The 72089-nt window shown below is 34.4% G+C and overlaps 1 long non-coding RNA gene across 11 annotated transcripts; it reads left to right on the forward strand.

Annotated features, from left to right (window-relative positions):
- Positions 1–20349: 20349 nt before the first annotated feature.
- On the forward strand, positions 20350–23392 carry LOC139865785 (uncharacterized). 11 transcript variants are annotated; one of them, XR_011765104.1, is made up of 5 exons: positions 20350–21221; positions 21311–21372; positions 21880–22567; positions 22745–23047; positions 23194–23392. It is a non-coding gene; the product is annotated as an uncharacterized lncRNA (long non-coding RNA). The 11 variants fall into 11 exon arrangements; XR_011765107.1 differs by having other exon boundaries at positions 22745–22849; positions 22949–23392; XR_011765105.1 differs by having other exon boundaries at positions 21880–22055; positions 22479–22567; positions 22745–23392.
- Positions 23393–72089: the final 48697 nt, after the last annotated feature.

The following is a 72089-nucleotide window of genomic DNA, read 5'->3' on the forward strand; positions in this document are numbered from 1 at the left end:
TATTACACAGGAATCCGACCAATGGCTTAAAGCAAAAGTCACAGATATGCAAGTTGATTATGGTCCAAGAGAAATTGACAATGAAGTTAACCACAATTTCGACACCACAGTTACCTAAGTATGGGGAGATTTAAATGTTTTAAGAAAAAAAATTAATGTCTAGAGTTATGTAGTGACCTGAACTTTTCCATGTTTATATATATTAATTAAGATTGATATTTACATGATTAAATGTTTCCAACATGTTAAGCAATCAAACTTGTTAAGACTTGATTAATTGAAATATGTTTCATATAGACAATTGACCACCCAAGTTGACCGGCGATTCACGAACGTTAAAACTTGTAAAAACGACATGACGATATATATATGGATATACATATGGTTAACATGAGATTATGATAAGTAAGTATCTCCATAAGTATATTAACAATGAGTTATATACATATAAACAAGACTACTAACTTAAGGATTTCGAAACGAGACATATATGTAACGATTATCGTTGTAACGACATTTAAATGTATATATATCATATTAAGATATATTAATATATCATAATATCATGATAATATAATAATTTAACATCTCATTAGATATAATAAACAATGGGTTAACAACATTAATTGAGATCGTTAACTTAAAGGTTTCAAAACAACACTTACATGTAACGACTAACGATGACTTAACGACTCAGTTAAAATGTATATATATGTAGTGTATTTAGATGTATTAAAATACTTTTGGAAGACTTCAAGACATATATCAAAACACTCATACTTAACGAAAATGGTTACAGTTACTTTCCCATTCTTTTCTTTCATCAAGAATTCTAGTCGTATTCTTACCCGTATTATACACAGCTTCAAAACGTACTTACTATGGGTATATACCAATAGGAACTAGCATGGGATTCCACTCTTGATTATGTCATGTATGACTAATCAATTTTAACTTCTACCATGAGCTAGTCAACTAACTAGAACTCCTTTTAACCCCACTCACCACTCACCAATTACCACTCATCATTCACTCCATTTCACTTCCAATTCTCTTTCTAATTCTCTCTCAACACACACACACACACACACACACACTATTATGAACATATTTTTCCAGTAGTTAATCATCATCTTCATCAAAAATCACTTCAAGAATCAAGCTATAATCATCATAGGAAGAACACTTCAAGAACACTTCAAAAATCCCTTCAAGTTTACTAATTTACTTCCAAGCTTTCTAATCCATTCCAAGTAATCATCTAAGATCAAGAAACCTTTGTTATATACAGTAGGTTATCTTTCTTATTCAAGGTAATATTCATATTCAAACTTTGATTCAATTTCTATAGCTATAAACTATCTTAATTCGAGTAAAAATCTTACTTGAACTTGTTTTTGTGTCATGATCCTACTTCAAGAACTTTCAAGCCATCCAAGATCCTTTGAAGCTAGATCATTTCTTGTCACTTCCAGTAGGTTTACCTACTAAACTTGAGGTAGTAATGATGTTCATAACATCATTCGATTCATATATATAAAACTATCTTATTCGAAGGTTTAAACTCGTAATCACTAGAACATAGTTTAGTTAATTCTAAACTTGTTCGCAAACAAAAGTTAATCCTTCTAACTTGACTTTTAAAATAAACTAAACACATGTTCTATATCTATATGATATGCTAACTTAATGATTTAAAACCTGGAAACACGAAAAACACCGTAAAACCGGATTTACGCCGTCGTAGTAACACCGCGGGCTGTTTTGGGTTAGTTAATTAAAAACTAAGATAAACTTTGATTTAAAAGTTGTTATTCTGAGAAAATGATTTTTATTATGAACATGAAACTATATCCAAAAATTATGGTTAAACTCAAAGTGGAAGTATGTTTTCTAAAATGGTCATCTAGACGTCGTTCTTTCGACTGAAATGACTACCTTTACAAAAACGACTTGTAACTTATTTTTCCGACTATAAACCTATACTTTTTTTGTTTAGATTCATAAAATAGAGTTCAATATGAAACCATAGCAATTTGATTCACTCAAAACGGATTTAAAATGAAGAAGTTATGGGTAAAACAAGATTGGATAATTTTTCTCATTTTAGCTACGTGAAAATTGGTAACAAATCTATTCCAACCATAACTTAATCAACTTGTATTGTATATTATGTAATCTTGAGATACCATAGACACGTATACAATGTTTCGACCTATCATGTCGACACATCTATATATATTTCGGAACAACCATAGACACTCTATATGTGAATGTTGGAGTTAGCTATACAGGGTTGAGGTTGATTCCAAAATATATATAGTTTGAGTTGTGATCAATACTGAGATACATATACACTGGGTCGTGGATTGATTCAAGATAATATTTATCGATTTATTTCTGTACATCTAACTATGGACAACTAGTTGTAGGTTACTAACGAGGACAGCTGACTTAATAAACTTAAAACATCAAAATATATTAAAAGTGTTGTAAATATATTTTGAACATACTTTAATATACATGTATATATTGTTATATGTTCGTGAATCAACGGTGGCCAAGTCTTACTTCTCGACGAAGTAAAAATCTGTGAAAATGAGTTATAGTCCCACTTTTAAAATCTAATATTTTTGGGATGAGAATACATGCAGGTTTTATAAATGATTTACAAAATAGACACAAGTACGTGAAACTACATTCTATGGTTGAATTATCGAAATCGAATATGCCCCTTTTTATTAAGTCTGGTAATCTAAGAATTAGGGAACAGACACCCTAATTGACGCGAATCCTAAAGATAGATCTATTGGGCCTAACAAACCCCATCCAAAGTACCGGATGCTTTAGTACTTCGAAATTTATATCATATCCGAAGGGTGCCCCGGAATGATGGGGATATTCTTATATATGCATCTTGTTAATGTCGGTTACCAGGTGTTCACCATATGAATGATTTTTATCTCTATGTATGGGATGTGTATTGAAATATGAAATCTTGTGGTCTATTGTTACGGTTTGATATATATAGGTTAAACCTATAACTCACCAACATTTTTGTTGACGTTTAAAGCATGTTTATTCTCAGGTGAATATTAAGAGCTTCCGCTGTTGCATACTAAAATAAGGACAAGATTTGGAGTCCATGTTTGTATGATATTGTGTAAAAACTGCATTCAAGAAACTGATTTCGATGTAACATATTTGTATTGTAAACCATTATGTAATGGTCGTGTGTAAACAGGATATTTTAGATTATCATTATTTGATAATCTACGTAAAGCTTTTTAAACCTTTATTTATGAAATAAAGGTTATGGTTTGTTTTAAAAATGAATGCAGTCTTTGAAAAACGTCTCATATAGAGGTCAAAACCTCGCAACGAAATCAATTAATATGGAACGTTTTTAATCAATAAGAACGGGACATTTCAGTTGGTATCAGAGCGTTGGTCTTAGAGAACCAGAATTTTGCATTAGTGTGTCTTATCTAGTTTGTTAGGATGCATTAGTGAGTCTGGACTTCGACCGTGTTTACTTGAAAAATGATTGCTTTACAAATTTTGTTGGAAACTATATATTTTTAACATGTGAATATTATGTGATATATTAATCTCTTAACGCGTTTGATATTATGTGATAGATGTCTACCTCTAGAACAAGTCCCGTTGACTCACCTAATAATAATGAAGAGTCAAATGTAAATTGGAATGATTCGTGGACTGATTCACAAGTTCTCGAAGAGGAACCGGAAGAAGAGTCGGAACCGGAAGAAGAATCGGAACCGGAAGAAGAATCGGAACCGAATGAAGAAATAGAACCGGTGGGGGAAATAATAAAACGGTTAAGAAAAAGAAAATCCTCAACCAACCGACCAAGGTTAATTATGGTCAATGGTGTTTCCGCCAAGGAAGCAAAATATTGGGAGGATTACCAATTCTCCGATGAATCGGATTCCGACGAGAATTCCGATGATGTTATAGAAATTACCTCAACTGAATTTAAAAAGGCAAAAGAAAATAATAAGGGAAAGGGCATAAAAATAGAGAAATCTAATTCCAACCCCGATGAACTTTATATGTATCGTCAACCCCCGATGTAACATCCCGCGTTTTTCCGTTAAATTTATTTTTAACACCGTCTTTTTTTTTATAATAATCTTTCGTATTTAAATTCGTAGTTTCCGTTGACTAACGTTCATAATAATTCCGTCATTTAATTATAACATCTCTCGTTAACTTGCGTTTTAAAAATATTCGTTTGGTTAATTCCCGCACCCGCTCTGAAACTTGAGGGACTAGTTCCGCCACTTGACCAAAGAGGTGGCTAGTAGTTGACTAGTCAACCACTCACCACCTCCACCCCTCATTCATCCATTTCTTCTTCTTTCTTTCTTTCTTTTTTTCTCTCAAGAACACAAACATAAATCATCATCTAAATTCGGATCGGGAAGCAAACTTCAAAACAAATTACATATTTGGAATCCTCTCTTCATCCTCTACAATTTGATACCAACTTCATCTCGTTTGGGTAACATTTCTAAAACTCTAGATTTCTCTAAATTCGTGTTTTTGATTTGAAATGGTGTTAGTTAGTGTCTATGGCTCGTGTGTAACATGAATATATGTTTTGTTTGCTCGATTTGTGGTTTGGAGTAACTAGTTTGTGTTCTTGAAATGGGTTTGCTTAATCTTTGATTTTGAAAGAGTAAATGTTGTTAGATTGTTAAAGTGCATGTTTTAAAAGTGTTACTAGCATCATTAGCTTCATTTTGATATGTAGGTTGATTTGTAAAACTTCAAAAACGTGATTATTGATTTTGGATGCTTGACTAGGGTTTGCTAGTTCTTGAAATGGATTTTTGGATGCTTGAATGCCATGGAATATTAATTGTTAGTGATTAGTTGTAATGTATGCTTCATTACCTTCAAAACGGCATATCATATGTGTAAATTGGATTCCCGAAACTTAAAATGCGATTGATGAACTTGAAACTTTGAAAATGGACTTTTAATGACCACTTGACGAGAAATCGGTTATTGAAAATGTTGTCTTTGTTTGATGAAACATGTTTAGTTGTGTTCCTTGTCAAAAGAGCTTTCCAACGGTATAAGATACGTCTTCTAAGTGTTTACGGTTTGCGTTTTGTGCTAAATTGAATTTTGGATCAAGACTTGAACTTTTGAAACTGACCAGGCACCAGACCACGTTATTTGTCGCGCCGCGGAGCTTTTTGTCGCGCCGTGGCCCAAAGGGTGATTTTAGAACATGTTTTTCAGGCTTTCTGACCTTCAACATAGGCATTTGTCGCGCCGCGGAGCAATTTGTCGCGCCGCGACAATTGCCTGTTTCATCCGAACTTCAGCAAACTTGTTTTGGCCATAACTTTTTGACCGTAACTCCGTTTTCGATGAATCAAATATCGTTGGAAACGTAATAAGATTTCCTTTCTAATGGTAAGGTTTTGAAATGTCAACTCAAACTTTATTACAATCGTTCTAACATGCTTCTATACTTGATTCTTGCATGAAACTTGACAACGTGGTTCACATGCTATACTATTCGAGTCGTAACGAGCCATAGGACTAATTGAACACATTTCACCCAACCATGTGTCGTAACCGGTTAATTGATACAATTTACTTGTTTAGGTCAAGACTAAGCAACATTCATGCACACGTTTACTTTGTGAAGTACATTTATTACTCGTGCACTCGAGGTGAGATCATAGTCCCACCTTTTCAACAACTTTTTATACTTTAAATTGTGGGCTGAGAAACATATACTTTGTTACATTTGGTGCTACTTACTTTTATACTTTGAACACAAGTACAAGGAAAACAAACATTCCACAGCGAGTTAGAACAAAAATCCTCAATTCGATTATCATTAGTTACACTTGCAGGGTGTAAGCGAGAACTTATATTGTGTGGCCATACGGGTTTGACAAACCCTCACTACGGACGGTTCGCTACCGTCTACGGGTGAAATATATTTTTGAGAAACAGTGTATGTTCTAACACTATAGTGATGGGGTTCAATGGAAGGAAACGTTAAGTCTTGATAATTGGGTGCTCGCGAACAATACTTTTGGAATGCAAACGATTTTGATAATCAACTATGGGAATACTAAATCTTGTGGTTCAAAAACAACGTTTACAAATACATCTATGATTTCACCAACGTTTTTCGTTGACAGTTTTCTATATGTTTCTCAGGTTCATACATGGCTATTTGATACATGCTTCCGCGTACATTCATACTTGCTTGGGGTCAAGCATACATGCATACACTCTGATTTCTTGCTTGGGGTCAAGCATACATACATACATACGCTAGGGATAGCACTTTTGGATTCAAACTTTTGTTTACATACTTACGCTATTTATAACAACTGTGTTTTTCAACTTATATTATGTCGCCAGTTATTTCATTTATACTTTATGACTTTTGTAAACTTAGACTTGCTGTCGAATGGTTTTGTAAACTAAACTTGCAAGTCTTATGCCTTTCAAATGAATGCGACATAATTTTGGTCAAACGAGTCTCATATAGGGACTACGACCACGCAACGGGACCTAAGTTAACGGCGCCGTCAATGACGATTTGGTCGGGTCGCTACAGATGGTATCAGAGCGTTGGTTGTAGGGAACTAGGATATGCATTAGTGTGTCTGACAGAGTCGTTAGGACGCATTAGTGAATCTAGACTACAACCGGATAGTTAGCCATTGCATTCTGACATACATTTGCTATAGATAGCACTTACTTGAATACTTGTGCATTATACTTGAATCATTCTTAGGCAAACTTTTTAATGGTACCCAACCTTCATCATACGAATTCGTATCCCGCCACTTTTTGGTAACACACGTAAATTCATGATTCATACACGTATGGATGACGACGACTTCGTTAGTCACACTTGTTCGGGAACTCTGTCTCCCGGATTGTTATTTGCCACCGTTTCAACTTACTATCGGTTTCCCACTGGTGTTTCTTACTATCTACTTTTTAGTGTTACTACCATCACTACTCTGGATGAGTATCGTCATCACTATTTATCGCTATGGTTGCGTACTACTTGTTATCATGACTCGTTACTCTTTTTATACCTAAATACATTATTGTTTGAATCGAACCGATTTGACGTTAACAATCATTTATACTCTTCCCGCGGGGAAACACTTCTTTAGAGTTGTAGAAACTATTTCGATTTAATACGAGTCACGTTTGAGACGTCGTTACATTTTGTTCATTTTAGATTTTCACGATGACACGAACTTGAACTCATGGAGTGATGTGGGAATGGAAGTATGATTTGGCGTAATATAACGACACTCGATCAACGTGGTTATATTACGGTAAGACATACCAAAGTTCTAGTGACGCGTGATGGTGGTTAGACTCGATCAACCTAAACACCACCATGTGCCATGTACATGACTTCATCTTTTCATGTTTGGACATCCGAAAACTCCGAGAATATTTATAACAACCATACCGGGGACACACCTTCAATTATTGTCAAATTATATTTATGCTTCCGAATGAATTACCGATTCCATTCGACTTCAACCGTATGTCACACGGGTATACTAGCTCGTCCTCGCGCAGTCTTATTGACTAACTACAATTTACTCGTTATGCTCACATCGGGGCGGGAACTTCTTTTGCATCACCCTCGTACTTCCGGTTCAGGAGGTCCTTATTCTAAATTCTCAATGGAGAGCGACTCTTCACGTCATACAAGTATTCGCCGCGAGGGTGGATAGTCCTAACAATCGTTTTCAAAACCCGATAAGAACTTGCCCCGACGAACGTTTTTGGAAACCGATAAATCTTCCGCGACGCGAATTTTCTTGAGAAACTTGTCCTAGCTAACGTTTTCAATTCCTAGCAAACGTGTTCAATATGCCTTAGGGAAATGTACCCCGTTTCGGATTGAGATCCTCGTTCCACTTCTAGATTTTGGAGTACCTTACAAAAAGCCTCGGGACCGCGTTTAGACATGAGTACCGCGTACCATCCACAACCCGACGGACCGAACAAACATGCGATTTAAACCTTGGAAACCATAATACAAGTTTGTATTACCAACTTCAAATTTACTTGAGAAAAGTATTTTCCTTTAACCGAATCCTCGTACTACAATGATTTTCATTCAAGTTTTAACGTCACTCCTTTTGAAACCACATGTGACCGGAAACGTCATTCTCCTTTGTCGAACCAAGTAAACGATGATCAATTCACCGGGGCCGAGGTTATTCATGAGCAACCGAGAAAATTTATTCATATTCAGGTAAAACCCTACGCGACTCGTAATCACCAAGAGCTACGCCGATGTTAGACGTAAACATTTCAAATTCCACGTGGGAAACCGCGTCACGTTAAGAGTCGCATCTTGGAAAGGTGCAATCCGTTTCGGGAAAACGTAGGAAGCTAAATCCGCAATATTTTGATCCTTTAAATTCTTGGGGTGTTTTGGACCCGTCGCTAGCCGTTTAGATTTTCCGGCTCATTTCGAGTCTCCGTTTATCCTACATTCGATGTATCAACTCAAAGACGTGTTTTGCGAAACGAGAACTTGTTATCTCCTCTGATGAACTCACTATCGACGATAAACCTCACTTCCTAGGAGGACCGGTTGAAACCATAAATCGTGAAGCCAAACCTTAAAACAACATATGATCCCGACAGTCAAAATTCGTTGAAATACCCTAGAACGTACTTCTCCCTCATTCGTAGAATTGGCAACACAAAATCTCGAGGAAGATTCAACAACTACTACTTCCAACTAAATTTCGGGACGAAATTTCTTTTGAGGTGTGGATAATGTAACATCCCGCGTTTTTCCGTTAAATTTATTTTTAACACCGTCTTTTTTTTTATAATAATCTTTCGTATTTAAATTCGTAGTTTCCGTTGACTAACGTTCATAATAATTCCGTCATTTAATTATAACATCTCTCGTTAACTTGCGTTTTAAAAATATTCGTTTGGTTAATTCCCGCACCCGCTCTGAAACTTGAGGGACTAGTTCCGCCACTTGACCAAAGAGGTGGCTAGTAGTTGACTAGTCAACCACTCACCACCTCCACCCCTCATTCATCCATTTCTTCTTCTTTCTTTCTTTCTTTTTTTCTCTCAAGAACACAAACATAAATCATCATCTAAATTCGGATCGGGAAGCAAACTTCAAAACAAATTACATATTTGGAATCCTCTCTTCATCCTCTACAATTTGATACCAACTTCATCTCGTTTGGGTAACATTTCTAAAACTCTAGATTTCTCTAAATTCGTGTTTTTGATTTGAAATGGTGTTAGTTAGTGTCTATGGCTCGTGTGTAACATGAATATATGTTTTGTTTGCTCGATTTGTGGTTTGGAGTAACTAGTTTGTGTTCTTGAAATGGGTTTGCTTAATCTTTGATTTTGAAAGAGTAAATGTTGTTAGATTGTTAAAGTGCATGTTTTAAAAGTGTTACTAGCATCATTAGCTTCATTTTGATATGTAGGTTGATTTGTAAAACTTCAAAAACGTGATTATTGATTTTGGATGCTTGACTAGGGTTTGCTAGTTCTTGAAATGGATTTTTGGATGCTTGAATGCCATGGAATATTAATTGTTAGTGATTAGTTGTAATGTATGCTTCATTACCTTCAAAACGGCATATCATATGTGTAAATTGGATTCCCGAAACTTAAAATGCGATTGATGAACTTGAAACTTTGAAAATGGACTTTTAATGACCACTTGACGAGAAATCGGTTATTGAAAATGTTGTCTTTGTTTGATGAAACATGTTTAGTTGTGTTCCTTGTCAAAAGAGCTTTCCAACGGTATAAGATACGTCTTCTAAGTGTTTACGGTTTGCGTTTTGTGCTAAATTGAATTTTGGATCAAGACTTGAACTTTTGAAACTGACCAGGCACCAGACCACGTTATTTGTCGCGCCGCGGAGCTTTTTGTCGCGCCGTGGCCCAAAGGGTGATTTTAGAACATGTTTTTCAGGCTTTCTGACCTTCAACATAGGCATTTGTCGCGCCGCGGAGCAATTTGTCGCGCCGCGACAATTGCCTGTTTCATCCGAACTTCAGCAAACTTGTTTTGGCCATAACTTTTTGACCGTAACTCCGTTTTCGATGAATCAAATATCGTTGGAAACGTAATAAGATTTCCTTTCTAATGGTAAGGTTTTGAAATGTCAACTCAAACTTTATTACAATCGTTCTAACATGCTTCTATACTTGATTCTTGCATGAAACTTGACAACGTGGTTCACATGCTATACTATTCGAGTCGTAACGAGCCATAGGACTAATTGAACACATTTCACCCAACCATGTGTCGTAACCGGTTAATTGATACAATTTACTTGTTTAGGTCAAGACTAAGCAACATTCATGCACACGTTTACTTTGTGAAGTACATTTATTACTCGTGCACTCGAGGTGAGATCATAGTCCCACCTTTTCAACAACTTTTTATACTTTAAATTGTGGGCTGAGAAACATATACTTTGTTACATTTGGTGCTACTTACTTTTATACTTTGAACACAAGTACAAGGAAAACAAACATTCCACAGCGAGTTAGAACAAAAATCCTCAATTCGATTATCATTAGTTACACTTGCAGGGTGTAAGCGAGAACTTATATTGTGTGGCCATACGGGTTTGACAAACCCTCACTACGGACGGTTCGCTACCGTCTACGGGTGAAATATATTTTTGAGAAACAGTGTATGTTCTAACACTATAGTGATGGGGTTCAATGGAAGGAAACGTTAAGTCTTGATAATTGGGTGCTCGCGAACAATACTTTTGGAATGCAAACGATTTTGATAATCAACTATGGGAATACTAAATCTTGTGGTTCAAAAACAACGTTTACAAATACATCTATGATTTCACCAACGTTTTTCGTTGACAGTTTTCTATATGTTTCTCAGGTTCATACATGGCTATTTGATACATGCTTCCGCGTACATTCATACTTGCTTGGGGTCAAGCATACATGCATACACTCTGATTTCTTGCTTGGGGTCAAGCATACATACATACATACGCTAGGGATAGCACTTTTGGATTCAAACTTTTGTTTACATACTTACGCTATTTATAACAACTGTGTTTTTCAACTTATATTATGTCGCCAGTTATTTCATTTATACTTTATGACTTTTGTAAACTTAGACTTGCTGTCGAATGGTTTTGTAAACTAAACTTGCAAGTCTTATGCCTTTCAAATGAATGCGACATAATTTTGGTCAAACGAGTCTCATATAGGGACTACGACCACGCAACGGGACCTAAGTTAACGGCGCCGTCAATGACGATTTGGTCGGGTCGCTACACCCGAAGTCCTTAAGTTGTAACAATGACCCGGGAACCTCTAAACCACCAGGTTTTTCTAAACCAATGTGGATAACGACGGCTCGTATTAGGGGAACATCATATATCCCTAGAAACTTGGCAAAACGAACCAAAACCGAAGAAGAAGAAACAAGCGAGTCGGAATAAGATAGTTGTATTAGTGTGGTGTAATATAAGTAATATAGTGTGCTTATGCTTTATGATATATGTAAAAATTGCTTGTATTAATAAGTATTTTTTTTTATGAATCTAACTCTTGTCTATTTTACAGTATAAAAACACAAAATGGATAGACAACCCAATATTTTAAGAGACCTACGCGGAGACATGATTGATGAAATCTTGTCTAGAGTCGGTCAGAATTCTGCGGCACAACTATTTAAGGCGAGATCAGTTTGTAAGACATTCGAAGAACGTTCCAAGAATGCCTTGGTTTATAAAAGGCTTTCGTTCGAAAGATGGGGGATATCACATTGGGAAATCCATAAGTTACGATGTGTTTACTTTGACGCATTTATTACGGGGAACCCAAATGCTATTTTACGCAATGGGTTAATAAATTATTTTGACTCAATATATCTGAATATTGGACTTCGTGATTTAGAAAAAGCGGCTAACATGCAACATAAAGAAGCATGTTATGCTTACGGATTAGTAATGTTCGCTTCTCACCAAAGTGAGAACAAGAACATCGGCCTACAACTATTAAACAAAACGTTTCCACAAGTGACAGAGTCGGTAATTGGGGTAAGAAATGAGGTTTTTAGATTGTTACGGGACTGTTGGACATTACGTAACCCTCGTCCCTTTGACGACGTTACAACACGCTGTCTTATCAACGGCTATAACGGTTATGTTCCACAAGACCAAGGATGAGAAGTAATCCTAGTAAAACCAGAATGCATGACTTGTTTCTGGACGTATGAATTACGTGCCTTTATTGCCTTTGCTGAACGACTTGTGTACTAGCTAGAATTATCTTTACAACCATCTTGCATCAAATTTATTGTGTGCTATATTTCATGCTATATGTAAAATAAGCGGTATTGTAAGTTTGTAAAATATTGTATAAAAGTTTGAACGCGAAATATTATTATAAATAGTTTTTCATATAGAATTGTAGTAGTTGAATTGTATATTAGCTACTAAGTATGAACTTAACGGGTAGGTACTACCCGAATTTAAACTTATAAAACGCTAATATGAAGAAAAAGCTTTTATAAATGAGTTCATATTATGCTACGAAATACTATTAACTACTCTTAATATTCTGCATGATTAACTTGTTCCATTTGACTATTTTGAAGGAAATGGCACCGACTACTCGACACACCGTGAATATGAATGAAGAGGAATTCCGTACTTTTCTAGCTTCAAACATAGCCGCAGTATAGGCTGCGCTACATACCAACAATAACCTTGGATCTAGCAGTACAGGAAATCGTGTAGGATGCACCTACAAAGAATTCACTGCCTGCAAACCTTTGGAATTTGATGGAACCGAAGGACCGATCGGATTGAAACGGTGGACCGAGAAGGTCGAATCGGTGTTTGCCATAAGTAAGTGTACTGAAGAGGACAAAGTAAAGTACGCTACGCATACCTTCACAGGTTCTGCGTTAACATGGTGGAATACCTATCTAGAGCAAGTGGGACAAGACGATGCGTACGCACTACCGTGGTCAGCATTCAAGCACTTGATGAACGAGAAGTACCGTCCCAGAACCGAGGTCAATAAGCTCAAGACAGAACTTAGAGGGTTACGAACCCAAGGATTTGATATTACCACGTACGAAAGACGATTCACAGAATTGATATTAAACTGGTTAGCGAAACATTTAAGATTGATTTGATACCAGTAGAGTTAGGGAGTTTTGATGTGATAATCAGTATGGACTGGTTGAAAGAAGTGAAAGCAGAGATCGTTTGTTACAAAAATGCAATTCGCATTATACGAGAAAAAGGAAAACCCTTAATGGTGTACGGAGAAAAGGGCAACACGAAGCTACATCTTATTAGTAATTTGAAGGCACAAAAACTAATAAGAAAAGGTTGCTATGCTGTTCTAGCACACGTCGAGAAAGTACAAACTGAAGAAAAGAGCATCAATGATGTTCCCATTGCAAAAGAATTTCCCGATGTATTTCCGAAAGAATTACCGGGATTACCCCCACATCGATCCGTTGAATTTCAAATAGATCTTGTACCAGGAGCTGCACCAATAGCTCGTGCTCCTTACAGACTCGCACCCAGCGAGATGAAAGAACTGCAAAGCCAATTACAAGAACTTTTAGAGCGTGGTTTCATTCGACCAAGCACATCACCGTGGGGAGCTCCTGTTTTGTTTGTCAAGAAGAAAGATGGTACATTCAGGTTGTGTATCGACTACCGAGAGTTGAACAAACTTACCATCAAGAACCGCTGCCCACTACCGAGAATTGACGACTTATTTGATCAACTACAAGGCTCGTCTGTTTATTCAAAGATTGACTTACGTTCCGGGTATCATCAAATGCGGGTGAAAGAAGATGATATTCCAAAGACTGCTTTCAGAACACGTTACGGTCATTACGAGTTTATGGTCATGCCATTTGGTTTAACTAATGCACCAGCTGTGTTCATGGACCTTATGAACCGAGTGTGTGGACCATACCTTGATAAGTTTGTCATTGTTTTCATTGATGACATACTTATTTACTCAAAGAATGACCAAGAACACAGTGAACATTTGAGAAAGGTGTTAGAAGTATTGAGGAAGGAAGAATTGTACGCTAAGTTTTCAAAGTGTGCATTTTGGTTGGAAGAAGTTCAATTCCTCGGTCACATAGTGAACAAAGAAGGTATTAAGGTGGATCCGGCAAAGATAGAAACTGTTGAAAAGTGGGAAACCCCGAAAACTCCGAAACACATACGCCAGTTTTTAGGACTAGCTGGTTACTACAGAAGGTTCATCCAAGACTTTTCCAGAATAGCAAAACCCTTGACTGCATTAACGCATAAAGGGAAGAAATTTGAATGGAATGATGAACAAGAGAAAGCGTTTCAGTTATTGAAGAAAAAGCTAACTACGGCACCTATATTGTCATTGCCTGAAGGGAATGATGATTTTGTGATTTATTGTAACGCATCAAAGCAAGGTCTCGGTTGTGTATTAATGCAACGAACGAAGGTGATTGCTTATGGGTCTAGACAATTGAAGATTCACGAACAAAATTATACGACGCATGATTTGGAATTAGGCGCGGTTGTTTTTGCATTAAAGACTTGGAGGCACTACTTATATGGGGTCAAAAGTATTATATATACTGACCACAAAAGTCTTCAACACATATTTAATCAGAAACAACTGAATATGAGGCAGCGTAGGTGGATTGAATTGTTGAATGATTACGACTTTGAGATTCGTTACCACCCAGGAAAGGCAAATGTGGTAGCCGATGCCTTGAGCAGGAAGGACAGAGAACCCATTCGAGTAAAATCTATGAATATAATGATTCATAATAACCTTACTACTCAAATAAAGGAGGCGCAACAAGGAGTTTTAAAAGAGGGAAATTTAAAGGATGAAATACCCAAGGGATCGGAGAAGCATCTTAATATTCGGGAAGACGGAACCCGGTATAGGGCTAAAAGGATTTGGGTACCAAAATTTGGAGATATGAGAGAAATGGTACTTAGAGAAGCTCATAAAACCAGATACTCAATACATCCTGGAACGGGGAAGATGTACAAGGATCTCAAGAAACATTTTTGGTGGCCGGGTATGAAAGCCGATGTTGCTAAATATGTAGGAGAATGTTTGACGTATTCTAAGGTCAAAGCTGAGCATCAGAAACCATCAGGTCTACTTCAACAACCCAAAATCCCGGAATGGAAATGGGAAAACATTACCATGGATTTCATCACTAAATTGCCAAGGACTGCAAGTGGTTTTGATACTATTTGGGTAATAGTTGATCGTCTCACCAAATCAGCACACTTCCTGCTAATAAGAGAAGATGACAAGATGGAGAAGTTAGCACGACTGTATTTAAAGGAAGTCGTCTCCAGACATGGAATACCAATCTCTATTATCTCTGATAGGGATGGTAGATTTATTTCAAGATTCTGGCAGACATTACAGCAAGCATTAGGAGCTCGTCTAGACATGAGTACTGCCTATCATCCACAAACTGATGGGCAGAGCGAAAGGACGATACAAACGCTTGAAGACATGCTACGAGCATGTGTTATTGATTTCGGAAACAGTTGGAATCGACATCTACCGTTAGCAGAATTTTCCTACAACAACAGCTACCATTCAAGTATTGAGATGGCGCCGTTTGAAGCACTTTATGGTAGAAAGTGCAGGTCTCCAATTTGTTGGAGTGAAGTGGGGGATAGACAAATTACGGGTCCGGAGATTATACAAGAAACTACCGAGAAGATCATCCAAATTCAACAACGGTTGAAAACTGCCCAAAGTCGACAAAAGAGCTACGCTGACATTAAAAGAAAAGATATAGAATTTAAAATTGGAGAGATGGTCATGCTTAAAGTTGCACCTTGGAAAGGCGTTGTTCGATTTGGTAAACGAGGTAAATTAAATCCAAGGTATATTGGACCATTCAAGATTATTGATCGTGTCGGACCAGTAGCTTACCGACTTGAGTTACCTCAACAACTCGCAGTTGTACATAACACTTTCCACGTCTCGAATTTGAAGAAATGTTTTGCTAAAGAAGATCTCACTATTCCGTTAGATGAAATCCAAATCAACGAAAAACTTCAATTCATCGAAGAACCCGTCGAAATAATGGATAGAGAGGTTAAAAGACTTAAGCAAAACAAGATACCAATTGTTAAGGTTCGATGGAATGCTCGTAGAGGACCCGAGTTCACCTGGGAGCGTGAAGATCAGATGAAGAAGAAATACCCGCATCTATTTCCAGAAGATTCGTCAACACCTTCAACAGCTTAAAATTTCGGGACGAAATTTATTTAACGAGTAGGTACTGTAGTGACCCGAACTTTTCCATGTTTATATATATTAATTAAGATTGATATTTACATGATTAAATGTTTCTAACATGTTAAGCAATCAAACTTGTTAAGACTTGATTAATTGAAATATGTTTCATATAGACAATTGACCACCCAAGTTGACCGGCGATTCATGAACGTTAAAACTTGTAAAAACGACATGACGATATATATATGGATATACATATGGTTAACATGAGATTATGATAAGTAAGTATCTCCATAAGTATATTAACAATGAGTTATATACATATAAACAAGACTACTAACTTAAGGATTTCGAAACGAGACATATATGTAACGATTATCGTTGTAACGACATTTAAATGTATATATATCATATTAAGATATATTAATATATCATAATATCATGATAATATAATAATTTAACATCTCATTAGATATAATAAACAATAGGTTAACAACATTAATTGAGATCGTTAACTTAAAGGTTTCAAAACAACACTTACATGTAATGACTAACGATGACTTAACGACTCAGTTAAAATGTATATACATGTAGTGTATTTAGATGTATTAAAATACTTTTGGAAGACTTCAAGACATATATCAAAACACTCATACTTAACGAAAATGGTTACAGTTACTTTCCCATTCTTTTCTTTCATCAAGAATTCTAGTCGTATTCTTACCCGTATTATACACAGCTTCAAAACGTACTTACTATGGGTATATACCAATAGGAACTAGCATGGGATTCTACTCTTGATTATGTCATGTATGACTAATCAATTTTAACTTCTACCATGAGCTAGTCAACTAACTAGAACTCCTTTTAACCCCACTCACCACTCACCAATTACCACTCATCATTCACTCCATTTCACTTCCAATTCTCTTTCTAATTCTCTCTCCACACACACACACTATTATGAACATATTTTTCCAGTAGTTAATCATCATCTTCATCAAAAATCACTTCAAGAATCAAGCTATAATCATCATAGGAAGAACACTTCAAGAACACTTCAAAAATCCCTTCAAGTTTACTAATTTACTTCCAAGCTTTCTAATCCATTCCAAGTAATCATCTAAGATCAAGAAACCTTTGTTATATACAGTAGGTTATCTTTCTTATTCAAGGTAATATTCATATTCAAACTTTGATTCAATTTCTATAACTATAAACTATCTTAATTCGAGTAAAAATCTTACTTGAACTTGTTTTTGTGTCATGATCCTACTTCAAGAACTTTCAAGCCATCCAAGATCCTTTGAAGCTAGATCATTTCTTGTCACTTCCAGTATGTTCATAACATCATTCGATTCATATATATAAAACTATCTTATTCGAAGGTTTAAACTCGTAATCACTAGAACATAGTTTAGTTAATTCTAAACTTGTTCGCAAACAAAAGTTAATCCTTCTAACTTGACTTTTAAAATAAACTAAACACATGTTCTATATCTATATGATATGCTAACTTAATGATTTAAAACCTGGAAACACGAAAAACACCGTAAAACCGGATTTACGCCGTCGTAGTAAAACCGCGGGCTGTTTTGGGTTAGTTAATTAAAAACTAAGATAAACTTTGATTTAAAAGTTGTTATTCTGAGAAAATGATTTTTATTATGAACATGAAACTATATCCAAAAAATATGGTTAAACTCAAAGTGGAAGTATGTTTTCTAAAATGGTCATCTAGACGTCGTTCTTTCGACTGAAATGACTACCTTTACAAAAACGACTTGTAACTTATTTTTCCGACTATAAACCTATACTTTTTCTGTTTAGATTCATAAAATAGAGTTCAATATGAAACCATAGCAATTTGATTCACTCAAAACGGATTTAAAATGAAGAAGTTATGGGTAAAACAAGATTGGATAATTTTTCTCATTTTAGCTACGTGAAAATTGGTAACAAATCTATTCCAACCATAACTTAATCAACTTGTATTGTATATTATGTAATCTTGAGATACCATAGACACGTATACAATGTTTCGACCTATCATGTCGACACATCTATATATATTTCGGAACAACCATAGACACTCTATATGTGAATGTTGGAGTTAGCTATACAGGGTTGAGGTTGATTCCAAAATATATATAGTTTGAGTTGTGATCAATACTGAGATACGTATACACTGGATCGTGGATTGATTCAAGATAATATTTATCGATTTATTTCTGTACATCTAACTATGGACAACTAGTTGTAGGTTACTAACGAGGACAGCTGACTTAATAAACTTAAAACATCAAAATATATTAAAAGTGTTGTAAATATATTTTGAACATACTTTAATATACATGTATATATTGTTATAGGTTCGTGAATCAACAGTGGCCAAGTCTTACTTCTCGACGAAGTAAAAATCTGTGAAAGTGAGTTATAGTCCCACTTTTAAAATCTAATATTTTTGGGATGAGAATACATGCAGGTTTTATAAATGATTTACAAAATAGACACAAGTACGTGAAACTACATTCTATGGTTGAATTATCGAAATCGAATATGCCCCTTTTTATTAAGTCTGGTAATCAAAGAATTAGGGAACAGACACCCTAATTGACGCGAATCCTAAAGATAGATCTATTGGGCCTAACAAACCCCATCCAAAGTACCGGATGCTTTAGTACTTCGAAATTTATATCATATCCGAAGGGTGTCCCGGAATGATGGGGGATATTCTTATATATGCATCTTGTTAATGTCGGTTACCAGGTGTTCACCATATGAATGATTTTTATCTCTATGTATGGGATGTGTATTGAAATATGAAATCTTGTGGTCTATTGTTACGGTTTGATATATATATAGGTTAAACCTATAACTCACCAACATTTTTGTTGACGTTTAAAGCATGTTTATTCTCAGGTGAATATTAAGAGCTTCCGCTGTTGCATACTAAAATAAGGACAAGATTTGGAGTCCATGTTTGTATGATATTGTGTAAAAACTGCATTCAAGAAACTGATTTCGATGTAACATATTTGTATTGTAAACCATTATGTAATGGTCGTGTGTAAACAGAATATTTTAGATTATCATTATTTGATAATCTACGTAAAGCTTTTTAAACCTTTATTTATGAAATAAAGGTTATGGTTTGTTTTAAAAATGAATGCAGTCTTTGAAAAATGTCTCATATAGAGGTCAAAACCTCGCAACGAAATCAATTAATATGGAACGTTTTTAATCAATAAGAACGGGACATTTCAAGTTAGTTGTTCTTTTCTCGTGTAGTTCCGAGAATGAAATCCGATTGGTCTTTTCCACTTGCAGACACTAAAGAACTAGTTTTCTCCCCCCATTCTGAATTTTTGTTTTGTAGGTTTTATATTAAATTAATACGCATTTTTAAATTTAATTTTTGTGTGATTTAAAAAAAAAACAAAAATTACTTTATTTCATTAAGTTTAAAATTTGATATTTAAAATTCGTCGTGAGTTGAAGACTAGGTCATGGAATCGAAATTGCTTTACCCGAGGGCGGGGCGAAAAATTTTGTTATCATTGTTTTTAATTTTATTGATCTAAAGTATACCAAAAAAAAATAAAAAAATCCAAAAATCTTTGCTTTTAAAATAATCGCTTTAAAAACGATAAATTTTAAATTTTGTCGAGGGACGGACTAGGTAAACATACCGAAACTACCTAAAGTAAAAGGAAACAAAATTTTGAAAAATTATTCATTTAAATTGTTTTAATAAATAAAGATTTATATATATATATATATATATATATATATATATATATATATATATATATATATATATATATATATCCCCTACCTCACATAAAGCATGACCTATACATCCTATCCTATGTGTCACACCCTAAAAATACCCCCACTCTTCTTACACGTGTCATCTGATACGTTTAAAAAAAAAGAAAAAAGAAAAAAGAATCGAAATAAAATATCTCACACCTTCACGAATTCAATCAGATTCACCCAGTTACCCTAATCTAATTGTTCTTCTTCTTCTATCTTCTCAATCACCACACATCCAAATCTAAATTCCATTTTTCTTTTTTCTATAACTATAAGCTTTGACAATCATACTACAACATCATACTAATCCAATCTATATTTTTACGGATCATCGATTTTTACGTGTTAAATTTGGTCTCAAACGATTCACGCCGATACCTTCAACCTTTGAATCGTCGGAAAAATAATTCGCTGGTCATACTTCAGTCTATTTGTGTTTGATTACCGCATCCTCCATCCGATTCCTGCCTCTTCGAATGTGGTAAGGTTTCGATCGTTTCTTTTATCCGATTTGTTCATATCGATTGAAGGTTAAGGTGGAATTAGGGTTCGAGGTTTTTGGCCTTATGAAACTATCCTTATGAAAAATCAACAATCCAAAAAACTTTAATTGCTGCAAAACGATGGAAGGTTTTCCGGTGAATTAATCGGCTTCCTGATCTTATCTTCTAATTCAAAAACGGAAAATGCGTAACACATATTCAAGCATGGAACGGTTTCCAGGTTATTTTCTACCCAAAGTTCAATTGATTGATTTTACAAATATTTTCCATATTATGCTTATTTGATTTACTAATTGTAATCTAATGTTTTTATATAAAAGTATACAGATGTTGAAATTATAAGATTTATCGTTGATTCGTTTTAATTTAGTCGAAAATCTTATATAGAGATATAGATGGAGAAAGATCAAATTGGTTTGTATGAAGTTTTAAATTGTATGAAGTTTCATGTAGTGAATGGTGTTCATGGAAGTTCAACATCAGACACAAACGTTACAAGGTGTGAAAATACAGTGCAGTTTAACATAAAAAACAAAAGTTACATAGTGTTAATATACAGTGCTTGATAAGGTATTGAAATATTAGTTTATTTGTAGGCTTATATATAAACTGTACTTGCATATACAATGTTTAATTGTTTCCCGTTCTTTTTGAATTAGGGCTGAGAATTTGTTGGATTTGCAACGGTGTAAAGCTTTTTGAGACGCTCTGCTTACTTTGGGTAATATCTATGTTTATAACTTCAATGTTGTTTTTATTAGTTTCCTTCCCATGTGTTGTTCGTTTGCATTTTTGTGATATTCTAAAGGATATGGGATTTGGCATTAACTATGCATTGGTGGCCTATGTTTTTTTTTTTTTTTTTGGAGTTAGTATTTGTTGTTATCATGTTGTTAATAACTATAATGTGTGCTAAGAAAAAGGGTCACGATAGGTGAGTGTTCGACTTCTGGGGTAATTACCTCTGGTGTTGGACCATCGGTCCCTGGCAATATGTCACAAAGGCAGATTGTGCAGTGTAATTGTTAACTAGACCGTAATCACTTACACCGGTTGCTTCATGGTGATTTTCTGAGCGTCGTGTCTGACTCGGTTTCTAATTTTTCTACGAGGGCTATACCCTTTTGTCCTGATGAGGGTTCTCAAATGCAAGGATCTGTTGAATCGTCTAGATGTTCGTTACTCATTTGTCGCCATCGTTCTAATGCATTTTTCTATTTTTATTAAGGTGGTTTATTTATAGAAGGGCATCACTGCGAAGATTGTTTACTGCACGAATTATTTTTGTGTAGCTAATAGAGTTCACCAGCTTACAAAAGAGAGAGGTTATGCTCTAGCCAACCAATTACAAAATAGGCAACCTGCATTTAAAATACTGCAGCTGACACGTAAAAGAAGTGGAAGGTATGGTAGTTATCTATTTTTAGTTATATTGTATTTTTTATATCATTAGTTGTGGAACAATAGTTTTTTGATGACATAATGTCAATCAAAAGGAGACTATAAAAGATAACAACAAGAGTAATGTTTCTGTTGACCAATAGAGTACTATCGACTTCGGTTTTATGTGCCCGGTATTATCGTCTACGCAAATAGCCAATAGGTATTCATTATTCATTATAGCAACGTTGAGTACGTGTTGTGGCGATGATTGTTAATGTTGTACCTGAAGATGTTGGTAGTGTTTTTACTTATTTCTTTGATCGATTGGTACCAGCCACCTCCATTAATCGCAAATGCTGCTATGGTTCATATATTTTTTTACTTTCTAACATTGAATCTTGATTTATTTTTTTATTTTTTTGACGTTGGCATGAATTTTTGCAGTTTTATATCAGGTAATTGTTTGATGTCAATTGTTGAAATTCAGGCCAAAAACGACGATCTGGATTTTGATTTGTGTTGCTAAAACCCAGGTATGTTGATACTCATGTATGTCACACATACATATTACATTACATATATATTTATATAAATTTAATGGTGTGCAGATCCATATTACATGACATACATATTACAGTACATATATATTTATATAGATTTAATGGTCTTAATTGGGCTGCACATCCATGTTTCGCTGTCGTCTTCTACAGGAGTTTTCCAATTTGAAAACTTAGGGTATCATCGGTTTGAAATGCTTTGGTTCCTTCAGTGCAACACCGACAGTCCTTTTTTCCATTGGTTAGTTGGTCTCTGAGGTACTAATCCGTTCTCTCATCCTCAGTTTATATTACTTTTGCCGTAAACATTGATATATATACAATTATACAATATATCCTTTCTTGAATTTGTTGTAGTTTGTTGAAGTAATATACAGAGTAAAGCAAAGAACTGTATTTTATTTAAAAAATTGCAGGAACTTTTTAGTTTGTTGGCATAATGAATTTATTATATAGGTTTTTTTTTTTTTTTTTTTTTTTTTTTTTTTGCACAACATTGAGATTGAGTTGGATCGAAGATCGTGGTTTATCATGTATTGTGCTTTAGTACCGGTCTACGTTGGTGTACCTACTTTCTTACACTATTTTATTGATTAGTGCAGAATTTCCGCTGCAAATGTTGTTCGTTAATAACTTCAAATTCACCCGACTACTTTCGCTAAAAAGAAAAGAAGAAGAAACAGTGAAGTCATGTTTGTCAAGCTTTGATTCGCAAATACTTATTACCTTCTAAGCATGATGATTATCACATGCTCTTGAGGTTTGTTTCTCTTTATATTATACTTTGGTTACAATAATAATGAAATAATGAAATATAATTATAATATAATGATAATACATTATGTAGAATTTTTTTAAGGCTGGGAACTCCTTTCTCTAGAACCACTCATACATCCAAAGTGGTGGCTTCAGTCCCGAGTCTTTCTTTAAAAGGACATCAATGCAAGGCAAACTTATTTTGAATAAAGTTCATACTAATTGGAAAATACATAAGGCTTGATTGGAGCGTAGAAATCGAATTTATTAACTTCATTATAGTTGTAATTTGATAAAGTTTGACTTGATCAAGTTCGATTGTTTGATGCCATGATGGTTTAATACAATTCGATTGATAAGGTTTTTGAATTGTTAATTGGAACTTTGAACAATTTACTTTTAAGTGGTGAATGACTGGATATCGCCACCTTTATTGTAAACCAAAGACATTGTAATACGATTGTGAACTTACGCAGGCAGCAAAAGAATTTGAAACAGAGTTGGGAAAGGACACCAAACCATTTGAGAAATCACAACTTGCTTCAAATGAGATTGTTGAGCAAGAAAACGAAGGCATCAAAAGCACACAAGTGAGCTTATAAGAACGTTTCATGTTGGCTGATGATGTGCATCCATGAGTGGTTTGCTTGCAGCATGTTACAAAAAACAAAAATGAAACGCTACTTATATATCCGATACTGTTAATGAGCATGGACTTATATTATTTGTAGTATGATTTCATCTCAATGTGAAATGCTTTGAGGTTGAATTTCCATTCAGTTTCTTTTCTTAATTAACCAGTTCATAAAGTTTCTCTTGGTTTATATTTTGATTTAGATGGCTCTACTTATATCAAGTAAAAGTTGATCAGATGCTAAACATGAATAAGACATCTTATTTACGCCTTTCATTATATTAAAGAATTTCATATTTTTGTGTTTAACATTCAGTCGGCATAACATATTGATATTTATAGTTTCTTTGATTAAGAGTCTCCGTGCAACGCACGGGCTCTTAAAGGCTAGTATATTATATATGTTTGTAGTTTATCTTATGTACAAAACAGGGTAAAACAGCGCATTTTCAAATAATGACATTAAAATTCAGCAAAAGCTACTAATTTTGACAACAAGACGCAAAATATCAAATGTGATATAAAATAATATGTTCGCAAACTCGGTATTTTTAATCACTTTTCTACACTAATCACCCTCATGAATTTATAATTATAGTCTGAGTTCATGCAAATGAGGGCATTGCATGATCTCAAGTGTGAGAAAGGGTTATAAATTCTCTCGGGTTTACACTTAGTTTAATTGCCAAATTTTGTGAAAATTTGAAAAATTTTCAACTAAATGAATTCAAAATCATGTTTATACATATTTATAAACGATAAAACTAGGTTGATAATGCTAAAATTATTGTTACCTCGGAGAGAACATAAATGGAGAAACAACCTAAAACGCTTGAATTCATTTAAAATGGAATAGAAGAGAATAAAAAGGCAAAGAAAAGAATAAATAAAAGCTAAGTGTGGGAAGAATTTACCAATTTCTTTAAAACACATATCACATATTTGGTACAGATTATTGCAGGTACTTTTGCTTTGGACTAAACTAATCAGTTTTACCCGATTTATTATAATACGTTTGAATGAAAAGATGGATCTACACGATGAATCAATTCCATCATTAAAAGGAAGTAAAGTCTTCTGAAAAAGACACGCGCTTCTTGATTTAGGTCAAGAAGTTTTCGTCCAGACCAGCTGTAGGTTGACGAAAAATCTAGAAAAGTCATCTCTAAAATCAGCAGGAAATCCACGGACCTCAGCATCAAAAAGGGTCGCCAAGTAGTCAGACTTATCCTAACCATGAGAGGATCTGTCTCGTACAATGGGGGGTACCGTGCAAATTAGCTTATAAGACTAATGAATAAGATCCCCAGAAAGGATAATCTCCTTAAAAGATTAAAAATCAGCTTTTAAGCCTGATATTACTCAATCCTTGAGATTGACTTTAAAGATTGAGAATTACAAACTCATGGAATTCAATTATATCTAAACTCGAGCTTGAACGAGAAAATATTTTGATCAAATTACAAACCGATTTGTTTTCTGAAAACTGATTTTCAATGCGTTCATTACCATTGAACGTAAAATCCTAAGAATTCACCTGGAATTCATTAGGTCACCTGAACCAATTCGGGTGTCAACCGTAAGAACGGTGGTTGCATAGCATGGTCGAAGACAGGACCTTGTGCCAGACCGAAAAACTATAGGGTGATCTTTACTATTGCTCCTACAAAGGATATTAATTGCATCCGACACGTTTTAGACCATGAACATCTGCATGTCATTAGACATTGCCTTAACAGTTGCTTGTTCAACGCTTTTCTTTATAACCAGACGGTAGTTTACCGAAAGGTAATATACGGAGCAAGTATACTGGACGTGTGCTTTCTTAATACAAGGTTAGCAAGTGGGTGACACAAAACCGCAAGTTTTGAGCTAAAATTTTAAAATCTGAAGCCCACAAAACCCACAAAAATATTTTGCAAACACCGGTGAAGGGTTATTCCGAAAAACTTATCTAGGGTAAAAGCTAGAATAAATTTTCAAAAGATCAAATATTTTCATAAAGATCCAATTTCCTTAAAGGATCTAAATTTTTAATAGTCATGTGGGACTGTAAACCACATCGTTACTATCATTTTTTATACCACCGTATCAAAATCACTGATGTATAAAGTGTGAAAATAAAAAAGTGATTCGAGTGAAGTGCGATTTAATTTCAAATTCTGTATTGCTTGAGGACAATCAACATTCAAGTGTGGGGATATTTGATAATGCTAAAAAGGACCATATTATTAGTATCAATATCCTTCCAATATGTAAAGCTTTTAGTTGCAATTGCTCTATTTTTATGTAATATTCGTTTAACTAAATAAGTGCGAAGAAAAAAGAAGAAAACGACGATTTGAAGAAGCAAATGACCAAAGCTCAAATGTACAAGATATAATTCAAGTGTTTCAATTTATTGATGAGAAACGTCTCAAAATTACAAGAGTACGAGTCGCAAAACGCAAAGTACAAGATATTAAATTATACGAAAGGACGTTCGAAAAACCAGAACCGGGACCTGAGCCAACTATCAACGCGCGACGCAACGGAGCTAAAATTACAAGTCAACTATGCACAAGAATATAATATAATATTTAAATAATTATATAAATTATTTATATATTATATTTTATATTAAATAACGTCGACAAACTAGCAAACAAAAAATATGTTAGCTGGATCTGACGGCCATGCGATCGCATGGGAAATAGGCATAAAACTCATGCGAGTGCATGAGCCCATGCGAGTGCATGAGATTTGCACTAAAATCTCATGCGATTGCATGAGTTACTGTAGCAGGCCAAGTATTATAAAAAGGCAGTTTGCTCGACGTTTTAATTGTACAAAAAATCAATCTCTCTTCTCTATGCAATATATTTATATTATAATTATAATTTTAATTTAAGATTAATAATAACTTATGGTTTAGTTGGGTTATTGTAAGAAATGTTTTACGGGTTTTAAAGTCGGAACTCTGTCCGGGTAACGCTACGCAATTAATCACCACTGTAAGCTATGTTCTTCCTTTTTAAATTAATGTCTCGTAACTAAGTTATTATTATGCTTATTTGAGCCGAAGTAATCGTGATGTTGGACTAAAATATTAAGACGGGGTTATTGGATTTTGTACCATAATTAAGGTTTGGACAAAAGACCGACACTTGTGGACATTGGACTATTGACTATTAATAGGTAGGGGGTATTGTCTAATTGAACGACAACTCATTAGAACCTGTCGAACCTATCTTCAAATTAGTTAAACTAATAATTATTAAATTGATTACGAATGTCCTATTTAATGACGTTTATACGACATATTTTACGATCATTTAATTAATTATTCGGGTTGGGTAATTGATTATTCATTCTGATCAAGTGGGTAAATTAATATTCATATCTCATTAAAACAGGGGTGGATTACATACAAGGATAATTGGTGTAATTGTTAACAAAGTAATAAAACCTTGGATTACACGCAGTCGATAACCTGGTGTAATCATTAAACAAAGTATTAAAACCTTGTTACAGTTCGAATCCCTAATTAGTTGGAATATTTGACTTCGGAAATAAGGTTAATTTGACGAGCATTTTATAATTATGACCGATGGACTATTATGGACAAAAACCAAATAGGTATCAAATACACCCGGACAAAGGACAATTAACCCGGGTAACAATTAATTAAAATCAAAACGTCAAACATCATGTTTACGGAAGTTTAAATAAGCATAATTGTTTTATTTCATATTTCATCGTACCTTTATTTACTGTCATTTTAATTACTGCAATTTACTTTATCGCAATTTAAATTCTGTCATTTATATTATCGTCATTTATCTTTACGCTTAAAATATAAAATCGACAAACCGTTCATTAAACGGTAAAAACCCCCTTTTATAATAATATTACTATATATAATTATATATATTTTATATAAATATAGTTGTTAAAAATATAGCGTTAAACTCAGCTAGCTCCCTGTGGAACGAACCGGACTTACTAAAAACTACACTACTCTACGATTAGGTACACTGCCTATAAGTGTTGTAGCAAGGTTTAGGTATATCACATCCGTAAATTAATAAAACTTGTGTAATATTTCGTAGTATTTCGTAGTAAAAATATAACTATTTCGTATACACCTCGCAACACATCATTGTCTTTGTCCGATAAAGCGTTTTCATTAGAAAGGATACCCAACCCGAAAATATCAAAAACACTTATATGCAACAATAAACCCAACCCGAAATCAAATAATCCGAACTTGTATATCCCGGTTTTATTTGAACCGAGTAACGAATAATTATCACTATATACATTAAAAGAGAGTCTCGATTAGCTAATAAATGTTTTCAAAACCCTCTTAGTTACCATTAGATTAAAAAATTAAATTATAATATCCCTTGATCCAACGGTCCTTAATCATCATCCACTAAAAATATTAGCTAATATATCAATTGTAAGACATTCATCCCTAAAATACCCTCTTCTAATCTAATAATTAAAAAACAAACACGTGAGAAAAATAACAAAGGGGTTACGTTCATTCAACAAAACCCTAACTTTCTCTCCTAACACAATTCATCCAAATCACGCCGATCAATCGAGAAATGTAAGACCCGTTTATATATATATATATATATATATATATATATATATATATATATATATATATATATATATATATATATATATATATATATATATATATATATATATATATATATATATATATGGCGTACGATAGGTAGACAAAACGTGTATGTACGTGGATTGTTCGAGGCATGGTTTGAGTGTTTTAATGGGCATGTACGTTACATAAATGAAGAGAACGAAGCGTGTACATGTGCAACTGTTCGAGGACGCGAAAACTAAGCGAAATGTGTTGCAGGTCGCGGCGCGGAGGGCTTGGCAACGGCGCGACATTTCAAAGGATTCAGGATCAGGAGGCACGTCAAAACAACCATCAGACCACGTAGTTGGTCGCGGCGCGAGGAAAGAGGGCCGCGGCGCGGCAGTCCTGGTGAGCTAGTTTCAAATTTCGCAATTTTAAGGGTTTTAGGGGCATTTTAGTCATTTCGCGAGTGTGCCAGATTTGGGATCTTAAATCCCATCCACCCATCTCATTTCTTTATTTCTTTTTCCTTTTCTTCTTCATTTTCTCTCAAAACTTAAATACTACAAATCTTTCAAGAGGGATTTTGGAAAGGAAGAAGCGGGATTCGATCGAAAGCGTAAGAGGCAACCTTGTTCTCCTCGTTCTTAGCTACAAGTTGATACTAGCGGTAAGCTCTAACTCCGAAATTCTTTCTTAAGCTTCATGTTCATAATTTAGGGCTTTTGATTGTGAGTTCATAAATGAAACCCCATTAGTTGTTAATGGAAGATTAACACCAAGATTTGGGTTTATAAGTGATGAAGGTGGGTTTTGGGTTGAAAACCGATTTGGCCATGATTAGGACTTGAATTTGGGTTTAATCACTAGGTTTAGTGATTATGAAAGTGTTAGAACCCATTTTTAGTGTATTTGAAAGGCTAATTTTGAAATGAGTCAAAATTAGGGTTTATGAGCTATTTTGAGAATGATAAGTGTTTAGCACTTGTGTTTGGGTTTAATTGGTATATTAGGACCATTGTCACCAGTGTTAGTGATTATTGGTTAGTTTGGGCACAGTTTGTGCTTGAAAATGCATTTGGGTTGAAATTGCACTAAGTGTCAATTGGGTTGGTTTGTAAGTCCACCCTAATTGTGTTGCTTGTATTATGATAATAGAATATGTACTTTCCATTGACGTGTTGCGGATTCGTTCGGTTGCATTCATCAAGACGATAAGGTGAGTGTTAATATCCTATGTGCATATATATATATATATGTGTAGGATGGGTGCGGGTCGGGTGAAGTGGTTCTCGGTTATAGAGCTCAATTCACATATAGGTGGATTTGATGAACTTGTGTAATGGGTCCAATTGGCACGGTTGTGTGTTTTGGTTGACCACATTTGGCGAGGTGCACACTTTGTGTGTACGTCATCACATGTGCTTGTGATGAGAATTATATAACCCCAATGGCGAAGGGTTGATATTGAGTTGTGTTTTAGATAACCCAGATGATATGAATTTATATAATCCCGGGACCCTGCGTTTTGATTTGGGAAGTGGATCACGTGTGGATGCGAATTCATGATGACACGTGTAGTTCGGTCATCTTATTGAGGTAGTGATCTCATGTGGATGCGGATTTACTAAGGCTCGTGTAGTTCGGCCAACCTCGATGTTGTTGTGTTATTGAAGATAGTAGTCTCGTGTGGATGCGGATTTACTAAGGCTCGTGTAGTTCGGCCAATCTTCATTTGATAGGGTTGACCTTGGGCGGTCTTATGCTTTATTGTACATTTGGATATTGTTGTAATGTTATGTTGTAGCTAACCCTCTGGGTGTAGCTTATTGGCGTGGTACGTATCGTCGTTGGTGTACTTTCATTGTTGATATTTTAGCTTGTGTATAGCGATCGTACGGTATGCTTAGATTAGCTTGCCTTTATGCATGGACTCCGGTATGTGCTATTTGATTACTATTGTGTGGCGTGTCCATTTTATGCATATATATATGTATGTAGTATATTCTCACTCACTAAGCGTTAGCTTACCCTCTCGTTGTTGATATTTTTATAGGTTCGCAAGATGGTGGCTCGGGTAAGCGTGGGGATTAGAGATCTTGACTAGGTTGCTTTAGAAGATCTTGCTTTTGGACTCGATTAGGATTGGGTAGTGTATCCCCAATCACCATGCTCGGTTTTGTTGGATATTAAAATAGTCGGGTCATGTATGCCCGTTTGGATATTTAAACTTATGTATTAAACGTTTTAAAGTTGTCTAAACTTATTATTGTAAGGGAATCGTTTCAAAAATATAAATGGGACCTAAATGTTAATAATATTGATGTAATTTAAGGGAAAAAAATTTATGGGCCGGAAAACGACGGATTGGGTCGTTACAAGTGGTATCAGAGCATGGTCTAAGGGATTTAGGCGACTTGAGATAGGTGTCTAGACTTAGACTTTTGTGTGTGCTTATTTGTTACGGGACTTGTAGGTGAACGGGTCAGACGGGGACTTGGTTAGTGCCTTAGTGTGTAGGTGAACTAACTAGGATTGTGGCTTGTGTTGTGATGTAATTCTTGCGTGTGTTTATATCACGTAGAATTTTTGTTGTGTTGGTTTATATCATCGAGTGAGGCGGTCGTTGTACTAACAAGTTGATACAGCGTGTGTGCGTAATAATGAATTGTAAACCTTATTACGGGTGCAAATCGTGTCTAACAAGTGATGTACCACGAGTGTTTAGCAAGATGAGGCGGTGTTGTGCGTGTGGTTTTATACATTCGTGGACTAATTGTTTTGCATTCTTTAGAATGACGACGCAAAACGAGATCGAGACGAATGATGATGAGTTTAACGCTAGAGTTGCGGCCGCCATTGCGGAGCAAATGAGTGCGTTTCGAGAAGAAATGGATAGGAAGTATTCCAAATTTCGGAGTAGTAGTGAAATGGAGCGTTGTCTTAAGAGTTTCATGAGGACTAAACCCCCGATGTATGACGGGAAACCGGATCCTTTGGTAAGCACAACTTGGATCTCGGATGTTGAAGAGTGCTTTTGTACTATTGATTTCCCTCCCGAGAAGAGGACAAGACTCGCTACTAGCTTGTTGCGGGGTAGGGCGAAGGATTGGTTGGATGGTATGATCGACATTGTTGGTGGTGAAGCGTTTATGGGGTTATCGTAGGACGATTTTAAGAAGGAATTCTTCGAGGAATTCCGGACGCAAGCCGATTTGGCGAAACTGCGTGATGAGTTATGAAAATTGCGACAAGGATCTATGGATTTGAATACTCTCAAGACGACCTTTATGGCGAAGGATCGTTTTTTCCCGGAGTATATTGGGAATGATCTTATGTTGATGGAAGATTTCTATCGAACTTTGAATGATGACTTGCAAAATAAAATTAGCCGGAGTCAAGCGAAGTCGTTTGCGGAGTTATTCGCGGTGGCTAGGGGTTTTGAATTGTATTCGCGATCAAATATTGGTGAACCTTCAAGTGAGAGAAGGGTTGTTTCGTATGGTGCTACAAGTAAGAGGACTAGGGGTACAAGTGTGAGCACGGGTGGTATACGGACGAGTATATCTGATTCTAGTGCGTCTAGGTGTTATAATTGTGGCGTGAGGGGTCACAAATCTTGGGAATATTCGGTGCCAAAGGGTGATGGCACGGTGTGCTTCAATTGCCAAGAAGAAGGACATCGTAAGTCGGAGTGTCCCGAGTTAGCGGGGACGAGTGTGACGAGAAGACGTTAAGGTACTTTTCGTTTTAATAAATATGTCCTTTGATTATTTATCATGTGCCGATTGAGTTCGGGTTTGTTAAATGCCTTGTGTTGTGCATAGTATTGTTATGGGTGACGTTCCTAATGGAATTACCCTACTGTGACGTTTTGATTAATGGGCGAAGGGCATAAGACTTGGTGCAACCAAGCATTCCTTAGTGTTGGGAAATGTTTCTACCAAGCCAGGGGTATGAGCTTTGGTGTTCGGTCGTTAAGCTCGTGTTTGCTTTCGTGTTGAAGTTGATGAACCATGAGGTTCGACGGGTGGATAAAACCCTAAAGATCGAGTGTTTGATCTCGATGTGTGTTGGTAATGGAGTCTACGTGACGCGATGTTAGGTGCCTCTTTCATACCTACTAGCGTGGTATTCGACTCCGATGGTGTTGCGGTTACATTGTACTTAGGGTACCGGAGAGAAACCCTTAGGTACATGAGTGACTAGGTAGAGATTTGAAAAGCTAGAGCAATCGGAGGATTGCAAGATTTAAGTTTGGGTAATTGTGGCAAACTCTTCATTCGAAGTGTTTAAGGATAGGTTAAAATCCTTCGTGTGCTCAAGGTTGGAGCAAGGTATTATGATGTGTGTGGTTGTGAGATACTTTTATCTCGATGATGTGGTTAAGGAACGGAGTTCTAAGTGGGGGAGTTTGAACTCTTGCACGAAGATATTCTAGTGTATTAATATTGGACGATGCTCGTATGGATTCGGAGCTAGCGTTGAGACCTACGTTGGTCGATTGTGGTAAAAGTACGATCTGGAATAAATTGTACTTATGGTTTTAGATTTAAATTATCACCGAGGTAGTAATGTGGTGAATCTCATTTAGAGATAATGGACGTGTTTGACGAGCAAGGTGAGATCCCTCGGCTAAGGGAGGTGTGTGTCGGATTCTCTTCTAGAGAATTATTGCTTTGTGCCTATGTGCGATATAGGTGGTTCTTGCTCGAGTGTGGTGGCGTTGTGTACACGTACGTGTGATGCGTGTGCAAGGATTTCCAAGTGAGTGGAATGCTCCTAAGTATGAGTATATACTTGTTGTTTGGGGTGGATGGTTAGTGTATTCCGTTAGGATTCACTATGGTGTAGCAGTGCGCGATGTTACACTATGTGACAACCCGAAAATTTCCGATCAAATTTAAACTTTATTTTTATATGATTTACTATTTCCGACATGATAAGCAAAGTCTGTAATGTGGAAATCTCAAAATCTTTGAACTATTTTCATGTAATCAATTACCCTTCGACTGCTCTTTGTAGGTGAGTGAGTCCTCGCTGACCTGAGCGATTTCGATCACCTAGCTGATTCACGAACAATTATGTGTAAATAGATATGTATGAATATATACATATGTGTGCTTATTAAATTGAGAAATATTAACAAAATATTAAACGTATAACGTTATACTTATTCGTTATAAATAAACGTCTACGTAATAAAAAGTGTTATGTGAAACGTGTATATATATATATATATATATATATATACACACAAGTATATTGAGCTTATATATAGGTGGTTTCGAATACAATTAATAGATATAAAACGTACTACGATATGTTTCGAAAGATTTGTACATTTTACAATATGTCAAGAGGTAAATTATTAAAGTTATTATCATTATCTTTTACTGTTATAAATTTTAGAAATTATATACAATGATTTGAGTGTCACGTCTTCTTTAAAAAGGAATATAACTTTATAAATGTCTGGAACCACTTTTGACAAATTGTTACCGAGTCATTTTAATAAGGATAAAGGTTTTAACATTATCTTAAAAATTAGAATCTTTCTAGAAACCTTTTGATAAGTTATAAATGATAACGGTCCGTGATTTAATTGAATATATATATATATATATATATATATATATATATATATATATATATATATATATATATATATATACACATATATATATATATATACATATATATATATATACATATATATATATATACATATATATATATATATATATATATATATCTTCCAACGTGTAGTTAAAAACGTGTTTATATATACTTTGAATTATTTAATAAACGATATTAGTATTCGATTATTGAATCAATTGATATTTAGATAAGTTAACTTATGAGAATTTGATGCATGAATATATTTTATGATTTAAAATATAAATGTTATATGACATAATAATTTCTATTATTTAATCGATTCTAAAATGAACTTTGAAATATAAATAGTTTTGAAAAACAAAATATTATATTACTAAATAGATATTTCAATTACATACGATATGTACGAATTTATATTTTTAATATAAGTATAAATATATATATACTTTACAAAGTGATTTAACATAATATTAATAGATACAAAACGTTTTGATTTAAAATTATATTATCATATGTATATACAACGAGACGTCGATTTATAGAAGCAAATAACCAAAACACTCACATGTATAAGTTACACTTCGTGTAATATTTGTTATCAATAATTTTAGTCTATATTTTGTCAACGGTACGAGTCACGAAATGTAGAGTACCAGTTTTCTAAACGTATGAAACGTTATTCGAAAAACCGGAAATGGAACATGAGTCGAGTGACAACGTACGAGTCATCGGAACAAAAATTATAAGTTAACTATACACGTAAATATAATATAATATATAATTAATTATATAAATTAAATATATTATATATATAATAATATAAATCGGGTGACGGCAGAGTAAAACAAAGGAACCAGGCTGGACACAGATGGCCATGCGATCGCATGGCCATATGCCCATGAAACCATGCGATCGCATGGAGGGAGGGGGCAGACCAAGTTGTATAAAGCTCGCGTTTTGTTCAGTCGAATTCATTCAGTTTCTTTTCTCAATCTCTTGTACTCTCTTTACATCTATATTTATATTTACTATTATTATTATTATTATTATTATTATTATTATTATTATTATTATTATTATTATTATTATTATTATTATTATTATTATTATTATTAATCGTATTGTCATTATTAGTAGTATTATTATTAGTATTATGCATAAAATACTAAGACGAGGTTATGTTCGAGTCATTTCAAAACAAGTTTTACGAGCGGGATAAAAATAAGGAAATTATAGGTTATAGTTATGGAGGTTATGGGTATTGTTCGGGGGTATGCTCGTAAGGTCAAACCTAGTGTTTATCATCTCCGTTGCGTCTATGTACTTTCCTGCAATATTGAATCTCAATATTGATACGTGAGCATTCACATCTTATCTTTTATATACTAATAGTGTATGCCTGACTAGTGCTCGAGTATTTAGGATTATGAATGCTTGTATGTTTATTTTCGTCATTATATAGTATATGGTAAATCATGAATTTAATACATATATTACTGATACAAGGTATATGATATGCATGTCGTTGGAAAGCTGTCGAAAATTAATAACTTTTCATTTAGATTGCGTATGGTTTCGATGAACGGTTTAAAAGATATAGTCAACTGAATTATCTTTAATTTTAGTATTATTATTAAAATGATTATTATTATTACGATCGTCGTTATCGTTATCGTTACCGTTATCGTTATCGTCGTTATTATCGGCATTATTATTATTATCTAATAATTAATATTATTATTATTATCATTATTATTATTATTATAAGTATTATCATTAAAAATTGTTATTGTTATTACTATCGTTATTATCATTAAGGTTATTATTAATATTATCAATATTATTATTATTATTATTATTATTATTATTATTATTATTATTATTATTATTATTATTATTAGTAGTAGTAGTAGTAGTAGTAGTAGTATTATTATTATTAAAATAAATTAATATTTTCATCAAAACCATCATTATATTATTTTTATCGTTATTATTATTATTAAAAATATCATTAATATTAAAACTATCATTTTTTATTAAAATTATCATTTTAATAGAAATATCATTGTTATTATAAAATATCATTATTATTATTATTATTAAAAATTATCATTTTGAATAGAATTATTATTTTTATAAAAAAATATTATTAATATTACAGTTAATAATAAAAAGTATCATTATTATTAAAATTATCATGATTAGAATAATCATTTTATTATAATTGTTATCATCGTTAGTAAATATAAATATTGTTATTATTATTATTAGAATAATAATAATTATTATTATTACAAAATAATACAAATTTTATTTATTATTATTATTATCAATATTATCGTATCAAATAAATATCTGATACAAAGATATTTTTTACCACACGCAGTATAATAATAAATACTACTATATTTTTTATGATATTAAATGAACTATATTACTTAAGATATATAAAAGCATATTTTTTTTATCATATATAATATTTTAATACACATTTTTATTTATTAATAAATGACTTGTATTATTTTACTCTAATAAAATATAATAAATATATTTAAATATATAAAACGACTATTTAAGTTACATAATAAACATGTACATTTTTTTGTTGTAAATCATTTTGGGTCAAATTGACTTTTGTTGACTTTTGCATATCGATCTCGAGCATTTGGATTGTGATACACTATGACCTGACCTAATTTGTTAGACAGATATTTACCAACATATAAATATATATACTTAATATAGGTTCGTGAATCCGAGGCCAACCTTGCACTTGTTTATTGCCGTCATATGCATAATTACTACGAAATACAGTATAGTGAGTTTCATTTGCTCCCTTTTTAAATGCTTTTTCAATATATATTTTTAGGACTGCGATTACATGCGCTGCTTTTATAAATGTTTTTATGAAATAGACACAAGTAATCGAAACTACATTCTATGGTTGGATTATCGAATCGAATATGCCCCTTTTTAGCTTGGTAGCCTAAGAATTGGGGAACTGGCTCCTAATTGATGCGAATCCTAAAGATAGATCTATGGACACTAACAAGCATCATTCAGAGAATTTAAACTGCTTTAGTACTTTGATTTTTTCATGTCCGAAGGGAGTCCCGGAATGATGGGGATATTCTATATGCATCTTGTTAATGTCGGTTACCAGGTGTTCAAAGATTTACTTTTAATCCCCTGAACTCTGGAAATCAACCGAATTTACGTCAAAAGATATGACGAATCTGCATTTACTCATTCCACTATTTTGTGATAGCTTCACTCGTACGCTTCACATAATCGGAGCATTTTATCTATAGTAATCAATAATGATAAAATTCTATTTATCAACTCATATTCGTCATGAAAACATTTTTATTGTTAGCCATGACGACCTCGATCAAATTTCGGGACTAAATTTCTTTAACGGGTAGGTACTTTGACGACCCGGAAATTTCCGACCAAATTTAAACTTAATCTTAATATGAATTCGACACGATAAGCAAAGTCTGTAATGTTGAGTCTCAAAAATTTTGAACTGTTTGCATGAACTCATTTGACCCTCTAACTATTCCCGACGATTCAAGAACAATTGTTGTAAATATATATATAAATATTGTAATAAGTAAATTGTAAATAATATATATATATAGAAATTTATATTAATTCTTTTCATATAAATAGTTATGTGATAATATTAGTTTGTTATATTAAAATTATTATTATGAAGATACAATTTATTATCATCATCATTATTATAACTATTAATATTATTATTATATTTATTATTATTATTATTATTATTATTATTATTATTATTATTATTATTATTATTATTATTATTATTATTATTAATCTTATTAATATTATTATTAATATATTTATTATTAATTATTAATATTAAATAAATAAAATTTATGAATACAGTTAGTTACAAAATTGGTTTTCAATCCCATCTGCTTTACATATTTTGTTTGGTTTTAATCCCATCTGCTTTACATATTTTTGTTTTCTTCTTCTATACACGATTTTGGTTTGTCGACCATTAACACCCTACACAACAAACTTAATCAATTATTATGGTTGTATCAATCATTCGAAAACATGATATAATTCGATTATTGCCATTTGCAAATGAGAGAACCAAATACCCACTTCCATCATCTCTTTCTTCTGCTGCAACAAACCATCACCACTTTCATCAACCTTTACCACCTTACTCTCTCTCCTTCATGATCAACAAACCTACCAATATGCTTCTGTGATAATCTTCGTTGTTGCTATTCAACTATTTCTACAACTCGACATATTGTTGCTATATTTCTATGCTCGTTGGAACCTGAGCCACTACTATTGTTCCTTTTGTTCGGTAAGAACACATAACGATTTATTATTGCTTTCTTATTCGATTTACAAAGACTACTGCTAGTCTTTACCTACTACTAGTGTTCTGTTATTCGGTCAAACCCAGAAAACAAACCATGGTCACATCTACAATTACTAATCGTTTGCTAGTTACTCCTATTCAACCCAACGATCATGACACCACCACCATGAACAAGGCCACCTCTTCATCTCTCTATTTTCTTCTCTCACTGCACCCGTAGAATCACCACCACTACAAACCAAAACGGCCACTACCTTGAACTCCTTTGGACAACCACTCCATCACCACAGCCGTAAACTATTTCCACCACCTTACTACCACCCCTTCTTCAGTTCATAACAACCATGAACCACCCATAACAACCATCACAAGACCCACATCACTTTTATTTCGTTGTCAATAATTAACCAAGACCAAACCAACAACAAACTTGCTCATTGATTGCTATCTCTTCTTACTTTTGTTCGCCATACATCGAACCCAAAACAACTGCTATCAAACTCGCTGTTGCTATTATTCTAGCCAAATAAAACACAACACCATCAAGATCCTCAATTCGCTATTGCTATTTTTTTTGTTTGTTTAATATAAACAAACCGATTATACTTGAAGTGGGTAAATAATGACATGTTGATGATAGGTGTAAAGTTAGCAAATAATGATGATGTAAAGATAACAACTTGATGGCACATTTCTTTCTACCTCCTTTGGCCGACAATTACAACACATATAAACCCCACCATAACATGTCAACCAACCTTTTAAAAAACTCACAAAGAATATATATAAATTTCTTTTGCAAGTGGACTATAACTAGTGACCTTATATGATTACACGTCCTTTTCTTTCCTTTTGGATTTGGCCGACACCTAGTAATACAAAGACCAATTCAACGTGTAGTATAGACAAATCACTCAGCTTTCATGAATCAAGTGGGAATGAGATCGGCCAAACAATTTGTCATAACCACATTTTGAACCATCGCCAACTTGAAAACCACCATGGAACCTAAACAGCCACCCTCCTTGTGCATGATCGAACCTGGACAGCTTCTGATCCAGTTTATTTTATTTCCTTTGAACCTGGCTGTTATTTCTATTTTCCTGCTTGTCGAACGGACGTTTAGATAATAATGATGATACGTTCATAATAATGGTCGATGATTAATGATAAATGATAAATGATAATGATGATGGGCTGCAAAGAAGAGGACAACTAGTTGTTCGTTGCTTTTCCCATCGAGAGAAAATAGAACCCGTTTTAACTTACCAACTGGACTTTTATTTCGAATGATATTCAAATAACAGCAGGCCATGTTTTAGTATTCGGGCTTGTTGTTTTGCTAGTTGGGCTCCTTTTTAATATATGGATTACATGGGCCATTCATGATAGTGGATTACAAAATGGATTATTTGGGGCCGAAAACTTGATCATGTGGTGGATGACCGAGAGTGATTGTGATTATAATTTGATTAGGATTAAGATAGGATTTTTACAATGATGATAAATGTTACATTTAAAATGATAGTGATTACATGAAGATGACGGTTTTGATGTTCATAATGATCATATGATGATAATTATCGATTTTATGAGAATGGTGAGGAGACGAAAGCATGATGATGATTATGATTCGTTAATTATAGGTGAAATAATGATAATAATAAATCTGGTTAAGGATGTTACCGGGTTAGTGGGATGTCACGGGTTCAGACCCGGACTTGGGCATTTTTAAAGAGCTACTGCTTTGAGGTAGTTTTTACTAATACTCTTATTATTATTATTTCATTATTATTTTTATTGTTTAAAATTATTATTATTATTATTATTATTTATTGATTGTTATTAAGTAATTATTATTATTACCAATATTAGAAATAAGATTATTTGTATAATTAATATTATTATTATTATTATTATTATTATTATATTATTATTATTATTATTATTATTATTATTATTATTATTATTATTATTAAAATATATAGTATTATTATTAATATGACTATTAAAATTTCTATTAGAATCATCATTTTTATTTAAAAGTACCATTATTATTTAAAATATTATTTTTATGAAAACTAACATTTTTATCTTATCATTATTATCTTTTTATTTAAAAATTATTATTATTACTAACATTACTTTTATTATTAGTATTATTATCAAGACTATTAATAGCAGTATCATTAACTATTTACTTTTAGTATTATTATTATTATTGTCATAAAAAGATACAAATTTTTATCTATTATTATTATTGATATTATTTTACCAAATAAATAGCTATGTAAGAATATATTTAAAACATATCACATAACAACATTAATATTTTCATAATATACTAATTATTTATCTAAAGTATATACTATAAATAAAGTTAATATATTTACCAATGAAACATACAAGTTATTGAGATAACAATTAATAATAATATCTAAACTTGTTTGATTACGATAATATGTGTTAATATATATATATATATAAATGATATAGGTTCGTGAATCCAAGGCCAACCCTGCATTGTTCAGTATCGTCGTATGAATATTTTTACTACAAAATATTGGATGATGAGTTTCATTTGCTCCCTTTTTAAATGCTTTTGCAATATATATTTTTGGGACTGAGAATACATGCGCTGTTTTTTTATAAATGTTTGACGAAATAGACACAAGTAATTGAAACTACATTCAATGGTTGAATGATCGAAGCCGAATATGCCCCTTTTTGCTTGGTAGCCTAAGAATTAGTAAACCGATCTACTAATTGACGCAAATCCTAAAGATAGATCTATTGGGCCTAACAAACCCCATCCAAAGTACCGGATGCTTTAGTACTTCGAATTCATTTTTATCATGTTCGATGGATGTCCTGGAATGATAGGGGATATTCTTATATGCATCTTGTTAATGTCGGTTATGTGACGACCCGGAAATTTCCGAACAAATTTAAACTTTAATCTTTATATATTTCCGACACGATAAACAAAGTTTGTTAAGTTGAATCTCAAGAATTTTAAACTGTGTTCATACATTCATTTAACCTCGACCAAATTCCAAAGATTCACGAACCATTATAGGAACGGATATTGAAATGTCCCGTTCTTATTGATTAAAAATGTTCCATATTAATTGATTTCGTTGCGAGGTTTTGACCTCTATATGAGACGTTTTTCAAAGACTGCATTCATTTTAAAACAAACCATAACCTTTATTTCATCAATAAAGGTTTAAAAAGCTTTACGTAGATTATCAAATAATGATAATCTAAAATATCCTGTTTACACACGACCATTACATAATGATTTACAATACAAATATGTTACAACAAAATAAGTTTCTTGAATGCAGTTTTTACACAATATCATACAAGCATGGACTCCAAATCTCGTCCTTAATTAAGTATGCGACAGCGGAAGCTCTTAATAATCACCTGAGAATAAACATGCTTAAAACGTCAACAAAAATGTTGGTAAGTTACAGGTTTAACCTATATATATCAAATCATAATAATAGACCACAAGATTTCATATTTCAATACACATCCCATACATAGAGATAAAAATCATTCATATGGTGAACACCTGGTAACCGACATTAACAAGATGCATATATAAGAATATCCCCATCATTCCGGGACACCCTTCGGATATGATATAAATTTCGAAATACTAAAGCATCCAGTACTTTGGATGGGGTTTGTTAGGCCCAATAGATCTATCTTTAGGATTCGCGTCAATTAGGGTGTCTGTTCCCTAATTCTTAGATTACCAGACTTAATAAAAAGGGGCATATTCGATTTCGATAATTCAACCATAGAATGTAGTTTCACGTACTTGTGTCTATTTTGTAAATCATTTATAAAACCTACATGTATTCTCATCCCAAAAATATTAGATTTTAAAAGTGGGACTATAACTCACTTTCACAGATTTTTACTTAGTCGGGAAGTAAGACTTGGCCACTGGTTGATTCACGAACCTATAACAATATATACATATATATCAAAGTATGTTCAAAATATATTTACAACACTTTTAATATATTTTGATGTTTTAAGTTTATTAAGTCAGCTGTCCTCGTTAGTAACCTACAACTAGTTGTTCACAGTTAGATGTACAGAAATAAATCGATAAATATAATCTTGAATCAATCCACGACCCAGTGTATACGTATCTCAGTATTGATCACAACTTAAACTATATATATTTTGGAATCAACCTCAACCCTGTATAGCTAACTCCAACATTCACATATAGAGTGTCTATGGTTGTTCTGAAATATATATAGATGTGTCGACATGATAGGTCGAAATATAGTATACGTGTTTATGGTATCTCAAGATTACATAATATACAATACAAGTTGATTAAGTTATGGTTGGAATAGATTTGTTACCAATTTTCACGTAGCTAAAATGAGAAAAATTATCCAATCTTGTTTTACCCATAACTTCTTCATTTTAAATCCGTTTTGAGTGAATCAAATTGCTATGGTTTCATATTGAACTCTATTTTATGAATCTAAACAGAAAAAGTATAGGTTTATAGTTGGAAAAATAAGTTACAAGTCATTTTTATAAAGGTAGTCATTTCAGTCGAAAGAACGACATCTAGATGACCATTTTAGAAAACATACTTCCACTTTGAGTTTAACCATAATTTTTGGATATAGTTTCATGTTCATAATAAAAATCATTTTCTCAGAATAACAACTTTTAAATCAAAGTTTATCATAGTTTTTAATTAACTAACCCAAAACAGCCCGCGGTGTTACTACGACGGCGTAAATCCGGTTTTACGGTGTTTTTCGTGTTTCCAGGTTTTAAATCATTAAGTTAGCATATCATATAGATATAGAACATGTGTTTAGTTGATTTTAAAAGTCAAATTAGAAGGATTAACTTTTGTTTGCGAACAAGTTTAGAATTAACTAAACTATGTTCTAGTGATTACAAGTTTAAACCTTCAAATAAGATAGCTTTATATGTATGAATCGAATGATGTTATGAACATCATTACTACCTTAAGTTCCTTGGATAAACCAACTGGAAAAGAGAAAAATGGATCTAGCTTCAACGGATCCTTGGATGGCTCGAAGTTCTTGAAGCAGAATCATGACACGAAAACAAGTTCAAGTAAGATCATCACTTGAAATAAGATTGTTATAGTTATAGAAATTAAACCAAAGTTTGAATATGATTATTACCTTGTATTAGAATGATAACCTACAGTAAGAAACAAAGATTTCTTGAGGTTGGATGATCACCTTACAAGATTGGAAGTGAGCTAGCAAACTTGAAAGTATTCTTGATTTTATGTAATTAGAACTTGTAGAATATATGAAGAACACTTAGAACTTGAAGATAGAACTTGAGAGAGATCAATTAGATGAAGAAAATTGAAGAATGAAAGTATTTGTAGGTGTTTTTGGTCGTTGGTGTATGGATTAGATATAAAGGATATGTAATTTTGTTTTCATGTAAATAAGTCATGAATGATTACTCATATTTTTGTAATTTTATGAGATATTTCATGCTAGTTGCCAAATGATGGTTCCCATATGTGTTAGATGACTCACATGGGCTGCTGAGAGCTGATCATTGGAGTGTATATACCAATAGTACATACATCTAAAAGCTGTGTATTGTACGAGTACGAATACGGGTGCATACGAGTAGAATTGTTGATGAAACTGAACGAGGATGTAATTGTAAGCATTTTTGTTAAGTAGAAGTATTTTGATAAGTGTATTTAAGTCTCTAAAAAGTGTATAAATACATATTAAAACACTACATGTATATACATTTTAACTGAGTCGTTAAGTCATCGTTAGTCGTTACATGTAAGTGTTGTTTTGAAACACAAGATCGTTAACCCAATGTTTATAATATCAAATGAGGTTTTAAATTATTATATTATCATGATATTATCATGTATGAATATCTCTTAATATGATATATATACATTAAATGTCTTAACAACGATAATCGTTACATATATGTCTCGTTTAAAAATCATTAAGTTAGTAGTTTTGTTTTTACATATGTAGTTCATTGTTAATATACTTAATGATATGTTTACTTATAATAAAATCATGTTAACTATATATATAACCATATATATGTCATCGTATAGTTTTTACAAATTTTAACGTTCGTGAATCACTGGTCAACTTGGGTGGTCATTTGTCTATATGAAACCTATTCCAATTAATCAAGTCTTAATAAGTTTGATTGCTTAACATGTTGGAAACACTTAATCATGTAAATACCAATTTCATTTAATATATATAAACATGGAAAAGTTCGGGTCACTACAGTACCTACCCGTTAAATAAATTTCGTCCCGAAATTTTAAGCTGTTGAAGGTGTTGACGTATCTTCTGGAAATAAATGCGGGTATTTCTTCTTCATTTGATCTTCACGCTCCCAGGTGAACTCGGATCCTCTACGAGCATTCCATCGAACCTTAACAATCGGTATCTTGTTTTGTTTAAGTCTCTTAACCTCACGATCCATTATTTCGACGGGTTCTTCAATGAATTGAAGTTTTTCATTGATTTGGATTTCGTCCAACGGAATAGTGAGATCTTCTTTAGCAAAACATTTCTTCAAATTTGAGACGTGGAAAGTGTTATGTACAGTCGCGAGTTGTTGAGGTAGCTCTAGTTAGTAAGCTACTGGTCCGACACGATCTATAATCTTGAATAGTCCAATGTACCTTGGATTTAGTTTCCCCCGTTTACCAAATCGAACAACGCCTTTTCAAGGTGAAACCTTAAGCATGACCATTTCTCCAATTTCAAACTCTATATCTTTTCTTTTACTGTCCGCGTAGCTCTTTTGTCGACTCTGGGCGGTTTTCAATCTTTGTTGAATTTGGATGATTTTCTCGGTAGTTTCTTGTATTATCTCCGGACCCGTAATCTGTCTATCCCCCACTTCATTCTAACAAATCAGAGACCTGCACTTTCTACCATAAAGTGCCTCAAACGGCGCCATCTCAATACTAGAATGGTAGCTGTTGTTGTAGGAAAATTCTGCTAACGGTAGATGTCGATCCCAACTATTTCTGAAATCAATAACACAAGCTCGTAGCATGTCTTCAAGTGTTTGTATCGTCCTTTCGTTCTGCCCATCAGTTTGTGGATGATAGGCAGTACTCATGTCTAGACGAGTTCCCAATGCTTGCTGTAATGTCTGCCAGAATCTTGAAATAAATCTGCCATCCCTATCAGAGATAATAGAGATTGGTATTCCATGTCTGGAGACGACTTCCTTCAAATACAGTCGTGCTAACTTCTCCATCTTGTCATCTTCTCTTATTGGCAGGAAGTGTGCTGACTTGGTGAGACGATCAACTATTACCCAAATAGTATCATAACCACTTGCAGTCCTTGGCAATTTAGTAATGAAATCCATGGTAATGTTTTCCCATTTCCATTCCGGGATTTCAGGTTGTTGTAGTAGACCTGCTGGTTTCTGATGTTCAGCTTTGACCTTAGAACACGTCAAACATTCTCCTACATATTTAGCAATATCGGCTTTCATACCTGGCCACCAAAAATGTTTCTTAAGATCCTTGTACATCTTCCCCGTTCCAGGATGTATTGAGTATCTGGTTTTATGAGCTTCTCTAAGTACCATTTCTCTCATATCTCCAAATTTTGGTACCCAAATTCTTTCAGCCCTATACCGGGTTCCGTCTTCCCGAATATTAAGATGCTTCTCCGATCCTTTGGGTATTTCATCCTTTAAATTTCCCTCTTTTAAAACTCCTTGTTGCGCCTCCTTTATTTGAGTAGTAAGGTTATTGTGAATCATTATATTCATAGATTTTACTCGAATAGGTTCTCTGTCCTTCCTGCTCAAGGCGTCGGCTACCACATTTGCCTTTCCCGGGTGGTAACGAATCTCAAAGTCGTAATCATTCAACAATTCAATCCACCTACGCTGCCTCATATTCAGTTGTTTCTGATTAAATATGTGTTGAAGACTTTTGTGGTCGGTATATATAATACTTTTGACCCCATATAAGTAGTGCCTCCAAGTCTTTAATGCAAAAACAACCGCGTCTAATTCCAAATCATGCGTCGTATAATTTTGTTCAAGAATCTTCAATTGTCTAGACGCATAAGCAATCACCTTCGTTCGTTGCATTAATACACAACCGAGACCTTGCTTTGATGCGTCACAATAAATCACAAAATCATCATTCCCTTCAGGCAATGACAATATAGGTGCCGTAGTTAGCTTTTTCTTCAATAACTGGAACACTTTCTCTTGTTCATCCTTCCATTCAAATTTCTTCCCTTTATGCGTTAATGCAGTCAAGGGTTTTGCTATTTTGGAGAAATCTTGGATGAATCTTCTGTAGTAACCAGCCAATCCAAAAAATTGACGTATATGCTTCAGAGTTTTTGGGGTTTCCCACTTTTCAACTGTTTCGATCTTTGCCGGGTCCACCTGGATACCTTCTTTGTTCACTATGTGACCGAGGAATTGAACTTCTTCCAACCAAAATGCACACTTTGAAAACTTAGCGTACAGTTTTTCTTTCCTCAATACTTCTAGCACTTTTCTCAAATATTCTTCGTGCTCTTGATCATTCTTTGAGTAAATAAGTATGTCATCGATGAAAACAATGACAAACTTGTCAAGATATGGTCCACACACTCGGTTCATAAGGTCCATGAACACAGCTGGTGCGTTAAGTCAATCCAAACGGCATAACCATAAACTCGTAATGACCATAACGCGTCCTAAAAGCAGTTTTTGGAATATCATCCTCCTTTACTCGCATTTGATGATATCCAGAACGTAAATCGATCTTCGAATAAACCGACGAGCCTTGTAGTTGATCAAATAAGTCGTCAATTCTCGGTAGTGGGTAGCGGTTCTTGATGGTAAGTTTGTTCAACTCTCGGTAGTCGATACACAACCTGAATGTACCATCTTTCTTCTTGACAAACAAAACAGGAGCTCCCCACGGTGATGTGCTTGGTCGAATGAAACCACGCTCTACAAGTTCTTGTAATTGGCTTTGCAGTTCTTTCATCTCGCTGGGTGCGAGTCTATAAGGAGCACGAGCTATTGGTGCAGCTCCTGGTACAAGATCTATTTGAAATTCAATAGATCGATGTGGAGGTAGTCCCGGTGATTCTTTCGGAAATACATCGGGAAATTATTTTGCGATGGGAACATCATTGATGCTCTTTTCTTCAGTTTGTACTTTCTCGACGTGTGTTAGAACAGCATAGCAACCTTTTCTTATTAGTTTTTGTGCCTTCAAATTACTAATAAGATGTAGCTTCATGTTGCCCTTTTCTCCGTACACCATTAAGGGTTCTCCTTCTTCTCGTACAATGCGAATTGCATTTTTATAACATACGATCTCTGCTTTCACCTTCTTCAGCCAGTCCATGCCAACTATTACATCAAAACTCCCTAACTCTACTGGTATCAAATCAATCTTAAATATTTCGCTACCCAGTTTAATTTCTCGATTCCGGCATATATTATCTGCTGAAATTAATTTACCGTTTGCTAATTCGAGTAAAAATTTACTATCCAACGGTGTCAATGGACAACTTAATTTAGCACAAAAATCTCTACTCATATAGCTTCTATCCGCACCCGAATCAAATAAAACGTAAGCAGATTTATTGTCAATAAGAAACGTACCCGTAACAAGCTCCGGGTCTTCCTGTGCCTCTGCCGCATTAATATTGAAAACTCTTCCGCGGCCTTGTCCATTCGTGTTCTCCTGGTTCGGGCAATTTCTAATAATGTGGCCCAGTTTTCCACATTTATAACAAACTACATTGGCATAACTTGCTCCGACCATACTTACTCCGCCATTACTTGTTTCGACACCATTTGTTCCTTTCGTTCTGTTAACCCCTAATCCGTAGACCTCACACTTCGCCGCGCTATGACCATTTCTTTTACACTTGTTGCAAAATTTGGTGCAGAACCCCGAGTGATACTTTTCACACCTTTGGCATAGCTGCTTCTGATTGTTGTTGTTGTTGTTGCGGTTATTATTGTTGTTGGGATGATTATTATAGTTGCTGCTATTGTTGTTGTTGTTGGGCCGTTTGTTGTAGTTGCGATTGATGTTGCGATTGTTGGGATAATTGTTGCGATTATTATTGTAATTGCTATTGTTGTTGTATTGGTGATTCTTATCACCGTTTTCCTCCCACTTTCTTTTGACTTGCTTCACATTGGCCTCTTCAGCCGTCTGTTCTTTAATTCTTTCCTCAATCTGGTTCACTAGTTTATGAGCCATTCTACATGCCTGTTGTATGGAGGCGGGCTTGTGTGAACTTATATCTTCTTGGATTCTTTCCGGTAATCCTTTCACAAACGCGTCGATCTTCTCTTCCTCATCTTCGAACGCTCCCGGACACAATAGGCACAATTCTGTGAATCGTCTTTCGTAGGTGGTAATATCAAATCCTTGGGTTCGTAACCCTCTAAGTTTTGTCTTGAGCTTATTGACCTCGGTTCTGGGACGGTACTTCTCGTTCATCAAGTGCTTGAATGTTGACCACGGTAGTGCGTACGCATCATCTTGTCCCACTTGCTCTAGATAGGTATTCCACCATGTTAACGCAGAACCTGTGAAGGTATGCGTAGCGTACTTCACTTTGTTCTCTTCAGTACACTTACTTATGGCAAACACCGATTCGACCTTCTCGGTTCACCGTTCAATCTGATCGGTCCTTCGGTTCCATCAAATTTCAAAGGTTTGCAGGCAGTGAATTCTTTGTAGGTGCATCCTACACGATTTCCTGTACTGCTAGATCCAAGGTTATTGTTGGTATGTAGCGCAGCCTGTACTGTGGCTATGTTTGAAGCTAGAAAAGTACGGAATTCCTCTTCATTCATATTCACGGTGTGTCGAGTAGTCGGTGCCATTTCCTTCAAAATAGTCAAATGGAACAAATTAATCATACAGAATATTAAGAGTAGTTAATAGTATTTCGTAGCATAATATGAACTCATTTATAAAAGCTTTTTCTTCATATTAGCGTTTTATAAGTTTAAATTCGGGTAGTACCTACCCGTTAAGTTCATACTTAGTAGCTAATATACAATTCAACTACTACAATTCTATATGAAAAACTGATTATAATAATATTTCGCGTTCAAACTTTTATACAATATTTTACAAACTTACAATACCGATTATTTTACATAAAGCATGAAATATAGCACACAATAACTTTGATACAAGATAGTTGTGAAGATAATTCTAGCTAGTACACAAGTCGTTCAGCAAAGGCAATAAAGACACGTAATTCATACGTCCAGAAACAAGTCATGCATTCTGGTTTTACTAGGACTACTTCCCATCCTTGGTCTTGTGGAACATAACCGTTATGGCCGTTGATAAGACAGCGTGTTGTAACGTCGTCAAAGGGACGAGGGTTACGTAATGACCAACAGTCTCGTAATAACCTAAAAACCTCATTTCTTACCCCAATTACCGACTCCGTCACTTGTGGGAACGTTTTGTTTAATAGTTGTAGCCCGATGTTCTTTTTCTCACTTTGGTGAGAAGCGAACATTACTAACCCGTAAGCATAGCATGCTTCTTTATGTTGCATGTTAGCCGCTTTTTCTAAATCATGAAGTCCTATATTCGGATACATTGAGTCAAAATAATTTCTTAACCCGTTGCGTAAAATAGCATTTGGGTTCCCCGCAATATATGCGTCAAAGTAAACACATCGTAACTTATGGATTTCCCAATGTGATATCCCCCATCTTTCGAACGAAAGCCTTTTATAAACCAAGGCATTCTTGGAACGTTCTTCGAATGTCTTACAAACTGATTTCGCCGTAAATAGTTGTGCCGAAGAATTCTGACCGACTCTAGACTAGATTTCATCAATCATGTCTCCGGGTAGGTCTCTTAAAATATTGGGTTGTCTATCCATTTTGTGTTTTTATACTGTAAAATAGACAAGAGTTAGATTCATAAAAAAAAATACTTATTAATACAAGCAATTTTTACATATATCATAAAGCATAAGCACACTATATTACATATATTACACCACACGAATACAACTATCTTATTCCGACTCGCTCGTTTCTTCTTCTTCGGTTTTGGTTCGTTTTTCCAAGTTTCTAGGGATATATGATGTTCCCCTAATACGAGCTGTCGTTTTCCACAACGGTTTAGAAAAACCTGGTGGTTTAGAGGTTCCCGGGTCATTGTTACAACTTAAGGGCTTCGGGGGTTGACGATACATATAAAGTTCACCGGGGTTGGAATTAGATTTCTCTATTTTTATGCCCTTTCCCTTATTATTTTCTTTTGCCTTTTTAAATTCAGTTGGGGTAATTTCTATAACATCATCAGAATTCTCGTCGGAATCCGATTCATCGGAGAATTGGTAATCCTCCCAATATTTTGCTTCCTTGGCGAAAACACCATTGACCATAATTAACCTTGGTCGGTTGGTTGAGGATTTTCTTTTACTTAACCATTTTATTATTTCCCCCACCGGTTCTATTTCCTCCTCCGGTTCCTCCTCTTCCGGTTCTGATTCTTCTTCCGGTTCTGATTCTTCTTCCGGTTCTTCTTCGGGAACTTGTGAATCAGTCCAATATATATTCGACTCTTCGTTATTATTAGGTGAGTCAATGGGATTTGTGCTAGAGGTAGACATCTATCACATAATATCAAACATGTTAAGAGATTAATATATCACATAATATTCACATGTTAAAAATATATAGTTTCCAACAAAATTTGTTAAGCAATCATTTTTCAAGTACACACGGTCGAAGTCCAGACTCACTAATGCATCCTAACCAACTCGATAAGACACACTAATGCAAAATTCTGGTTCTCTAAGACCAACGCTCTAATACCAACTGAAATGTCCCGTTCTTATTGATTAAAAACGTTCCATATTAATTGATTTCGTTGCGAGGTTTTGACCTCTATATGAGACGTTTTTCAAAGACTGCATTCATTTTTAAAACAAACCATAACCTTTATTTCATAAATAAAGGTTTAAAAAGCTTTACGTAGATTATCAAATAATGATAATCTAAAATATCCTGTTTACACACGACCATTACATAATGGTTTACAATACAAATATGTTACATCGAAATCAGTTTCTTGAATGCAGTTTTTACACAATATCATACAAACATGGACTCCAAATCTTGTCCTTATTTTAGTATGCAACAGTGGAAGCTCTTAGTATTCACCTGAGAATAAACATGCTTTAAACGTCAACAAAAATGTTGGTGAGTTATAGGTTTAACCTATATATATCAAATCGTAACAATAGACCACAAGATTTCATATTTCAATACACATCCCATACATAGAGATAAAAATCATTCATATGGTGAACACCTGGTAACAGACATTAACAAGATGCATATATAAGAATATCCCCATCATTCCGGGACACTCTTCGGATATGATATAAATTTCGAAGTACTAAAGCATCCGGTACTTTGGATGGGGTTTGTTAGGCCCAATAGATCTATCTTTAGGATTCGCGTCAATTAGGGTGTCTGTTCCCTAATTCTTAGATTACCAGACTTAATAAAAAGGGGCATATTCGATTTCGATAATTCAACCATAGAATGTAGTTTCACGTACTTGTGTCTATTTTGTAAATCATTTATAAAACCTGCATGTATTCTCATTCCAAAAATATTAGATTTTAAAAGTGGGACTATAACTCACTTTCACAGATTTTTACTTCGTCGGGAAGTAAGACTTGGCCACTGGTTGATTCACGAACCTATAACAATATATACATATGTATCAAAGTATGTTCAAAATATATTTACAACACTTTTAATATATTTTGATGTTTTAAGTTTATTAAGTCAGCTGTCCTCGTTAGTAACCTACAACTAGTTGTCCACAGTTAGATGTATAGAAATAAATCGATAAATATTATCTTGAATCAATCCACGACCCAGTGTATACGTATCTCAGTATTGATCACAACTCAAACTATATATATTTTGGAATCAACCTCAACCCTGTATAGCTAACTCCAACATTCACATATAGAGTGTCTATGGTTGTTCTGAAATATATATAGATGTGTCGACATGATAGGTCGAAATATTGTATACGTGTCTATGGTATCTCAAGATTACATAATATACAATACAAGTTGATTAAGTTATGGTTGGAATAGATTTGTTACCAATTTTCACGTAGCTAAAATGAGAAAAATTATCCAATCTTGTTTTACCCATAACTTCTTCATTTTAAATCCGTTTTGAGTGAACCAAATTGCTATGGTTTCATATTGAACTCTATTTTATGAATCTAAATAGAAAAAGTATAGGTTTAGAGTCAGAAAAATAAGTTACAAGTCGTTTTTGTAAAGGTAGTCATTTCAGTCGAAAGAACGACGTCTAGATGACCATTTTAGAAAACATACTTCCACTTTGAGTTTAACCATAATTTTTGAATATAGTTTCATGTTCATAATAAAAATCATTTTCCCAGAATAACAACTTTTAAATCAAAGTTTATCATAGTTTTTAATTAACTAACCCAAAACAGCCCGCGGTGTTACTACGACGGCGTAAATCCGGTTTTACGGTATTTTTCGTGTTTCCAGGTTTTAAATCATTAAGTTAGCATATCATATAGATATAGAACATATGTTTAGTTGATTTTAAAAGTCAATTTAGAAGGATTAACTTTTATTTGCGAACAAGTTTAGAATTAACTAAACTATGTTCTAGTGATTACAAGTTTAAACCTTCGAATAAGATAGCTTTATATGTATGAATCGAATGATGTTATGAACATCATTACTACCTCAAGTTCCTTGGATAAACCTACTGGAAATGATAAAAATAGATCTAGCTTCAAAAGATCCTTGGATGGCTTGAAAGTTCTTGAAGCAGAATCATGACACGAAAACAATTTCAAGTAAGATTTCCACTCGAAATAAGATTGTTATAGTTATAGAAATTGAATTAAAGTTTGAATATGATTATTACCTTGTATTAGAAAGATAACCTACTGTAAGTAACAAAGGTTTCTTGATCTTGGATGATTACTTGGAATGGATTTAGAAAACTTGGAAGTAAACTTGCAATCTTGGAAGTATTCTTGATTTTATGAAACTAGAACTTTTGAAATTTATGAAGAACACTTAGAACTTGAAGATAGAACTTGACAGAGATCAATTAGATGAAGAAAATTGAAGAATGAAAGTGTTTGTAGGTGTTTTTGGTCGTTGGTGTATGGATTAGATATAAAGGATATGTAATTTTGTTTTCATGTAAATAAGTCATGAATGATTACTCATATTTTTGTAATTTTATGAGATATTTCATGCTAGTTGCCAAATGATGGTTCCCACATATGTTAGGTGACTCACATGGGCTGCAAAGAGCTGATCATTGGAGTGTATATACCAATAGTACATACATCTAAAAGCTGTGTATTGTACGAGTACGAATACGGGTGCATACGAGTAGAATTGTTGATGAAACTGAACGAGGATGTAATTGTAAGTATTTTTGTTAAGTAGAAGTATTTTGATAAGTATCTTGAAGTCTTTCAAAAGTGTATGAATACATATTAAAACACTACATGTATATACATTTTAACTGAGTCGTTAAGTCATCGTTAGTCGTTACATGTAAATGTTGTTTTGAAAACTTTAGGTTAACGATCTTGTTAAATGTTGTTAACCCAATGTTTATAATATCAAATGAGATTTTAAATTATTATATTATCATGATATTATGATGTACAAATATCTCTTAATATGATCTATATACATTAAATGTTGTTACAACGATAATCGTTACATATATGTCTCGTTTCAAAATCATTAAGTTAGTAGTCTTATTTTTACGTATGTAGTTCATTGTTAATACACTTAATGATATATTTACTTATCATTTAACATAATTAACCAAGTGTATCAATATCTTAATATGATTCATATGTACCTAGTAAGACGTTATAACGATAATCGTTATATATATAGTTTTCGAGTTTCTTAATTTAATAGTCTCATTTTTATGTATATAACTCATTGTTAAAATACCTAATAAGATACATACTTATAATAAAATCATGTTAACTATATATATAACCATATATATGTCATCGTATAGTTTTTACAAATTTTAACGTTCGTGAATCACCGGTCAACTTGGGTGGTCATTTGTCTATATGAAACCTATTCCAATTAATCAAGTATTAATAAGTTTGATTGCTTAACATGTTGGAAACACTTAATCATGTAAATATCAATTTCATTTAATATATATAAACATGGAAAAGTTCGGGTCACTACAGCTGGTGCATTAGTTAAACCAAACGGCATGACCATAAACTCGTAATGACCGTAACGTGTTCTGAAACCGTCTTTGGAATATCATCTTCTTTCACCCGCATTTGATGATACCCGGAACGTAAGTCAATCTTTGAATAAACAGACGAGCCTTGTAGTTGATCAAATAAGTCGCCGATTCTCGGTAGTGGGTAGCGGTTCTTGATGGTAAGTTTGTTCAACTCTCGGTAGTCGATACACAACCTGAATGTACCATCTTTCTTTTTGACAAACAAAACAGGAGCTCCCCACGGTGATGTGCTTGGTCGAATGAAACCACGCTCTAAAAGTTCTTGTAATTGGCTTTGCAGTTCTTTCATCTCGCTGGGTGCGAGTCTGTAAGGAGCAGGAGCTATTGGTGCAGCTCCTGGTACAAGATCTATTTGAAATTCAACGGATCGATGTGGGGGTAATCCAGGTAATTCTTTCGAAAATACATCGGGAAATTCTTTTGCAATGGGAACATCATTGATGCTCTTTTCTTCAGTTTGTACTTTCTCGACGTGTGCTAGAACAGCATAGCAACCTTTTTTTTATTAGTTTTTGTGCCTTCAAATTACTAATAAGATGTAGCTTCGTGTTGCCCTTTTCTCCGTACACCATTAAGGGTTTTCCTTTTTCTCGTATAATGCGAATTGTATTTTTGTAACAAACGATCTCTGCTTTCACTTCTTTCAACCAGTCCATACCGATTATCACATCAAAACTCCCTAACTCTGCTGGTATCAAATCAATCTTAAATGTTTCGCTAACCAGTTTAATTTCTCGATTCCGACATATATTATCTGCTGAAATTAATTTACCATTTGCTAATTCGAGTAAAAATTTACTATCCAAAGGCGTCAATGGACAACTTAATTTAGCACAAAAATCTCTACTCATATAGCTTCTATTCGCACCCGAATCAAATAAAACGTAAGCAGATTTATTGTCAATAAGAAACGTACCCGTAACAAGCTCCGGGTCTTCCTGTGCCTCTGCCGCATTAATATTGAAAACTCTTCCGCGGCCTTGTCCATCCGTGTTCTCCTGGTTCGGGCAATTTCTAATAATGTGGCCCGGTTTTCCACATTTATAACAAACTACATTGGCATAACTTGCTCTGACATTACTTGCTCCGCCATTACTCGTTCCGACATCATTTTTTCCTTTCGTTCTATTAACCCCTGGTCTGTAGACCTCACACTTCGCTGCGCTATGACCATTTCTTTTACATTTGTTGCAAAATTTGGTGCAGAACCCCGAGTGATACTTTTCACACCTTTGGCATAGCTGCTTCTGATTGTTGTTGTTGTTGTTGCGGTTATTATTGTTGTTGGGATGATTGTTGTAGTTGCTGCTGCTGTTGTTGTTGTTTTTGTTGTTGTTGTTGTTGTTGTTGTTGGGCCGTTTATTGTAGTTGCGATTGATGTTGCGATTGTTGGGATAATTGTTGCGATTATTGTTGTAATTGCTGTTGTTGTTGTATTGGTGATTCTTATCACCGTTTTCCTCCCACTTTCTTTTGATTTGCTTCACATTGGCCTCTTCAGCAGTCTGTTCTTTAATTCTTTCTTCAATCTGGTTCACTAGTTTGTGAGCCATTCTACATGCCTGTTGTATGGAGGCGGGCTCGTGTGAACTTATATCTTCTTGGATTCTTTCCGGTAATCTGTTCACAAATGCGTCGATCTTCTCTTCCTCATCTTCGAATGCTCCCGGACACAATAGGCACAATTCTGTGAATCGTCTTTCGTACATGGTAATATCAAATCCTTGGGTTCGTAACCCTATAAGTTCTGTCTTGAGCTTATTGACCTCGGTTCTGGGACGGTACTTCTCGTTCATCAAGTGCTTGAATGCTGATCACGGTAGTGCGTACGCATCGTCTTGTCCCACTTGCTCTAGATAGGTATTCCACCATGTTAACGCAGAACCTGTGAAGGTATGCGTAGCGTACTTCACTTTGTCCTCTTCAGTACACTTACTTATGGAAAACACCGATTCGACCTTCTCGGTCCACCGTTTCAATCCGATCGGTCCTTCGCTTCCATCAAATTCCAAAGGTTTGCAGGCAGTGAATTCTTTGTAGGTGCATCCTACACGATTTCATGTACTGCTAGATCCAAGGTTATTGTTGGTATGTAGCGCAGCCTGTACTGCGGCTATGTTTTAAGCTAGAAAAGTACGGAATTTCTCTTCATTCATATTCACGGTGTGTCGAGTAGTCGGTGCCATTTCCTTCAAAATAGTCAAATGGAACAAGTTAATCATACAGAATATTAAGAGTAGTTAATAGTATTTCGTAGCATAATATGAACTCATTTATAAAAGCTTTTTCTTCATATTAGCATTTTATAAGTTTAAATTCGGGTAGTACCTACCCGTTAAGTTCATACTTAGTAGCTAATATACAATTCAACTACTACAATTCTATATGAAAAACTGATTATAATAATATTTCGCGTTCAAACTTTTACACAATATTTTACAAACTTACAATACCGCTTATTTTACATATAGCATGAAATATAGCACACAATAAATTTGATACAAGATGGTTGTGAAGATAATTCTAGCTAGTACACAAGTCGTTCAGCAAAGGCAATAAAGACACGTAATTCATACGTCCAGAAACAAGTCATGCATTATGGTTTTACTAGGATTACTTCCCATCCTTGGTCTTGTGGAACATAACCGTCATGGCCGTTGATAAGACAGCGTGTTGTAACGTCGTCAAAGGGACGAGGGTTACGTAATGTCCAACAGTCCCGTAACAATCTAAAAACCTCATTTCTTACCCCAATTACCGACTCCGTCACTTGTGGGAACGTTTTGTTTAATAGTTGTAGCCCGATGTTCTTGTTCTCACTTTGGTGAGAAGCGAACATTACTAATCCGTAAGCATAACATGCTTCTTTATGTTGCATGTTAGCCGCTTTTTCTAAATCACGAAGTCCAATATTCGAATATATTGAGTCAAAATAATTTCTTAACCCATTGCGTAAAATAGCATTTGGGTTCCCCGCAATATATGTGTCAAAGTAAACACATCGTAACTTATGGATTTCCCAATGTGATATCCCCCATATTTCGAACGAAAGCCTTTTATAAACCAAGGCATTCTTGGAACGTTCTTCGAATGTCTTACAAACTGATCTCGCCTTAAATAGTTGTGCAGAAGAATTCTGACCGACTCTAGACTAGATTTCATCAATCATGTCTCCGGGTAGGTCTCTTAAAATATTGGGTTGTCTATCCATTTTGTGTTTTTATACTGTAAAATAGACAAGAGTTAGATTCATAAAAAAAAATACTTATTAATACAAGCAATTTTTACATATATCATAAAGCATAAGCACACTATATTACATATATTACACCACACGAATACAACTATCTTATTCCGACTCGCTTGTTTCTTCTTCTTCGGTTTTGGTTCGTTTTGCCAAGTTTCTAGGGATATATGATGTTCCCCTAATACGAGCCGTCGTTTTCCACATTGGTTTAGAAAAACCTGGTGGTTTAGAGGTTCCCGGGTCATTGTTACAACTTAAGGACTTCGGGGGTTGACGATACATATAAAGTTCATCGGGATTGGAATTAGATTTCTCTATTTTTATGCCCTTTCCCTTATTATTTTCTTTTGCCTTTTTAAATTCAGTTGGGGTAATTTCTATAACATCATCGGAATTCTCGTCGGAATCCGATTCATCGGAGAATTGGTAATCCTCCCAATATTTTGCTTCCTTGGCGGAAACACCATTGACCATAATTAACCTTGGTCGGTTGGTTGAGGATTTTCTTTTACTTAACCGTTTTATTATTTCCTCCACCGGTTCTATTTCTTCATCCGGTTCCGATTCTTCTTCCGGTTCCGACTCTTCTTCCGGTTCCTCTTCGGGAACTTGTGAATCAGTCCAAGAATCATTCCAATTTACATTTGACTCTTCATTATTATTAGGTAAGTCAATAGGACTTGTTCTAGAGGTAGACATCTATCACATAATATCAAACGCGTTAAGAGATTAATATATCACATAATATTCACATGTTAAAAATATATAGTTTCCAACAAAATTTGTTAAGCAATCATTTTTCAAGTAAACACGGTCGAAGTCCAGACTCACTAATGCATCCTAACAAACTCGATAAGACACACTAATGAAAAATTCTGGTTCTCTAAGACCAACGCTCGGATACCAACTGAAATGTCCCGTTCTTATTGATTAAAAACGTTCCATATTAATTGATTTCGTTGCGAGGTTTTGACCTCTATATGAGACGTTTTTCAAAGACTGGATTCATTTTAATACAAACCATAACCTTTATTTCATCAATAAAGGTTTAAAAAGATTTACGTAGATTATCAAATAATGATAATCTAAAATATCCTGTTTACACACGACCATTACATAATGGTTACAATACAAATATGTTACAACAAAATAAGTTTCTTGAATGCAGTTTTTACACAATATCATACAAGCATGGACTCCAAATCTCGTCCTTATTTAAGTATGCGATAGCGGAAGCTCTTAATAATCACCTGAGAATAAACATGCTTAAAACGTCAACAAAAATGTTGGTGAGTTATAGGTTTAACCTATATATATCAAATCATAATAATAGACGACAAGATTTCATATTTCAATACACATCCCATACATAGAGATAAAAATCATTCATATGGTGAACACCTGGTAATCGACATTAACAAGATGCATATATAAGAATATCCCCATCATTCCGGGACACCCTTCGGATATGATATAAATTTCGAAGTACTAAAGCATCCGGTACTTTGGATGGGGTTTGTTAGGCCCAATAGATCTATCTTTAGGATTCGCGTCAATTAGGGTGTCTGTTCCCTAATTCTTAGATTACCAGACTTAATAAAAAGGGGCATATTCGATTTCGATAATTCAACCATAGAATGTAGTTTCACGTACTTGTGTCTATTTTGTAAATCATTTATAAAACCTGCATGTATTCTCATCCCAAAAATATTAGATTTTAAAAGTTGGACTATAACTCACTTTCACATATTTTTACTTCGTCGGGAAGTAAGACTTGGCCACTGGTTGATTCACGAACCTATAACAATATATACATATATATCAAAGTATGTTCAAAATATATTTACAACACTTTTAATATATTTTGATGTTTTAAGTTTATTAAGTCAGCTGTTCTCGTTAGTAACCTACAACTAGTTGTCCACAGTTAGATGTACAGAAATAAATCGATAAATATTATCTTGAATCAATCCACGACCCAGTGTATACGTATCTCAGTATTGATCACAACTCAAACTATATATATTTTGGAATCAACCTCAACCCTGTATAGCTAACTCCAACATTCACATATAGAGTATCTATGGTTGTTCCGAAATATATATAGATGTGTCGACATGATAGGTCGAAACATAGTATACATGTCTATGGTATCTCAAGATTACATAATATACAATACAAGTTGATTAAGTTATGGTTGGAATAGATTTGTTACCAATTTTCACGTAGCTAAAATGAGAAAAATTATCCAATCTTGTTTTACCCATAACTTCTTCATTTTAAATCCGTTTTGAGTGAATCAAATTGCTATGGTTTCATATTGAACTCTATTTTATGAATATAAACATAAAAAGTATAGGTTTATAGTCAGAAAAATAAGTTACAAGTCGTTTTTGTAAAGGTAGTCATTTCAGTCTAAAGAACGACGTCTAGATGACCATTTTAGAAAACATACTTCCACTTTGAGTTTAACCATAATTTTTGGATATAGTTTCATGTTCATAATAAAAATCATTTTCTCAGAATAACAACTTTTAAATCGAAGTTTATCATAGTTTTTAATTAACTAACCCAAAACAGCCCGCGGTGTTACTACGACGGCGTAAATCCGGTTTTACGGTGTTTTTCGTGTTTCCAGGTTTTAAATCATTAAGTTAGCATATCATATAGATATAGAACATGTGTTTAGTTGATTTTAAAAGTCAAGTTAGAAGGATTAACTTTTGTTTGCGAACAAGTTTAGAATTAATTAAACTATGTTCTAGTGATTACAAGTTTAAACCTTCAAATAAGATAACTTTATATGTATGAATCGAATGATGTTATGAACATCATTACTACCTTAAGTTCCTTGGATAAACCTACTGGAAAATAGAAAAATGGATCTAGCTTCAACGGATCCTTGGATGGCTCGAAGTTCTTGAAGCAGAATCATGACACGAAAACAAGTTCAAGTAAGATCATCACTTGAAATAAGATTGTTATAGTTATAGAAATTGAACCAAAGTTTGAATATGATTATTACCTTGTATTAGAATGATAACCTACTATAAGAAACAAAGATTTCTTGAGGTTGGATGATCACCTTACAAGATTGGAAGTGAGCTAGCAAACTTGAAAGTATTCTTGATTTTATGTAACTAGAACTTGTAGAATATATGAAGAACACTTAGAACTTGAAGATAGAACTTGAGAGAGATCAATTAGATGAAGAAAATTGAAGAATAAAAGTGTTTGTAGGTGTTTTTGGTCGTTGGTGTATGGATTAGATATAAAGGATATGTAATTTTGTTTTCATGTAAATAAGTCATGAATGATTACTCATATTTTTGTAATTTTATGAGATATTTCATGCTAGTTGCCAAATGATGGTTCCCACATGTGTTAGGTGACTCACATGGGCTGCTGAGAGCTGATCATTGGAGTGTATATACCAATAGTACATACATCTAAAAGCTGTGTATTGTACGAGTACGAATACGGGTGCATACGAGTAGAATTGTTGATGAAACTGAACGAGGATGTAATTGTAAGCATTTTTGTTAAGTAGAAGTATTTTGATAAGTGTATTGAAGTCTTTCAAAAGTGTATAAATACATATTAAAACACTACATGTATATACATTTTAACTGAGTCGTTAAGTCATCGTTAGTCGTTACATGTAAGTGTTGTTTTGAAACCTTTAGGTTAACGATCTTGTTAAATGTTGTTAACCCAATGTTTATAATATCAAATGAGATTTTAAATTATTATATTATCATGATATTATCATGCATGAATATCTCTTAATATGATATATATACATTAAATGTCTTTACAACGATAATCGTTACATATATGTCTCGTTTAAAAATCATTAAGTTAGTAGTCTTGTTTTTACATATGTAGTTCATTGTTAATATACTTAATGATATGTTTACTTATCATAGTATCATGTTAACTATATATATATCCATATATATGTCATCATATAGTTTTTACAAGTTTTAACGTTCGTGAATCACCGGTCAACTTGGGTGGTCAATTGTCTATATGAAACATATTTCAATTAATCAAGTCTTAACAAGTTTGATTGCTTAACATGTTGGAAACATTTAATCATGTAAATATCAATCTCAATTAATATATATAAACATGGAAAAGTTCGGGTCACTACAGATATGATTATATATGTATACATGTATATATTATAACTTGAAAACGTTAACAAAGTATTAGACGTATAATACTTTACATGAACGTATTTGTTTTAAAATATATTTTAAATACTTATCGACGGAATTAAAAGATAATATCAAATAATTGAATTATCAGATACATTGAATTATGGCTACGAGTCCCTATTAGGAGGTCCACTTTGATTTAGGAAACCTTTCCTTTTTAACCATATTCGGAAAATGGTAAAGTGATTTTACAAATAAGAACAAAGTGTCAACTAACGAGAACTAGACAAGAGTTAGTGAACATTCTTATTTGATTTTCAATTCATACCTTACAATATTTTCCTCGTGATATTAATAAGATAACTATTATGATTATCATTTTAAAGTTGAAATGTGGAATGTAAATAACTTAGACAATGGGTATCAACATTTTACATTAAGGTGATTTCGTACGTTTATCTAACCTTTAGACTTTATACCACGTTGCACCAACAAACGTTAAGAACTTGAAACCTATGAAAAGTATATTTAATTTTATTTCTCTAAAATGTTTTACGATATAACAACCTCTACTAATATAACTTTTTAGTAAAATGATTCTTAAAAATACTTAGTTTTGGAAAATAAAGTTTTCATATTTATTTAATATTGATTCAAACGTACAAAAACAATTTTTAAAGAACTTTATTAGTGAAACGTTTTATAAGATAAATTGTTCATAAGTTTTAAGGAACTAATTAAAGCTTGCATTATAAATTTTATATATATATATATATATATATATATATATATATATATATATATATATATATATATATATATATATATATATATAATTTATATATTGTTTCAAAAACGTAAAACGTGATACGACATGATATTTTCTATTACTTAAACGTTTTGAACTTTGAAATATAATTAGATAGATATTTCAATTATATATAAGATATACAAAATTATATTTTGAAGTAAGAATATATATATATTTTACAAACGCGTTAATGTATAATTTAAAACGTTTCGATATTATTAAATATATTTTAATAAACAGCGAGCCCCTGATTTATAGAAGCAAATGACCACATCGCTCAAATATATAAGTTACATTTATTATAATATGATTCATCGACGTTAAAGTCTAATTTTTGTAAAAGGTACACGTCGCGTAACGTAAAAGGCTAGTTTTCTAAACGTACGTAAATGCGTTCGAAAAACCGAAAGTGGTACATGAGTCGAGTGGCAACGTACGAGTCATTTGAACAAAAATTACATTTTTACTACGCACGTAAATATAATATAATATATGATTAATTATATAAATTAAATAAATATAAATTAAATAAATAAATCAAGTGTCGACAAGATTAAATGTGGATACCAGCTGGAATGGAGCACCATACGATTGCATGGGCTCTCCCCACAACAACCATGCGATCAAATGGCTTGGTGAGAGTGTTCAAGTCTTTAAATGTTCGAAAAAATCATTCGGTACTGATAACGCCATTTTCATACATATATTTTGGGCGTTATCTTGTTCCAATTATTGGTATTTTGAAGACTTTGATTAAGATATCGAGTTATTTGAGTTTAAAATGAAGAAAGTGTCAAGATATGGTTCGTTGGCTCATTATTGTTGATTTTATTGAAGATATAGCCAAAACGAAGTTAGAGTTGAAGATAAACGTGCCTCGGATGAAAAAATCAGTTTCCATCGCTTCAGGATACAGTTTATCGCGTTTTGGTCATCATGATATGTGATGAAGTGCATCAGAACACGACATGGAAAAAGGGCATTCTGACCAATCTGTCGCGTTTCAAGCAGCTTTGTCGCGTCCTGGCCATCGCGTTTCGCGATGTTGATATCGCGGATCGCGATGGGATGTCGCGGATCGCGACCATAGTCGGTTTCAGTTGTTTTTCCTGCTTCTATAAATAGACGAATTTTACTCCAATTTAGGGTATGCAGTTTTATTTACGAATTTTCTTTCACAGCAACATTAGTTACGAATTTCTTTGTCTTTCTTCATTATTTTACAAGGGTTTAAGCTACAATATCATTCTTGGTTAGTTTAATCTTTATATTAACTTTTATTACTTTTATTAATTTGTTCTTCATTCAATTCAATGATTATGTTTAATTGTTCTTCTTATTTATTTGTTATTTGTTTTACCATGAGTAGCTAAATATTTAGTATTCACTTAGATGCATGAACCTAGGTGATGGATTGCGAGCTTTTAGTTAACGACAATTAATTAAAATTACACAAGTTTATGTCTAGCTAAGATCCACCGTTATTAAAGCTTATTGATTGTTAAATCACGGAAGTTATTGATCAACTAACGACAGTTAAATTGATTAATAGCTTTTACTAGATTATTGAACGTGAATAATTTAGGAATACGTGAGATTTTATGAGGGACACCGATAATAAAATTAATCGTATAGTGGTTGAGCTTGAAATTAGTCACAATAATTGTGAGGTTGTAAGGGACACCAAACCAACCTAAGTTAGATTATAATCTTGAGTAATATCGTTGTGAATTGGTTAGTAATTCTAGGTTAACGACAGTTATACTTAGGTTGCTAGTCTTAAATTGTAGGAATCGACAGATAAATACAGTGTCACATCATTATAATTGTTTACTTAACGAGTTTAACCGAGCAATCCTAGCCTAGGGAATTGTAGCTAAGTGGATACCTTCGTTTCTTATTGAGTTAAGTTTAATTTACTTTCGCGTTTAATCAGTTTTACAACAAAACTCCCCTTTTAAATCTTAGAATAATTAATAGTTCAAGTTTTCAATTACCTGCTCTCTGTGGAACGAATTGGTCAAATACTTGTTTAATTACTACACGAACTGGTTATAGTTGCCTGTATTGTGTGATAATCGATAGGTATTTAGCTAATAATTTAGAGTACGAAATTACACATCAACTTTTGGCGCCGCTGCCGGGGAGCGGTGTAATTATTGGGAATTTGGTTAAGCTTTTGATTATTCGATCCTTTTGTGAGAAGCAATTCTTTCAAAAGTTCCTTTTCTGTTATTTTTTGTTTGGATTTACGCGCGGTTTTGTTGTGGTGTGATCGCAGGTTAGGTACCAATAACTCTGGAACCGTCTAGAGTTTACTACACACGCAGCAAAGCTAAAGAAGAACAGGAAATCGCCGAGGATTTCGCTGAGTTACCTTTTTATATTCCGGATTTTGAGTATATTAAGGAAGAAGTTAACATGGCTGAAGGAGCAGCAGGACAGACTATGGAAGCATTGATGAAAGCCACAAGGGCTGGTAACGGACACGCCATCAGGCAACCACCAGTCACTACAGATTTTGAGGTCAAATGACAGATTCTTAATATGATAACTCACCAATGCCAATTCAGAGGTACACCGAAGGAGGATGCATTCGAGCATCTTCGTTCCTTCAAAAGCATTTGCAACTTGTTCAAGATTGCAAATATCGCGGAGACAGTTATCTATTTGAGGGTTTTTCCTTGGTCTTTGAAAGATGATGCCAAGGATTGGTTAGACTCATTGCCTGAAGGTGAAATTGATAGTTGGGCTACAATGGAAGATAAATTTTTGCAACGTTTCTTTCCAGCTGCAAAGGCCACTCAACTACAGAGCGACATTAATCACTTTGTTCAGAAGCCACACGAGACACTTTATGATGCTTGGACACGGTTCGGAAAAATGTTATGTAATTGTCCTCAACACGGGTTGAACAACTTCAATAAGGTCCAAATTTTCTACAAGGGGGTTAATGTGCCGACGAGGAAAGAACTTGATATTGCTGCAGGTGGTTCTTTGATGAAAAAGACTCCGGATGACGCTTATGAAATCATCTCAGATACTGCCACGCATTCGTATGATTGGCATCAAGAATTAGATCTTTCTCGTTCATATTATGTTGCTAGTACCGAAACTAGTGACGAGCTTGCTGCAGTTAAGGCTCAACTTGCGACTTTCAAGAGACATATGGAGTCAATGACTTAAGAGATGCACGCTATGAAAGTGGGTTGTGAATTATGCCAAGGACCGCATCTTACCAAAGATTGTGATCAAGCGTCAATGGAGGAACAGGCTAATTATCTGGGTTACGTTAAGAAGGGTGATTTTGCCCTTAGTGAATTTCCGGGTGGAAGACAGTTTTTCAATCAGGCGAATAACATGGGCGGTAACAATTATCAGAGTGGTAATTCGGTTTATCAGGGCAATCAGAAGGTATATCCCTACAGGCCACCTGGGTTTAATAGCAGAAATCAGCAAGCACCACCTAGAAATTTCCAGCAGCCTATGCCACCAGTTCAGCAGCCAGAGAATAAGATGCCTCCTTTGGAGGAATTGCTACGGGGTTTTATTATGGAAACGGACGAAAGTATCACTGCTTTGAGGCAAGATGGGGAATCTACAAAACAGCAAGTTAGAAATCAGCAGGCTTCGATTCAGAACTTGGAATGGGATGTGGGGCGTATTGCTCAATCTTTATCAGATAGACCACCGGTTGCTCTCCTAGTTAATACGCAATCCAATCCCAACAACAAGATGCCGGCTAGGAATGAGCACGTGAATGCTATAACCACTCGAAGTGGTTTGGTTATTAACAAGGAGACTCTGAAGTCTTCTCCTATTGTTTCTTCTAATGTTTTGCAGGTACCTAATAATGAGGAGCAAAAGGAGGAAGAGCCCGAGTTAGAAAAGTCGCCTGACGAAGAGAAAAAGGAAGATGATCCGCCGGAGATCATAACTAAATCACCGCCGTTGAAGGAATACAAAGCACCAATTCCTTACCCGAAAGCATTGAAAAAGGATAAGCTCGCGAGTCAATATCAGAAATTTGCAAACATGATTAAACAGATTAGCGTGAACATGCCACTCGCAGAAGTGCTCCAAGGGATGCCTAACTATGGGAAGTTTCTCAAAGATCTTATCTCCAAGAAAGGTAAGTACCAGGAGGTATCCGCTGCATTCCTCCATAAGGAATGTTCGGCCATCTTGAAAAAGAGCAAGATGCCTCCAAAATTGGGCGACCCGGGTAGTTTTCTTATCCCTTGTGCTATGGGTAATTCGGAAGTATACGATGCACTTGCCCATTTAGGTGCCAGTGTTAACCTTATGCCATATTCGTTATATCTTAAACTTGGCCTAGGAGACTTGAAACCTACAAGAATGGGGATTCACTTAGCGAACCACCCTTTTGATACCCCCATTGGAATAGCCGAGGACATATTGGTAAAGGTTGAGTCACTTATATTCCCAGTTGATTTCGTGATCTTAGAGATGAGGGAGGACACTAAGGTGCCCATTATTCTAGGTCGACCATTCCTTAACACCGCGGATGCTATCATCTACGTTTAAAAAGAACAACTTAGCTTAGGTGTTGGGAATGAGAGGGTGATTTGTCACATTAATAAAGCCATGAGACACACTATTTCAATCGATGATAAATGTTTTGCTATTGATGTTATTGACGATTGTGTTGAGCATGATTTGCAGGAATTGTTAAGTGTAGACACGTCGGATGTAATCATGATGGGTGAAGTCAACGGTGACTTCGACCTAGAAGTTGAGTTGGAGGAATTGCTTAAAGAGGATGAGCTTAAAGAATCGGAATCATTTGAAACTATCCGGTTGAAAAATGAATTCCGTATCAAAACATCTCTCGAAGAATCGCCCACCTTGGAGCTTAAGGAACTTCCACATCACATGGAATATGCTTATCTTTAAGGTACGTCCCAATTGCCGGTTATTATTTCTTCGACACTTACCGGCGACCAAAAGGGTCGGTTGGTTTCCGTTCTTAAATCCCACAAAAGGGCAATAGCTTGGAAAACCTCAGACATACCGGGCATCAATCTGGCCTTTTGTACTCATCGAATCCTAATGGAAGATGATTTTAAACCCGTGGTACAAAGGCAACGTCATCTAAACCCGAATATGAAAGAGGTCGTTAAAAAAGAGGTGGTTAAATTGCTCGATGCCGGGTTAATTTATCCCATCTCGAACAGCCCGTGGGTAAGCCCTGTTCAAGTTGTGCCCAAAAAGGGAGGCACAACTGTTGTTCTCAATGAGAGGGACGAACTTGTCCCTACTCAAACCGTCACGGGGTGGAGAGTTTGTATAGACTATCGTTGTTTGAACGACGCCACTAGGAAGGACCACTTCCTGCTTCCATTTATCGATCAAATGCTTGAGCGTTTAGTGGGACGGGAGTTCTATTGCTTCCTAGATGGATTTTCAGGCTACTTCCAAATCCCCATTGATCAGAAGGACCAAGATAAAACCACATTTACTTGTCCTTTCGGTACCTTTGCTTATCGGCGAATGCCATTCGGGCTATGCAATGCCCCGAACACCTTTCAAAGGTGTATGGTCGCCATCTTTCATGACATGATCGAAGACTTCATGGAAGTTTTCATGGATGATTTTTCTGTCTTTGGAGACTCTTTCGATTCGTGTCTTGCTAATCTTGAAAAAGTGCTCAAAAGGTGTGAGGAATCAAACCTTGTTCTTAACTGGGAAAAATCCCACTTCATGGTGAAGGAAGGCATTGTCTTAGGGCAAAAAATCTCTCGTGCAGGTATTGAGGTTGATAAGGCCAAAATTGATGTTATTTCGGGCCTTCCCAAACCTACAAACGCTAAAGCCATTCGTAGTTTTCTTGGTCATGCGGGATTCTATAGGAGGTTCATTAAGGACTTTTCTAAGATTGCCCGACCATTGACCAAACTCCTTGAGAAGGACGTTCCTTTCGACTTTAATATCGAATGCGAGAATGCTTTCAACTTTTTAAAAGAGAAGCTCACACACACTCCTATCATGGTATCCCCCGATTGGTCTCAACCTTTCGAGCTTATGTGTGATGCTAGTGATTTCGCGCTAGGCGCGGTTTTAGGTCAACGCCACGTTAATCACTTTAAACCTATTTATTACGCGAGTAAGACACTTACGAGGGCTCAATTAAATTATACCACCACGGAAAAGGAGCTCCTTGCGGTCGTCTTTGCGTTTGATAAATTTAGGTCATATTTGGTGTTGTCTAAAACGGTCATTTACACCGATCATTCGGCCCTTAAGTACTTGTTTTCCAAACAAGATGCTAAGCCTAGACTCATTCGTTGGATTCTTCTTCTCCAAGAATTTGACATTGAGATCAAGGATAAAAAGGGTGCCGAAAATTTAACCGCGGATCATTTATCTCGTCTTGAAAATCCAAACCTAGAGGAACTCAATGAATCGGACATTCATGATACATTCCCCGATGAGTCCCTTATGGGTATCGAAATTGAATCCGAAACTCCTTGGTTCGTCGATATTGCTAATTATCTAGCCACGGGCATTCTTTCCAAAGGTTTAACTTACCATCAAAAGAAGAAATTCTTTGCGGATATTAAGTTTTACTTTTGGGATGCCCCACATCTTTTTCGAATTGGGGCGGATCAAGTGATTCGTCGTTGTGTTTATGGGAAGGAAGCTCAACAAATTCTAGAGCATTGTCACCAAAGACCCACGGTTGGGCATCTTGGAGCTAATTATACGGCTAAGAAAATCTTCGATTCGGGATTCTATTGGCCTACCATTTTCAAAGATGCTAGTGCCTTTATCAAAACTTGTGACGCTTGCCAAAGGGTGGGAAACATCTCCAAAAGAGATGAGATGCCTCAAACGAATATTCAAGTTTGTGAGATATTTGACATTTGGGGGATAGACTTCATGGGACCCTTTCCTGCATCCAACAAATGCAAATACATCCTTGTTGCGGTTGACTACGTGTCAAAGTGGGCAAAGGCCAAAGCTTTACCTACTAATGACGCAAGAGTCGTCGTTGACTTCCTTAAAAATCTCTTTTCGCGTTTCGGGCTTCCAAAGGCCTTGATTAGTGATCGCGGTACGCACTTTGCAAATCAACTACTCGAGAAGGTGCTTAAGAAGTATGGAGTAACCCACCGTTTCTCCACGGCTTACCACCCTCAAACGAGTGGCCAAGTTGAGAATACTAACCGCGCACTAAAACGCATTCTTGAAAGAACGGTGAAAAGCAATCCTAAGATTTGGAGCCGGAAGTTGAATGACGCGCTATGGGCATTTCGAACTGCGTATAAAACGGCCATTGGTACTACACCATTCCGTCTTATTTATGGAAAAGCGTGTCATTTGCCGGTTGAAGTAGAGCATAAGGCGTATTGGGCACTTAAACAGTGTAATACCGACCTTAAGGAAGCGGGAGAACATCGGTTTTTGCAAATTCATGAACTTGAGGAATTGCGAAACCATGCTTATGAGAATTCGCACATTTATAGGGAGAAAACGAAGTTATGGCATGATGCGCGTTTGAAGATGAGAAAAGAATTTGAACCGGGCGATAAAGTTTTGTTATTTCAATCTAAGTTCAAATTCTCCGCCGGAAAGCTTAGGTCACGATGGTCCGGTCCATTCGTGGTAAAGAAAGCTTTTCTGGCCGGGCACGTGGAATTGTTATATAACGAGGGTAGAAGCTTTAAGGTGAATGGTCATAGGTTAAAATTGTATCACGAGGCATTCGATAACACCGAGAGGGAGGACCTCACCCTCTACCCGAAAGACACATGAGCATGGGGATGAGTCGAGAAAACGACTCGTTAAAAAATCAATTCTTGTAGAGTTTTGTATTTGTTTTTGTAGGTATTCGTGTGAATTTTTTTTTATTTTATTTGTTTGATTGATATAATGAAAAATCCAAAAAAAAATTGTCACGAAACGCGACATACACCACCAAAACGCGACAGATTGATCAGTCCGGACCCCCATATGTTGTCGCGTTTGAACCTATTTTATCGCGTTGGAAAAAGATTTGTCGCAGAACGCGACAACCTGTCGCGAAACGTGACACGTTCCAGCAGTTTGGTTAAATACGTTTTTTCCAGCTTTTTCATCACCACCACTCTTATTTTTTTTTTTATCTTTCTCGACTTTTCTGCTCTAAATACACCATAACCCATCAATTAAATCTTCAATTTACTTACGAATCTTCATCTAATCCACAATAACAACATGGCTAGGGTATGAGTTAACATCTTCTTGCTTGTTTTCATCTTTTTCTCATGCTTAATTTCAATCTTAACTAGGGTTTTTGTGAAAAACAAGTGTGGGGTTGTGTTTATGTGTTATTGTTCAATTTTTATTGGAGATTATGTATGCTTAACATGTTAGTACTTCGATTTTCATGCCTATTGTTCTATAATTTCATTCTTTGATTTCTAGGGTTCTTAGGTATGATTAATTGGGGGTTTTGAATTTGTGAGTTAAATTGATATGTTTTGAATGTTGTATGATTGTTAGTTGAGTATGATTACCAAGAATTCATGTTTAAATTGTCTAGATTTTGATTTTGAATTCTAGGGTTCATGTGTAATTGGGGATTTTGACTTGATTGACTAGGTTTGACTCAGTTGACTTTTGGGATTGTGTTTATCATGTGTTGATGATATGTATGCTATGACTATATGTTTTGATGGTTGATTTATTTGGTTATATTTACATATCTTGTTGAGAAGATGACGTTAGTAGATTGATTTGTGTTGATTTAATTCGACATCCATGCTTTGAATTGTTTATAACTATGAGGATTTTCATGATGATTGAGGATGATACTTGGGAATTTGTTATAAGTGCATGATAGTTGTTGGAGTCTTATATGATTTATGCTTTTGGAGTGTTTTT

This window comes from Rutidosis leptorrhynchoides, chromosome 9 (genome assembly GCF_046630445.1).
Source record: "Rutidosis leptorrhynchoides isolate AG116_Rl617_1_P2 chromosome 9, CSIRO_AGI_Rlap_v1, whole genome shotgun sequence".
NCBI classification, from domain to species: domain Eukaryota; kingdom Viridiplantae; phylum Streptophyta; class Magnoliopsida; order Asterales; family Asteraceae; genus Rutidosis; species Rutidosis leptorrhynchoides.